The sequence below is a fragment of the Sorghum bicolor genome, chromosome 4 (genome assembly GCF_000003195.3).
Source record: "Sorghum bicolor cultivar BTx623 chromosome 4, Sorghum_bicolor_NCBIv3, whole genome shotgun sequence".
NCBI lineage: Eukaryota > Viridiplantae > Streptophyta > Magnoliopsida > Poales > Poaceae > Sorghum > Sorghum bicolor.
This window is the reverse complement of record NC_012873.2, coordinates 42,112,451-42,184,539: the sequence shown is the minus strand read 5'-3', so window position 1 is coordinate 42,184,539 and position 72,089 is coordinate 42,112,451. Positions and strand designations below refer to the sequence as shown.

Below are 72,089 nucleotides of genomic sequence, written 5' to 3'. Positions count from 1 at the left end.
ATAGGGTTTATAGGTGTGGGTTGAACATCCTTTGTGGTGTCTAGATTCCGTTAGCCTCCCCAATAGAACAGTAGATCATCCTTACCAAGGTTAGAAGAAGATTACGGTTGTACTCTTCTCTATTTATCACTCACATCGAGAAACATTCTTTGTAGCCTAAAGGTTAGTAGTAATAGATCGGGTTAGTCAGATGCACTCTTTCTCCTAGTGGTAAAAAAATAAATACGATACTCTGGATAACCTCCCGGGTGAAGTGCTCCCCGATATCGTGCGCTTGCGGATCAATTCCTTATTGCGTTTCCAAATATCAACAAGCATTTCTGGCACCGTTGCCGGGGAGAAAGACGGTTTGCTGAGATAACCTTGAGTCTTACTACTAGCTTGTATCTATACTTTTATCTTTTCTTATCTTTTATATTCTTTATTTGTTTTCTTTACTCTTACCTTATGGAAAACCAAGATTCTAAATCAATCTACCAATTTGCAACACCTTCGGAAACTGACCTTTTACCATGGGAGTCATCACAACCTATCCAAACATCCCAGTATAAGTTAAGTTCTAGGTTGACTGCCATGATTCAAAACCTATCTTTTTCGGGAAAGGAAGACGAAAACCCTTACCTTCATATTAGAGATTTTGAGCAAAATGTGATTGTCTTCGCATTGAAGGCATTTCTGATAAAACTTTACGTTGGAAGCTTTTTCCTTTTTCTTTAAGGGGAGATGCTAGACAATGGTACAGTCAGAAGGTAAGTCAACAACAAGGTGAATGGGGAGTTTTACGAGCCAACTTTTGTCTAGATTTTTATTCCCTCGACCGTATTGGCGACCTTAGACTCGAAGTCCTATCTTTTAAACAAAAAGATAATGAAACTTTGGGAAAATACTGGAAACGTTTTTCTGATCTTTTAGAATCTGGTCCAAACCTTAATCTTGAAGACCCTATTCTTTTATTTCACTTTTTTCGAGGTCTTCAGAAAGATCACAAACAAATGGTACATACAATGTCTAGAGGTTCTTTCTTTCGCATCCCTACTGATGAAGCTAGAGTGATCCTAGATAGAATCCTAGAAGCTGAGATGGATAATACCCTTCATGATGAAACCTACAAAGCCGAAGTAGACACTCTACCAAATTCTTCATCTACTTTAGCTATCCCAAGTTCTGAGCCACAAAAGGAAGAAATTCCACCACCGGACTTCATGCTGGATATAGAATCCGATCTTTTTGCCGATTTTGGAAATATTTCAAACTACCATTCTATTAACAAACCCCAAAACGGCCAGTTTAGCATTTGTTTACCAACTAAACATCAATTGAGAGAGCTTCTCTCAGTCATGAGTAGCGAATGGTTGAAGGAATCAGAGCTTTCCTCTGATGTGATCCGTTTGGACACACCCTCTATAACTATACGCTGTGCTTATGATTCTGATCGATTTGATGCTCTCTATAATCCTGTTGTGGGGATCAACATCATGTCTGAATCTTTTGCACTTAAATTATTTAAAAATCTTGTCTTAACCCCCACAACAAAGGTCATAAAGGAATCTTCGGGACGATTAGTCCCCAGTCTTGGAATTATTAATGTCCTACCTCTTACGGTAGAAGGCTCCATGGTTCATTTGAACTTCTATATCTTTGATACATGGGACTTCGACATGTTGATAGGAAAACCTTTTAGAAGACTCCTTTATGAAGGTCATACTGGAAAGCTACACATTTCTTTTGGGAAAACCTTTAAATTTCCAATAACAATTTCACACTCCTTAAATAATAAGGCTGAGTCATATCTTTTGCCTGATCCTATGGAGGAGGTAAAGGCTGCATCTCTAGAGCTTTTAGATGAGTCAGACTTAGAAGACGAAACTCCTTTCTTCACAGAAGAAGAAGCTGAACCTTCTGAACCTGAACTCTTAGATGAGTTTGCAGAAACACCTAGACCTCCCATAGAGCTTAAAACTTTACCACCTGGTCTTATCTATGCTTTCCTAAACAATAATCCAGAGTTTCCTGTGACCATTAGTGATAAACTCACTCAGGAGCAAACTCTGCGATTAATGACCATTCTTGAGAAACATCACTCAGTTTTCGGCTACTCACTCCAAGATCTTACAGGAATCAGTCCTATGATTTGTACCCATCGTATTCCAACAGATCCTTCTATTTCACCTTCTCGAGAGCCCCAACATAGACTTAACAACACTATGAGAGAGGTAGTTAAAAAGGAAGTTATAAAGTTGCTGCATGTAGGGATTATATATCCTGTGCTGCACAGTGAGTGGGTGAGCCCAGTTCAAGTTGTGCCTAAAAAGGGAGGCATGACTGTTATTATGAATGAAAAGAACGAGCTAATTCCGCAACGCACCATCACAGGATGGCGGAGGTGCATATACTATAGAAAACTGAATAAAGCCATGAGAAAGGATCATTTTCCTTTACCTTTTATAGATGAGATGCTAGAGCGATTAGCGAACCATTCATTCTTCTATTTCTTACATGGATATTCAGGGTATCATCAGATCCCGATCCATCCTGATGATCAAAGCAAAACCACTTTTACATGCCCATATGGAACTTATGCTTATAGTAGAATGTCTTTTGGGTTATGTAATGCACCAGCTTCTTTTCAAAGATGCATGATGTCTATATTTTCTATATGATTGAAGAGATTATGGAAGTTTTCATGGATGATTTCTCTGTTTATGGAAAAACTTTTGATAGTTGTCTTGAAAACTTAGATAAGGTTTTGCAAAGATGTGAAGAAAAGCACTTAGTCCTTAATTGGGAAAACTGTCATTTTATGGTTAGAGAAGGAATAGTGCTGGGACACCTAGTGTCTCAAAGAGGTATTGAGGTAGATAAAGCTAAAATTGAAGTAATTGAACAACTACCTCCACGTGTGAATATAAAAGGAATTCGAAGCTTTCTTGGCCATGCTGGTTTTTATCGTAGATTCATAAAAGATTTTTCATTCATTGCTAGACCACTTACTCTTTTGCTAGCCAAGGATGCTCCTTTCAAATTTGATGATGCATGTCTAACATCTTTTAATTTATTAAAGAAAGCACTCATCTCTGCACCAATCATTCAACCCCCTGATTGGTCGTTGCCTTTTGAAATTATGTGTGATGCTAGTGATTATGCTGTGGGGGCAGTATTGGGACAAACTAAAGATAAGAAGCATCATGCAATTGCTTATGCCAGTAAAACTCTGATAGGAGCTCAACATAATTATGCTACCACTGAAAAAGAGCTTTTGGCTGTTGTCTTTGCCATTGATAAATTTAGATCTTATTTAGTTGGAGCTAAAATAATTGTTTACACTGATCATGCTGCACTAAAATATTTGCTCACTAAAAAATATGCTAAACCTCGCCTGATTAGATGGATCTTATTACTTCAAGAATTTGACTTAGAAATAAAGGATAAAAAGGGAGTAGAAAATTATGTTGCTGATCACTTGTCTAGAATGTATTTTAAGAGTCCACACGAAACCCCCATCAATGATTCACTCCAGGACGACATGCTCTACGAGATTAACAGGTCTGACCCCTGGTATGCAGATATTGTTCATTTTATGGTTTCAGGGTATGTACCACCAGGAGCAAACAAGAAAAAGCTTATTCAAGAAAGTCGTTCACATATATGGGATGAGCCATACCTCTTCCGAGTATGCTCTGATGGCTTACTCAAGAGATGTGTGACCACTGAGGAAGGATGGAAGATCATCGACAGATGTCATTCATCACCGTATGGAGGTCACTATGGAGCATTCCGTACACATTCAAAGATCTGGCAGTGTGGATTCTACTGTCCTACAATGTATGAAGACACGAAGCAATATATCAGAAAATGTGGGCCATGTCAAAGGCACGGAAACATAAACACAAGAGATGCCATGCCACTCACCAACAACATTCAGATTGAGCTCTTTGATGTTTGGGGAATAGACTACATGGGTCCATTTCCTCCATCAAAGAAGTGTGAGTACATCTTGGTGGTAGTTGATTACGTCTCCAAGTGGGTAGAGGAATTACCTTGCAAGCATGCCGACAACATCAGTTCAAAGAGGATGTTTGAAGAAATTATATTTCCAAGATTTGGAGTCCCTAGAGTAGTGATAAGTGATGGAGGAGCACATTTCATCGACAAACGCTTTAAGCAATATCTATCAAAACATGGAATCCGTCACAACGTCGCTACCCCCTATCATCCTCAGACAAGTGGCCAAGCAGAGACTTCCAACAAGCAAATCAAGAATATTCTTCAGAAGACAGTGAATGAAATGGGAACGGCATGGAAAGACAAGTTACCCGATGCACTCTGGGCATACCGGACAGCATACAAGACTCCAATTGGAATGTCCCCATACCAATTGGTGTTCTTGAAGACTTGCCACCTACCTGTTGAACTAGAGTTCAAAGCACACTGGGCCATAAGGAGATGGAATATGGACCTAGATGTCGCTGGAGATCATAGAAGAATGCAACTATCAGAATTGGAAGAATGGCGAGAGAAAGCATATCACAATTTGAAGATCTACAAAGAAAGAGTCAAAAGGTGGCATGACAAGAGAATCAAGAAGAAGGAGTTCACACTCGGAGATAAGGTATTACTTTTTAATTCCAGGGTGAAGCTTTTCGAGCATGGAAAACTCCGGAGTAAATGGGAAGGACCATTCAAGGTAATCAATCCATCATCCCACGGAGCTATCACACTTCAAAATGACGAAGGTACGTTATTCAAGGTAAATGGTCAACGTCTTAAATTATTTTTAGAGCCCAATAAAGAATTAGAAGAAATAGACGTAGTCCATTTTTACCTTCCCATGGAGAATTAGAGCCCGACCTTTTTAATCTGACGTTTTTGGGTCATACATATATTTTCCTAATTAGTTTTGCATCTAGAAACACGCCCGAGGAAGCGGGCCCACGGAGGAGCCAGGGAGAGGGCGGGCGCCCTGATCAGGTGGGCGGGCGCCCAGGCCCTGTTCCCCCTCGGTCCTGATTTTCTCTGTTATGGAAAATAGACTTATGGTAATCCGAATAATCCCTCAGATGGAAAGTTTCTCACGCACATCGACGGGAGCAACCCGAACAACCCCTAGAGGCACTTTTTGACCCCTATATAAACAGACCCCTGACATCAGTTTTCAAACACCAATCCACCCAAGCCTTCTCCTCTTCTTCAATAAGAGCTTGATTAGTCCCTTGCTGCTCCAATGGCCGAGAAGTTCCACGATGATTGGGAAGTCGTCCCCTTCAACCTCAACATGAAGCCTGAGGAAGACCCCGACACCCGTGCTCTCGTCCCGGCCAACACAGAGCGACAGCTAGAAGCCATGCCATTACACCAACGCATCTCCGCCCAATCCTACCATGCTCAACCAGTTCTCACCGCACCGCCACAACCCCTACTCCCCAAGGGATGATCATCCAAGACTAAGACCACCATCAAGGTGCCAACCGGCACGAGGATCCTTCCACCTAGACCCAATGAGAGGGTCATTGGAGTCAAGACCAACCAGAGCGGCGAGATGAGCAGCATACGCTACACTACGGAGGAGGAGAGATCTTACTTTGAAGGGATTAGAGCAGCCAAAGTCCGTTTCATCCCTCCAAAGGTAGCCCCGAAGCACGCTCTCAATGCTTTTGAGACACCTCCCAAGCGTCGCAAGACTATAGTAGATATTGATGAGGACGTTCGCAGGCTAGACAGAGTTATCATAGACCTCCAGTCCTCGGTTAATTCCCTCACTAGGCAGCTCTCTATCCACAACACCGTTATACTAGGCCTTAGGCATGATCTTGCTAGTGCCAATAAGAAGATCAAGGAATTAGAGCGCTGCTAAGTTATCTAGATTAGATCTTGAGGCAATGCATCTTAGTTATTTATCTTTATCTTTAAATTCGGTTTAGATTTACTATTAGCTTCAGTTCGTTACTAGTCATTTGTAATAAACGCCTCAAGATTAATAAAGAGTATTATTATTATTATTATTATTATTATTATTATTATTATTATTATTATTATTATGTCTTGTGTGTCTCTACTTTATTTTTGTGCAAGAAAGCAGAAAACAAGTATGGGGGAGAGCCCTCGACATGCCAAACACACTTCGACTACACCACTCCACAATTTAGGTACACACTCTACACACTTTATTTTACACATACGCATATCTTGGATTATGCAGAATATTATTTCCGACATGATAAATTAACAAGATTAAAATGTTTCTAATCATGATTAATCTCACTCTGTGATATTTCCTAAAACTTGCAATTATTGAAAATCATTTTAAAACCCTGTGTTACTTAAGTCATTATGGAATGTGAGATGGTAGAGTATGAGTTTCTTATTCTTGATATCATTGTTGCTTGGAGAATTTATCTTCAAAATTCTAGCTATCATCCTCAGTGTTTTATATGCCTGATAGAACTAAAAATATTAATTATGATTATAAAGGCTATCTACTCTGTATTGAGTTTGTTCAAAATGAGTTAGACCCTTGTTGATAGATTTATCATGCTCCTAAGATCAAGACATTTATTCAGAAAGATTCACTCTTCTGAAGTATTATTGCATTAGAGGCATGGGCTATGCAAAAATAAAGATATTTCGAGAAAATAAAAAGAAGCAAGTGCTCGATAACCTCGCAGAAAAAATGGACAAGTGTCCAGCAGTAGAATTAGGGGTACCTCGGTACCCACTTAAAAAAAGAGAGATAAAAAGAAAGAAAATAATAGCCCATGGTCCCTCTAATAAGCAATATGCCGGCAAGAGTTGACAAAGATTTTAATTTCCAAAGTCTTTGATCTTGTTGATGCAAAAGTTGATCTGCAAACACAAAGGGCTAATACCCGATTTAAACGTTAAGGCGTGCCAGCCGATTTGACCTTACTATCGGCAAAGGTGATAACTCGAATACTTTGGCCCCGACAACAGCGATGCGCCCGGATGCCACGGCCAAGAGGTATTCACGCGGAACTTGAGAATACGCCGAGCTTAAGTCGACGAACTCCTAAGAACTCGTAATGAAAAAAGGAAAATATGACGAAGTCATCGAAAACGTAGATGCTGGAATATGAGTAAAAACTTGTGTTTGATTGATTGATAGATGTCCCAATTACAAGGCCCTAGGGTCTACATTTATACCCTGCTCAAAGAGCTACAAGCAGACACGACTAGAATTCGAATTCCAAATTTAAACATAATCCGTGTACAAAATGATTTAAATAACTAAGGAAAACATAAAACTATCCTGCCGTGACAAGCTGAGACACCACCACGGACCAATTGACAACCTCCAAGTCTTCCTTCCACGTCATCGGCAGACTCCCCATCGGGAACGATTAATACTGGCCATCGGCATAAACACATCACTATTAGAGACATTCAGCTGTCTCCTCATCGGCAACCACCATTATCGGCAACTCTCCTGCAGACCAGTCACTATTGCCCTTTCTTGCCGATCTACACTCTACCGATCCTAGGTACGTGTCCAAAAACTGCGTCAACACATGCCCCCCAATTTCGGAGTATGAAATTATTAATGCTCCGAAATTCTCTGCAGTAATGATGCCTTTCCGCAATTAATTCTCCCAATTTGGTAACCGACAACCTTAATCTGAACAACCTTGGTTCGATTCCTCCACAGATTCCTCGAGATCCTCAACTCCCCAAACGGACATCTCCACTTTAGTCGCCCATCGGCAATGTTACCGTTGCAGAGATCTACCGATGGACTGACCAGGACGTCCTGTTCAGTAAAGTATCTTATCCTCCCAAACGGATATCCCCACTTTATCCGCCCATCGGCAATATTACCGTTACAAGGCGCTGCCGATGAACCGACCAGGAAATCTCGCACAGTAAAATATCTCCAGATCACGACCGCTTCCTGTCAAATCACGCTTGCCCATTTTGTCCTATAAATAGTTCCTTCTCGAGCACTCCTTCTCCATCGCATCATTCCACAGTTCCAACTCCACCTTCCTGGCGGCGGCGCTGTTCTAGATCTCCAAGAACTCCAACAAAGCCCCTTCTTCACCAACCTCGAAGCCTTCGATCATCCTTTTTGTGAGGAGATGGCCATCAACTTCACCGTTCCTGAGGTTAGTTCTTCATTCCACCTCTTGTGCTTTTACCGTATCCCTGTTCATCCGCAATTTACTTTACTAAACATTTTTCTTTTTCTTTCTTTGTTCTTCTTTTACCTTCAAAACCATTAGGATCTGTCCAATAAAATTGTCATACCTACTGACCAGCCACACCTCCAATGTCTTGGTCTGTTAGGGGATCCAGATCCCACCGATCTTATTAATGCAGAAACAAACAGAATCCCTTTTAGAGCCGAGAATTTTTCTCTGGACCTGTGGAAGGATACCTTCTGTTCCTGGCCTAATCCTACAGTAGGATGGAAAGATTGGTTCTTGAGAGTCAGCCACTCAAATGAGGTTCAGTGGGGTGAGCGAAAACTGGACCAATGCATTAGGTTGTCCATTGCCGATATGCATAGGAATGAATCACTGCTGATAGCTGCATCATATTTCTGGTCAGATACACTCAATGCCTTTGTTTTTGGCCACGGCCCTGCTTCTCCCACTCTTGTCGATGTGCTCATGCTCACCGACCTAGACGTATCCACTGCCGATAGCAGTCACCTATTTGACACTACACCTAGTGCCAAAGTAGACACCCGCGCTATCGGCAGCTGGTCAGGGTATATCCAAAAGTACCGCAAAACGGGGTCTGTCAACATAAAGGAACAAACCACCTTCCTGAACATGTGGCTGGACAAGTTTGTGTTCTGTGGTCGATCGGTAGGACCAACCTCTGTCTACCTATCGGCAGCAGAGAAATTAGCCAATGGTGGACGATTTCCCCTCGGCCGATATTTGCTAGGTTCTGCCTACCACCTCCTCCACCAAGTAGCTAGAAAACTCCTCCTCGGCCAGTCCATCGGCAACCTAGGAGGACCCTGGTGGTTCATCAATATGTGGCTTAACCTCCACATGCACAAGCGTCTTGAATTCAACCTCTTCACACAACGCTTCCCCAGGGACATAGCTGAGGATTATGAATTAGATGAAGAAGAATCGGCAACTCGCCCTCCTCTGAACTTTGGCGAAGCTGTCATTGTTCTACCTGGCACAGGCGGCAACGCATACCTGGTCAGCCGATTCTTCCAGACCTTGTATGAAGGCCTGACCCAAGAGCAGCGAGCGTGGATGCCTTATGAAGATCCCCACACCATGTTCCCCTTGGTCTTCCATCCCTTCAATGATGCCCTCAACAAGGACCATGATGTGATGATGGCATTGATCACTCCCAGAGCTATACCAGTAAATTTCTTTAGCAGTGGAAAAGTTTCTAACCAGACTTATGAGTTCTACAACCCATCGGCACTAGCCCGTCAACTAGCTTTCGGTCAGCTACCGATTGCTCTCTGTTATGCCGATGTGATAAAACCCAGGGAGACCATCACTAGCCTTCTTGAGTGGACCCGAGTAGCCCAATTGCTACTGAATGCCGATATAACTGCAGATCTATTAGAGTGGATCCCAGCCCTCTTCATCACTCAGGCGTACAAACAATGGTGGGAAGAATGGAAGGAGCATTTATTTTGCAAATCGGCTCTTACATATCGCGGCATGATCGACCCCCAGTACAAAGTTCCTGATAACACTGTAAGTATTTCCAAACCAATGCCTCAATTCTTTAACTCTTATTTCCATCGGTAACTCACTCTCTGCATCGTATTGCAGGTCGACGATGCCCCTCCATCGGTTAGCAGAAGTGGCAAGCCGATTGATCTTTTTCCATCAGGTCCGATCTCTTCAATCGGCAACAATGCTCCTACCCTGGCTGCAATAACGCACCGAGGTGTACGCCTGAAGAAAGTCACCACCAAGAAGACTAAGACATCTCCATCGGTAGCTGCCTCTACTTTGGCACAGGCTTTCAAGGTACATTTTCATATTGATTTCATCTTTTCGTCTGTTACACTTGTACATATGGATTTACATCATTGCATCAGCATACCAGTGCATCGGCAAGGACTAGAAGCACAAGTGCCGATGCCCCTCAGACCAGTCAACCGAAGAGAAAAGGTGCCAAGAGTACCAGAGCACAAGCAAAGCGCCAGAGGACGGCAACACCTTCTCCTCCCCCAGTATCGCCGATTCCGGTGGAATCTTCTCCCTCTTCTCCAGAAGTTCAGATACAACAAGCACCATCTCCCCCCCAGTTGCAAGAAGCATCCCAAGTGGAAGAATCCCAGCCAGAAGTACCTCAGCCGAAAGACACATCGGCTGATGTAAGCGAGCAGACTACCGATCCAGCAGGCTCAATCACATCATCGGTAGTTTCCTCGATCCAGACAAGCACTGCACCTCCCCAAGGTGATATATTTTACAAAATCATTGCCGATGGACCCATTTTCCCGATTTTATAATTAACTCTGCTAATTTTTCAGCTGACATAGTTCCATCGGCAACTCTAGCCGATCAACCCGTGGTTCCATCGGCATCTTCCAGTCAGAGACGAGAGATTGCCCTGAAACAAGTAAGTTATCTAATCCCTGTCTGTATCATTTATCAATACTTGACCATAGAATAAATCGTTTTATTTCCTTTTCAGGAGCAGGATTCTCCCGACAGTTTGTTCTCTTTTGCCATCGACATTGTCGGTGTTTTCCCCTCGGGGGGTCACACCAACGAGTAAATTTGTATGCGTGCTCCCTTTTCCGGATGGTGATGCAAGAAGACACAAAGATTTATCCTGGTTCGGGCAAGAGAAGGCCCTACGTCCAGCGGGGGGGGAGAGAGTTTGTATTATCTTGCACCTAAGTGCTTGTACAGGGGTGAATACAAGTGCGGTATGAAGTGTGGAGCTCTACTATGTGTGAGCGTGGTCCTGTGTCCTCCGTCGTTCTATTCCTGAGTCCCTCCTTTTATAGTCCCAAGGAGAGACCCAGGGTACATGCATAGGCGTCAGAATAGGAGTCGATAGCAGTATGGAGCGCTGACCTACTCGAGGCTTCCGTACCGGCATGGCCTCGAGTCGTCCTGTCTTAATAGCCTGGTGATGATTACGCGTGCCCTTGCATTCCGCTCTGCACGCCGTCCTGGATTGGTTTGCCTGATGTACGCTCGTACGACCCAACGGCAAATCCGGCGGAGCAGTTGGGATGTGGTCAGTCGACGCCCGACTTGTCCCCTGGAAGGATCCTTGCCTGATCGAGGGTCGGATGTCGTACAGCGTCCCGATGTTGAAGCGCTGACCTTGGCTACCTCGAGGGGGTCTTGATTAGACGCGCCATCTCTGTTTTCCACGTCCTGACACGCCCTGGGCCGTTTGGTGGGGAAGGCTGCAAAAAGATCGATGGGACGGATGCCTGTTCCCTATCACGGCTCCCGTGACCCATGTGTTAGGTGGGGAAGCACCAGGCGCATTTAATGCCCTGGCTCGCGTGCGCGCGTCAGGCGGCGGCGGCGTCCTTGCGCTCGACGCCTCCCGATTCGCATAAGCCTGTTCCGTATTCGACGGTAACCAGAGCTCGACGCCTGATTGATTTGCTCGACGCTATTTCTGTCTTCGAGGCTACGGCCGTCGATGGCTGCGGGTATGTGTAGACGGAGCGTCGAATCGAGGAACTAGTTTTATGTATGGATGGTCTCGCTATATGCATTGGTGAGGGTACCCCTTGTTGATACCCTCGACAGTAGCCCCCGAGTCTCCATTCGAGCACTGGCGCTAAGGAGACTTTCGCTTTAACGGTCGAGCTTCCGCGGGGGCGCGCGAGCGACCCCGCGGGGGTAGCCCCCGAGCCCTCGAGGGAGTATTTAACTCCTTCGAGGGTTATTTCGCCAAATTTGTAGAAACGCTGTCGACACCCGTGGTGGAAGGTTCTGATCAACTTTGCCTTTCGTGGAGGTTTCGACGTACTCTCGACAGAGCGAGCGTCTTCCACCCCAGTGTGAGTTCCTAGCGGGTAGTCCAAGTGAGAACCTGTGCCCCCTTCGAGGGGGTCAGCTGTAGCCCGGAGGCGTCCTCATAAAGCAGGGTCGACGTGGTCGGGGGTACCGGTCTCATTCGATAGAGTCCAGCGGCTCGATGCCTCCCGTCGGGGGGATTCCTCTCGACTGTCTTGACCCTACCTTGAACATCGCCAGCGAGTCTTCGAGGCGGGCCTCGATTTTCGACCACTCGCTGGGGATCCCTGACTCTTGGTGCTCGAGATCGGCTGTCGAACCCTTTCGACGGGCCAGCCCTCGACCTCTCGAGACTATTGTGGGCGCGTACCTTGGCTTACGAAGCAAGGAAGCTGCCTTGCCGGTTCGTCTTTCCGCCCGTTGGGCGCACCTTTTGAGGTAAGTGACGTTGCGACACTGTATCGGCGGGGAATCCGGAGCGTCCGGCCTGTGAGGAGAGAAAGGACCGTTAGACGGCGCATTTATGGGGGGAGTTACCTCATTTATCGGATACGTCCGTTGGTTGGCCGCTATCTATAAGTACGCCGTGGCGCTGCTCCATTCTTTCTCTCCTCTTCCGTTCTCTCGCCTCCGTCTTCTTGCTGCCTTTGCTCTCTTGCTTCCTTCACACGCGCGTGCACCCCCTCGAGCGGTAGCGAATCCACCGTATTCCAACCAATATGCCTGTGAGGCTTGTTGCCGCCGACGACTGGCGTCCGTCGTTGATGACGGACCGCCGCCTGCTAGAGCTCGAGAATGAAGGGCTCTTGTGCCGCCGCACCTCGCAGTCTTCGCCGGAGTGGATCGCGCCGCCGGCGAGTCACAGGGAGCCCCAGCCACCCGAGGGCTATGTGGTGTCATTCGCCAAATTCCACCGCCACGGCCTGGGCGCTCCCCCGAGCCGCTTTATGCGGGCTGTCTGCTTCCACTACGGGGTGGAGCTCCAGCATTTTTCCCCGAACGCCATCACCGTCGCGGCGGTCTTCGCCGCGGTGTGCGAGGGTTATCTGGGGATGATGCCCCATTGGGATCTATGGCTTCACCTCTACAGGGGCGAACTTTTCAACGCCCCCACCGGGACCACCGGCGTGAGGAAACCCGTGCGGGCCGGATGCCTCAACCTGGTGTTGAAGACGAAGAAGACGGAGAGGCCGCGCGAGTACATCCCGGTGGGGCTGTCGTCGAACCATGCTGGGTGGGACTCCCAGTGGTTCTATCTGAGAAACGACGACGGTCTCTTCCCCGTCTACACAGGCTGTCTGATCTCGGAGCGCCCAGACAACTGGACGTACGGCGTCGTCCAGGAGCACCAGTCACGGCTCGACCCCCTCCTCGACGCTATGAAGAGGCTGCGCTTGGAGGGCCTGTCCGCCGCTCTCGTCCTCTCGGCCGTCCATCGTCGGAGGGTCCTTCCTCTGATGTCTCGCCCGTTGAGGATGGACAAAATGGGGCCGGGCGTCTCGTCCCGGGATCTCGAGGCTTGCCAGATGTCCAACGTGGCTCTGGCGGACGATGAGGTCGCTGCCCGGGTCAGGGCGGCCATCGCCGGCGATTTCAAGCCGTCGCACGTTAACGGCTTCCCTATGAGGCCTGATGAAGGCTCGGTCGATCTGGTATGTCTTCTTCCTCGTGGTAGCCTTAACTCTGGGTTCCTTTTCCACCCCTTTTTTCTGATTCTACTTTTACTATGGCAGGGGCGGATCGACGTTCGATCCTCGAGGCCCCCGGTGAAGGAGGACGAAGTCGATCGCGACGCGCGGCGCCGTTCCGCCGAGAAGTCGAAGTCCGTCAAGGACTCTAAGAAGAAAAGGGAGAAGAAGAAAAACCTTGACCGGCAAGCTTTAGAGGCGCGCCGGTCCAAATCCAGGCAGAGGGGAGAGCCTGAGGAAGAGTCCCCCAGCGAGAATGAGGATAGTGAGGATAGTGAGGACTCCGAGGGGATGGCGTCTCGCCTTGACCGGATCCTCGGGGGTCCATCTCAAGGCGAGGCTGACGCTCCTCGGGCGGAAGCTTCGTCGGAGGGCCCAGGCGGATCCCTCCGTCCTCGCGCTGATACCCCTCCCGCGCCCAAGGTTGGTCAAGTTGCGCCGCGCCCTCCCCCGGCGCCCAGGGAGAGTGGTCATGCTAGGCCCCAGGCGACGGGGCCACTGACCCGCGGTCGTGCCGCGGCCTCCGAGAAAGGAGAGGCCGGCCGCAGGAGTGCCAGTCCCGGAGCCCGCCAGGCGGGAACTGATGCGCCTAGGCCCGCGCCTGCCCTCGAGGGGCCTGGAGCCCTGACGCGGGGAGGCTCGAGGCCCGCCGGTCGGGGCGGCGGGAGGCGAGCTATTCTTCCTATAGGGTAAGCCCTTTCGATGCTGTGGCCTTTATCTTCCTGCTCCTCTGCGCTTGCTCATATGCTGATCTTTTCTCATGCTAAAGCGGACCCTCGAGCGGGCCCAGCCGTCCATGGCAAAGAGGCTCAAAACGGGAACCACCTCCAAGGAACCAGGTTTATAGCTTGTTTATGGGCCCTGTGATGTTCTCGCGTCGGTTATTACAGCGTCTAACCTTTATCCCTTGTTTTGTAGGCTCCTCCGACTCCCAACCTCCAGCCGGTGTCGAGAGGAGTCCGCCTCGTCCCGTGCCTGCCTCGTCGCCGCCGACTTGTGGCGAGGCGTCCCAGACGCAAGCGCCAGAGGGAGCCCCCGAGCCCCCTCGACTGGGGGTCGAGGGGGAACCCATCACCATCAGCGACACGTCTGATGGTGACAGAGCGTCTGGGGGTGCCCGGCCTATGGAGGAGGAAACGTCGAGCCCTCGTGTCGCGGGGTCAACTCCCTGGCCCGCCGGCCTCCGTACCCTCGAGGAGCAGAAAAAGAAGAGGGAGGAGGATGAACAGCGGGAGCGCGAGGCGGCGCGGCAGCCGCAGGAGCACGAGGCACAGCAGCAGCAGCAGCAACAACAACAACAACAACCGCAGCAGCAACAGCAGCAGCAACAACAGCAGCAGCAACAGCAGCAGCAGCAACAGCAAACACCGCAGCAGCAACAGCAACAGCAGCAACAACCGCAGCAGCAACAGCAGCAGCAGCAGGGGGGCCAAGAGGAGGGACTGCTCGAGCCTCCGCCCCAAGGTCCGGCCCAGCCAGTACCATCGGAGCCGCAAGAGCCCGGCGAGCAGGAGGAGAATCTGCCGGCGTACGGCCCCCCAACTCCGGCGTGGCTCCTCCCGGGGGCGCCTGCCGCGATCCGGGCGGAGCCGGGGCGAGCGGATGGAGTGGTGGCGCTTGCGTGCCTGAAGCGCACCCCCCCCCCCGACCCCGAGTCCGAGATCAAGAGGACAATTTACGGCATGGATGGGATCGCCCCAGGGTTCCTCCGGGAACGTCGGGCGTGGGAGGACCGCTTTCCTTCCGAAGAGGACGAAATCGAGACGTCAGGGACCAAGGACGGGACCTGGAAGACGGTGGACGACGACGGGCGGTTCCCATGCCTCGTCCACCTGTTCCTGCGCCATGGGGGCTCTCTCGATACCGTCGAGGACCTCATCCGCGGCGTTAAGGCGCGGGCCGACCGGGAGATGGAGCACTGGTGCCCCGATCGCATTCGTATCCGGACCTCCCACGACCCGTCTGAGCCCGATATCTTCCTCGACGATCGGAAGGAGGCGGAGAAGTGGGAACACGTCGAGGAGCTCCGCCTTTGGATGAAGCATGTGGTGGGGCTCCTCTCAGACGTTGTTAACAACGGGCTCGGCCCGGCTTATTTCGTAAGTGTTTCTCGAACTTCAATCCTCACGGTGCTTTCTGGTTTCTGTGTTCTAATCCGTACACCCCTTGATTCGCAGGATATGAAAGAGACCTCCCGCATCAAGTCCAGCTTCATACACGCCACGAGGGGTGGTTGGGAGCAGCTCCCCCTCCTCAAGGACCAGCTCCTCGAGTCGCAGGAAAAGCTCCTGAAAGCTTATAAAGATCTCATAGAGCTTGAGGTGGAGAAAAAGGTAAGGGAGGCTGCTTTGGCCGAGGCTCGAGAGGCCTCGAAGAAGGCGGAGGAGGAGACAGTGCTGCTGCGGGAGCGCGCCCTTACGGTCGAGGAGGTCGTGTCTAAGGCCAGGGAGGAGGCTCTGTCCTACAAGAACGTCATCGTGGATTTGGACAAGGAGAAGGGCCTCCTTAAATCCGACCTGGACTCTCTCCGAGAGTCTTTTCGAAAGATGAAGGTGGAGCATGTGAACGGCGAAGTCGCCAGGGGCACCGCAGAGGAAGCCAGGAAGAAGGCCCTCGAAGATCTCGAGGCGGAGCGGGCTCAATCCCGTAGTCTCTCTAACGACATCGAGCGTCTGAAGGGAGAATTGCTGGAGAAGAGTGGGGCCATTGTTCAGGCTGGCAAGGCGATCGAGGATCTCCGCGTTGCCAACAACGAGCTGGCGCGTTCCAACAGGGAGATCGAGCGTGCCAACACCAGACTGGTCGGCGAGAACACGGCCCTAGAGGAGAGCGTTCGTGGTAGGTTCCTGTCGCTAGATTTCTTCCTCGAGGCGTGTTTGGTTTTGGCTAAAGTATCTTGTATTGGCCTTTACAGGGCTCAAGGATGAACTCCTGGCCGCCCAAGTCAAGGCTCGCAACGCCAAGGCTCAGCTTGAAGCGGAGGTTGCTTTGAACCGTCGAGTGCGGACGGCGATAAGTGATCTCTCGACTTCTTGGGAGGTCGAGCCTATGGATGAGTCGAGGGAGGGTGCTCGAGGCGACGCCCTGGTCGACCAGCTGTGCTACATAGGCGCGACGCTGCGAGATCGGGTGCGGGACGCCCTCCACATCGGGGTGAAGCGGGCAATGGTGGTTGTCTGTTCGGGCTTCTCCTACGACATGGAGGAGGTGTCCCATGGCTTCGTCACCGACATCCCCAAGACCGACGCGGAGAACGAGGAGAGGCTCCATGCCTTGATCGACGACGCGGAGGCTCCTGGGGAAAGGTTGGCTAAGCTTTTCGAGCCTGAGGTGCTCCCTCCTGAGGCTAGCTCGGGCGGAGGCGAGGGCAGTGAGGATCGTGCCGCGGACTGAGGCCTGCGAGCCTGCTCAGGGCGCCTGAGGCCCCTTGTATGATACTTAGTTAATTCTGTGGTTAACTGATGTTGTATCATTTTCGTAATTGTTAAATGCTTATCTTGTTTTTCCTCTCGATGCTTTCGTTTCTCTTTGCGCCTATGTTTGTATCCCTTGCTCGTTCTTTCGTAAAAAACCACCTCGAGCACTTCAATGGTGAGGAAGTGAGTAGAGTTTCCGTAGCCCGGGGGCGTAGGAGTTCTCCAGCTCGTTGTCCCTCGGCCTTTGAGGGGCTCGAGGTATCTTAGCTACTTGAACCGCGCAAGGTTTACTACGTAAGAAAAGAAAACTCCTTGGTTTTTTTCGTCGTTTGGGGGGGGGTCGTCCCCCTGGTAGCCCCCGAGGGGGTGCTGACTATGATGGGTCATAGTCGGTGCCCCCTTTTAACGTCGAGATCGTGACTTATGAATCTTCTCGGCACAAAAAAGAATTGCATCGAGGGAAGGACTTTATTTATTCATTCATTCGTTTACAAAGTCTTGGTACAAAACGTAAGCAGGAACATAAGTTTAGAACTTCTAGGGGTAGAATCGACGTAGCTGTTCGATGTTCCATGCGTTGGTGAAGATTGCCCCCTTTTCGTCCGCCAGCTTGTACGTTCCTGGCTTCAGGACCTCGGCCACCACGTACGGGCCTTCCCAAGGCGGAGTCAGCTTGTGGCGTCCTTGATTGCTTTGCCGGCGTCGTAGGACTAGGTCGCCCACGTTGAGGTCCCTCTTGCGCACATGCTTGTCGTGGTAGCGTCGAAGCTTTTGCTGATATCTGGCAGAGTTGAGGAGGGCCATGTCTCGAGCCTCCTCAAGTTGGTCGACCGCGTTTTCTTGAGTCTCTTTGTTCGATTGCTCGTTGTAGGCCTTGAGTCGAGGTGACCCATACTCGAGGTCTGTGGGGAGGATAGCCTCAGAGCCGTAGATCATGAAGAATGGGGTGTATTTTGTGGCCGTGCTTGGTGTTGTCCTAAGGCTCCATAGGACTGAGGAAAGCTCCTCGACCCATTTCTTGCCGAATTTCTTCAATCGATTGTAGATCCTTGGCTTGAGTCCTTGCAAAATCATGCTGTTGGCACGCTCGACCTGGCCGTTAGTTCGAGGGTGGGCTACTGCAGACCAGTTCACACTGATGTGATGCTGACCGCAGAAGTCCAAGAACTTTTTGCCGGTGAACTGGGTGCCGTTATCGGTGATGATGACATTGGGGATCCCAAACCGATGGATGATGTCGGTGAAGAAGAGGACGGCCTGCTCGGAGCGGATGTTGGTGATGGGTCGAGCCTCGATCCATTTGGAGAACTTGTCAATGGCCACCAGCAAGTGGGTGTATCCTCCTTTCGCCTTTCGTAGAGGTCCTACTAAATCGAGCCCCCACACCGCAAACGGCCAGGTGATGGGTATCATCTGAAGAGCGTGGGCGGGCAGATGCGTCTGCTTGGCGTAGAACTGGCACCCATGACACGAGCGTACGAGCTCGATGGCGTCCGCCACGGCCGTTGGCCAGTAGAAGCCTTGTCGAAAAGCATTCCCTACAAGGGTCCGTGGAGCGGCGTGGTGACCGCAAGCCCCCGAGTGCAGGTCATCGAGGAGTTTTCGGCCTTCTTCCACGGTGATGCAACGTTGTAAGACCCCCGTCGGGCTCCGTCGATATAGCTCATTGTCTTCGCCATAGATCACATATGATTTGGCCCGTCGAGCGATACGACGAGCTTCTGACCGATCTTCTGGTAACTCGCCGCGGATGAGGCAGTCGAGGAACGGCGTGCGCCAATCGAACGGTCGACCTGGTCGTCGTTCTATCTCCATCACCTCTTCCACCATCAAGAGCGTATCGACAGCGTTGGTAGGTTGGGCGGTGGTGGCGTCGACGCTAGCCCCCGTGCCTAGGTCGACGGATGGCTCGTGAAGATCTTTTGAGAATGCATCAGGCGGCACCGTGCCTCTGGCCGATGCGATCTTGGCGAGCTCGTCGGCTGCCTCGTTGTAGCGTCGAGCGATATGGACAAGCTCGAGACCGTGCAACCTGTCCTTGAGTCGACGGACTTCCTTGCAGTACGCTTCCATTTTTGGGTCGTGGCAGCTCGAGGTTTTCATTACTTGGTCGATGACGAGTTGGGAGTCACCTCGGACGTCGAGGCGTCGGACTCCTAACTCGATAGCGATCTTGAGACCGTTGACGAGGGCCTCATATTCTACGACATTGTTAGATGCGGCAAAATGAATCCTGATTATGTACCTCATGTGGACGCCCAAGGGTGAGATGAACAGCAGGCCGGCTCCGGCTCCAGTTTTCATGAGTGACCCATCGAAATACATCGTCCATAGTTCCGCCTGGACCTGGGTCGGGGGGAGCTGGGTGTCTGTCCATTCTGCGATGAAGTCTACCAGGGCCTGCGATTTGATGGCCTTGCGAGGCGCATAAGTGAGAGTCTCACTCATTAGCTCGACCGACCATTTTGCTATTCTTCCCGTGGCCTCTTTGCTCTGGATTATTTCGCCTAAAGGAAAAGACGAGACCACCGTGATGGGGTGGCCAAGGAAGTAATGCTGCAGCTTGCGACGGGCACGGATTATGGCATAAATCAGCTTCTGGATTTGGGGATAACGTGCTTTGGTCTTCGAAAGCACCTCGCTGACGAAATATACTGGCCTCTGAACTGGTAGCGCATGTCCCTCCTCCTGCCTCTCGACCACCACCGCCGCGCTGACGACCTGGGTCGTCGACGCGACGTAGAGGAGCAGCGGCTCTGCAGGTTGAGGTGGAACCAGGACTGGTGCCGAGGTCAGCGTCTTCTTCAGCCTTTCGAGTGCTTCCTCGGCCTCGGGGGTCCAAGAAAAGCGCTCGACCTTCTTTAGGAGTCGATATAATGGTAATGCCTTTTCTCCTAGTCTCGAGATGAAACGGCTCAGAGCCGCCAGGCACCCCGTGACTCTCTGTACACCCTTGATGTCTCGGATCGGCCCCATTCTCGTGATAGCCGAGACTCTCTCGGGGTTGGCCTCGATGCCGCGCTGCGAAACGATGTATCCTAGGAGCATGCCTCGAGGCACACCGAAAACGCACTTCTCGGGATTGAGCTTGATCCGGTTGGTGCGTAGACAGCTAAAGGCAATCTCGAGGTCCTGGATCAGGTCTCCTCGTCGCTTTGACTTGACGACAATGTCGTCGACGTAGGCCTCGACCGTTGACCCTATATGTTTGCCAAATACGTGGAGCATGCAACGTTGGTACGTGGCTCCCGCATTTCGAAGCCCAAATGGCATGGTCACGTAGCAATACATCCCAAAAGGCGTGATGAAAGAGGTCGCGAGCTGGTCGGACTCCTTCATTTTTATTTGGTGGTAACCAGAATATGCATCGAGGAAAGAAAGGGTTTCACATCCCGCGGTAGAATCGACAATCTGATCAATGCGTGGCAATGGAAAAGGAACTTTTGGACATGCTTTATTCAGACTAGTATAATCGACACACATCCTCATTTTCCCATTCTTTTTCTTAACTAATACAGGGTTTGCTAACCAGTCGGGATGATGAACCTCCTTGATGAATCCGGCCGTCAAAAGCTTGTGGACTTCCTCGCCAATGATCTTGCGCTTCTCCTCATCGAATCGGCGCAACCGCTGCTTCACTGGCTTGGAACCGGCTCGAATCTCCAAGGAGTGCTCGGCGACTTCCCTCGGTATGCCTGGCATGTCCGAGGGACTCCATGCAAACATATCAGCATTTGCACGGAGAAAGTCGACGAGCACGGCTTCCTATTTGGGGTCGAGGTCGGTGCTGATCGTCAGCACTTTGCCGTCGGAGTTGTTGGGGTCGAGCGGGATCTTCTTGGTTCCTTCCGCCGCCTCGAAGCTGCCCGCATGACGCTTAGGCTCTGGAGCCTCAGCGGCCAGGGCCTCGAGCTTCGCAATGAGCTCGGTGGAGCTCTCGACCGCCTCCCCGTACTCGACGCACTCGACGTCGCACTCGTACGCGTGCTCGAAGGAGGAACTGACAGTGATGACGCCTTTGGGACCGGGCATCTTCAGCTTCAAGTAGGTGTAGTTGGGTATAGCCATGAACTTGGCGTAGCCCGGGCGCCCGATGATGGCGTGGTACGTGCCTCGGAACCCAACCACCTCAAAGGTGAGGGTCTCCTTCCTGAAGTTGGCCGCTGTGCCGAAGCAGACCGGTAGGTCAATTCGACCTACTGGCAGTGCCTTTTTCCCTGGCACGACACCATGGAAACCGCCGGCGCTTGGCTGGAGGCGTCCTCTATCGATGCCGAGGAGGTCGAGGGTCTCGAGGTAGATGATGTTGAGGCTGCTGCCACCATCCATCAGCACTTTCGAGAGTCGGGTGTTGACGATGATGGGGTCGACGATGAGCGGGTAGACGCCTGGGGCGACTACCTTGTCGGGGTGGTCCTCTCGGTCGAAAGTGATAGGAGTGCTTGACCAGCTAAGGTACTGGGGCACCGCCATTCTTGCCGCAAAGACTTCGCGACGCTCCCTTTTGCGCTGCCTCGTGGTCAATTGAGTCGAGGGCCCGCCATAGATCATGTAGCAGTCGTGGACGGCGGGGAAGCCGTCGTCATCTTTGTTGTCCTCCTTGCTGCCACCCTTCTCTTTCTTGGAGTCATCACGCGTATCTTTTTTGAACCCCAGACCGTCGAAATGCTTTCTCAGCATACGACAGTCCTTGAGCTTGTGGTTGGCGCCTCCCTTATGGTAAGGGCACGGCTCCTCCAACATCTTGTCAAAGATGCCTCCATCCGGAGGGCCTCGAGGCTTCTTTCGATCCATGGCGGCGACAAGGTTGTCATCGGAATCTTCCCGGTGGAACTGCCGCACTTTCTGCTTCTTTTTATTTTTCTTGAGGCCTCGACTGGGGGTCCCATCTTCGTCGACGGGCTGCTTGCCTTTTCTTCCTTCTGAGCTGAAGAAGGCGCCGACTGCCTCCTCCCCTGCCGCGTAGTTGGCTACTACGTCCATCAGCTCGTCGACGGTCTGAGGTCGATTGCGACCTAATTCCCGCACCAAGTCTCGACTGGTGGTGCCCGAGACAAACGCCAAGATGACGTCGTGGTCAGGGATGTGCGGCAGCTCAGTGCGCTGCTTTGAGAAGCGTCGAGCATACTCCCGAAGAGTTTCTCCTGACTTCTGCTTGCACTTGCTGAGGTCCCACGAGTTCCCTGGCCGTATGTAGGTCCCTTTGAAGTTACCCTCGAAGACTCTGACCAGATCAACCCAATTGTGGATCTGATTGGCAGGGAGTTCCTCGAGCCATCGACGGGCGGTGTCGGAGAGGAAAAGGGGTAGCTGTCTGATGATGGCTCGATCATCACCTCGAGCGCCACCTAGCTGACAGGCCAGCCTGAAGTCGGCCAGCCACAACTCTGGTTTGGTCTCTCCATTGTACTTCGCGATGCTGGTCGGGGGTCGAAATGGATTGGGCAGGGGCGTGCTGCGGATCGCCCTGCTGAACACCCGTGGGCTTGGTGGCTCGGGGGCCACCCGGTCCTTGTCGCTGTCGTATCTCCCACCACGATGCGCGCTGTAACCGCGCTCTTCCGCGTCTCCGTGCCGGCGGCATCGATTTTCTTCGATGTCGTGCCGTGCGTCGTGTCGACGCTGATTGTCGACGGGGAGGATGAGAGCGGTCTTTCTGCCTCGAGGGGGAGGTTGTTGATGGACTGACACCTCCTTTTCGTTTTGAGGCTGTTCGTCGCGCTTCTCTATGGCAGCTCCTCGTCGTCGAGATGCCGAACTTTCGGCTTGTTGAACCGCCGCCACCTGGAGCAATGTCTGTACCTCATCTCGAATGCGTCGGGCCTGGGAATTCGACGGCTCCGGCATGTTACGCAGCAACATCGTCGCTACCACTACATTCTGGCCTGCTCGAGGGAAACGGCTGACAGGTTGCTCTGGCTCTGCGTCGCCGACGATCTGACGATGTACCTCTCGAGCGCGTCTACGGACACTTCCGCCCGGCGGGTAGGGCAGGTCTTGCTCGAGGATTTGCTCGAGCAGGACGAGGCGCTCGCGGTCTTCGTCGAGCTTCATCTTGAGCTCCCGCAGCTGCGCGAGCTGCGCGGTTCTGTCTTCCTGTGGAGGGGGGTCGACCTGTCCGTCGTTCCCAGGCGTCCTGGGGTCTTCTCGTGCCACCGGGGCTCGACCGCCCGCAGCAGCATCCCGTGTCTCGTCGGTAGTTTCTACCGCCCCGTCGATGTGATAACATTCCCTCGTAGGGTCACAGCTATCAGTCTCGGAGTCGGAGTCCGGTTTGGCGGCGTGGAAACACCCACGTCCCTCCTCCAGCAATCGCTGCCTGAGGGAGGTGATCGTGTATCGTCCGGGGCCTAGACGTCGGAGGCCTCGTACCCGGGAAAGGTCCGGCAGCTCGGACGCCGGCCGTCGCGCTTCGGAGCCACGTGGGAGGACCATTGGTCTTTCTACGTACGTCTGGGCGCTTGGGCATATCGCCCTGGCGAGCGACGCCGCGGCGTTGTCCAATCCGAACGGCAGTGCCGCTCTTGGAGTGAACAACCCGTGTGGAAGTAGCCTAGCAGCGGTGGGGGAGAGCGCGCGAGACGCATCTCCTCCCGTCGTTGCGCGGTGCTGAGTCGTCGCGTTTGTTGCACCGCCACACGGTGCTGCCGACCTGTGGCCCACTTGCTGCCTCGCACGAGTTGTTGGTCGTGATGAGGCAGAGGGGCCGCGGTGGTGCTGTCCGCGCCTCTTCTTAGGTGGGGAGGCGTGGTGGTGAGGGCGTCTCGGGGCCTTCGACCGTGCTGGTGCAACGCGGGCTCCTCCTGGTCCTCTGATTGAGAGCAAGATCATGTCATAGCCGGAGCCCGTAGACATGAACTCGAGACTCCCAAACCAAATCACCGTGGAGCGTGGAAGCGGCGAGGCAAGAGTGGCCATCTGGAAAGGAGTGGGAAATCGATGAAAAACACGCAGGACCCCTACCTGGCGCGCCAACTGTCGGTGTTTTCCCCTCGGGGGGTCACACCAACGAGTAAATTTGTATGCGTGCTCCCTTTTCCGGATGGTGATGCAAGAAGACACAAAGATTTATCCTGGTTCGGGCAAGAGAAGGCCCTACGTCCAGCGGGGGGGAGAGAGTTTGTATTATCTTGCAACTAAGTGCTTGTACAGGGGTGAATACAAGTGCGGTATGAAGTGTGGAGCTCTACTATGTGTGAGCGTGGTCCTGTGTCCTCCGTCGTTCTATTCCTGAGTCCCTCCTTTTATAGTCCCAAGGAGAGACCCAGGGTACATGTATAGGCGTCAGAATAGGAGTCGATAGCAGTATGGAGCGCTGACCTACTCGAGGCTTCCGTACCGGCATGTCCTCGAGTCGTCCTGTCTTAATAGCCTGGTGATGATTACGCGTGCCCTTGCATTCCGCTCTGCACGCCGTCCTGGATTGGTTTGCCTGATGTACGCTCGTACGACCCGACGGCAAATCCGGCGGAGCAGTTGGGATGTGGTCAGTCGACGCCCGACTTGTCCCATGGAAGGATCCTTGCCTGATCGAGGGTCGGATGTCGTACAGCGTCCCGATGTTGAAGCGCTGACCTTGGCTACCTCGAGGGGGTCTTGATTAGACGCGCCATCTCTGTTTTCCACGTCCTAACACGCCCTGGGCCGTTTGGTGGGGAAGGCTGCAAAAAGATCGATGGGACGGATGCCTGTTCCCTATCACGCCCCCCGTGACCCATGTGTTAGGTGGGGAAGCACCAGGCGCATTTAATGCCCTGGCTCGCGTGCGCGCGTCAGGCGGCGGCGGCGTCCTTGCGCTCGACGCCTCCCGATTCGCATAAGCCTGTTCCGTATTCGACGGTAACCAGAGCTCGACGCCTGATTGATTCGCTCGACGCTATTTCCGTCTTCGAGGCTATGGCCGTCGATGGCTGTGGTTATGTGTAGACGGAGCGTCGAATCGAGGAACTAGTTTTATGTATGGATGGTCTCGCTATACGCATTGGTGAGGGTACCCCTTGTTGATACCCTCGACAGACATCTCCGAAGATGAAGGTGAGGAAGCAAGCTCTTTTCGTGCAGTCGGGATCACATCGGCAGAAATCAGGGCGAAATTGGAAGAACTATCAGCCCTCCTTCACCAAGACACAGCCCAACTAGTTGACGACTCCGACCCAGCCAAGGCTTTGTTCAAAGTCCTCAGAGGCCAAATTCCTGCCGATGCTGAAGAAATCCTCTTCCAAGCTGCACATCTAGAGAGCCGTCAGCTACAGTACCAGAGAGTTGCCCAACGTCTCGCCGATAGAGCCGTTCATGCCCAGCTTTCTGAGGAAATGAAGAAGGTGAAGCTCCTTGCCGATGAGAAGCACAAGAACATCGGCATTTTAAAGTCCTCAGGAGATGCTCTGAAGCACAAGATCTCCAATCTATCAGCCAAAAGAGAAGCCCTGTTGGCAGAACTCAAGCAAGTGGAAGACGCCTTGTCCCAAGCCCAACAAGAAGAAAGCCAACTGCCGGAGACAATCAAGCTTCTTGAGCAAGAGCACAACATCCAAGCCCGCACGGATTTGCAGATGAAGAAAAAGCTGAAGCCAGTGGAGGGCTCTGCCGATGATTATACGAAAGTGATAGAAGAAGCAAACCAGATCCGTTTGCGTGCTATATTAGCGATCCAAATGCTGCTGAACATGTGAACCAATCATCGGCAACGTACTTGCTTCTTTCTTTTGAACATTCTCAAGATGTTGGTCTAGCCGATAGGACTGTTATCGGCACTTCCTTAAAACACTAAGTCCAGCTCCAAATACATTTTGATCCAGCCGATAGGAATGTTATCGGCACTTAACTTTCATGCATCGATCCATATGCTGGGGTAGTACTTCTTCAGATATTTGCCATTTAATGCTCTGGGAAATTCAACTCCTTCGAGAGTTTCTAAAATATAGGCATTACTAGGAGCCGATCGACTTATCCGATAGGGACCTTCCCAATTGGGAGACCACTTCCCAAATTTTGAACTTTTCGTCCCGGTCGGTAAGATCAATTTCCATACTAAGTCTCCATCGGCAAATTCTTTAGCATTTACCTTCTTATCATACCATCTAGCAACTCTCTTCTTATTCTCTTCTATACTCATCAAAGCCCTTAGCCGATGCCCTGCTAGATCATCCAACTCGTCTGTCATCAAAGTAGCATAGTCATCGGCAGTCAACTGATCCTGAAAAGATAGTCGCCTAGACCCAGTCTTAATTTCCTAAGGTAACATTGCATCATGCCCATACACCAACTGATAAGGTGAAACTTTGGTCGATCCATGATAAGCCATTCGGTATGACCATAAAGCTTCGTTTAACAATGTGTGCCACCTCCTAGGATTTTCTTCAATCTTTCATTTAATGAGCTTGATAATTCCTTTGTTAGATGCCTCAGCCTACCCATTAGCTTGAGCATAGTAAGGAGAAGAGTTTAATACTTTAATTCCCATACCGATTGCAAATTCATCAAATTCCCTCGATGTGAACATAGTACCCTGATCGGTAGTAATTGTTTGAGGAATTCCAAATCGGTAAACGATATGCTCTTCCATAAAATCAATCATATTGGCCGATGTAACTTTCTTCAAAGGAATAGCTTCAACCCATTTGGTGAAATAATCAGTGGCAACCAAGATAAACTTATGCCCTTTGCTAGATGGAGGATAAATCTGACCGATTAAGTCAATAGCCCATCCCCGGAACGGCCAAGGTTTGACAATATGATTCATGGCCGATGCGGGTGCTCTTTGAATATTGCCAAATTTCTGACATCCTTGACATCCCTTGAAATATTTAAAGCAATCTTCAAGTATGGTCGGCCAATAATATCCATTCCTCCTAATCATCCACTTCATCTTAAAAGCCGATTGATGTGCTCCACATACCCCTTGTGGATTTCTCCCATCAAACTCTTGGCTTCATCATCACCAAAGCATCTGAAAAGAATCCCATCAATAGTTCGATAATACAATTCTTCTTCGAGGAGCACATACTTGGTAGCTTGAAACTGAACACGTCTTTCCACTTTCTTAGATGGATCCTTTAAATAATCAATGATCTCTTTTCTCCAATCATCGGCACCGACTGCCGATATTACGTTTGTCATGGGTTGATATCCCGAGGCATGCTGAGCTAACCGATTAGCCTCTTCATTATGCAATCGAGGAACATGCTCTAATCGGAAGTCCTTGAATTCCTTTAACAGCTGCATACTCTTTTCATGATAAGTTATCAAGACCTCACTTCGGCATTCATAGCTTCCAACCAATTGATTTATAACCAGCATAGAATCCCCAAAGATTTCAACAGCATCAACATTAACTTCTCTTAGTAACTCCAACCCCTTTATCAAAGCTTGATACTAAGCCTGATTATTTGTTGACGTGGCAACAATCGGCAAGGAGAACTCATATTTCCTTCCCCGAGGGGAAATTAACACTATGTCGATTCCTGCCCCCCGGTCACACGTGGATCCATCAAAGAAGAGCGTCCAAGGCACAATATCCAAAGTCTCCACTATACCACAATGTTGAGTCATGAAATCGGCCATAATCTGTCCTTTAACCGCTTTAGCCGATTCGTAACGCAGATCAAATTCTGACAATGCCAAAATCCACTTACCGATCCTGCCACTCATGATCGGCATAGATAGCATGTATCGGACCACATCATCTTTGCAAATAACCGTGCATTCGGCCGATAGCAAATAATGCCTTAACTTAATACAGGAGAAGTACAAGCATAAGCACAGTTTTTCAATAGCCGAATACCTAGTCTCAGCATCAATCAACCTCCTCCTTAAATAGTAAATCACACGTTCCTTCCCTTCAAATTCCTGAATCAAAGCCGAACCGATGACCATCCCATCGGTAGATAAATACAACCTGAAGGGTTTCCCTTGCTGAGGTGGAATCAGGACTGGAGGATTCACCAAATAATTCTTGATTTCATCCAAGGCCAATTGTAGTTCCTTCCCCCAAACGAATTCTTGATCAGCTTTCAACTTAAGCAAAGGACTGAAAGCACGAATTTTACTAAACAAATTAGATATAAATCTCCTGATAAAATTCACCTTGCCGATCAAGGACTGGAGCTCAGTCTTGTTGGTAGGAGCAACTATATTGTTGATGGCATCAATGTATCTTCGACTAATCTCAATCCCCCACTGATGCACCATGAAACAAAGGAATTGTCCTGCCGATACACCAAATGCACACTTATTGGGATTCATCTTCAAACCATGCTTCCTTGTGCATTCCAACACCTTTCGCAAATCGGCAAGATGCTTTGTGAAGTCTTCAGACTTAACCACCACATCATCAATATAAATTTCCACCAGCTTGCCGATGAACTCATGAAATATAAAATTCATGGCTCTCTGATAAGTAGCACCAGCATTCTTCAAGCCAAAGGTCATGACTATCCATTCAAACAATCCAACATGACCAGGACATCTGAATGCGGTTTTTGGAATATCTTCTTCAGCCATGAATATTTGATTGTATCCTGCATTACCGTCCATAAAGCTTATGATCCGATACCCAGCCGCAGCATCAACTAGCAGATCGGCAACTGGCATTGGGTAGCCATCCATCGGTGTAGCTTTGTTAAGGTTCCTAAAATCAATGCAGACCCAAAGCTTCCCATTTTTCTTATAGACCGGAACAACGTTGGAAATCCACTCGGCATACCGACACTGCCAAATAAACTTAGCTTCAATAAGTTTGGTTATTTCGGCCTTAATATCAGAAAGAATATTAGGATTACATCGGCGAGCTGGCTGTTGATGTGGCCGAAATCCAGACTTGATAGGCAACCGATGTTCAACAACTAATCGGTCCAAACCAGGCATCTCAGTATAATCCCAAGCAAAGCAATCTCTATATTCCTTTAACAAATCAGTTAATTGCTGCTGACACTCAGAACTTAACTTAGCACTAATAAAAGTAGGTCTAGGCTTATCACCACTACCTATATCTACCTCTACCAAATCATCGGCCGATGTGAATCCCTGGCCTAATTTTCCATCATCGGCGAACCTATCCATTAAAACCTTCATCAGAACCGACTGCTTGGATCGGTGGAATTTCATAATCGGGAACTTTGAGAAAATCCTTTTCCCAAACTTCTCCTGAAATGCACCTAGTCCTTTCATAGGTGTCTGCTTCTGCCGATGCAATAACATAGGAAGAATCTCCCGGGACAATCTCAATTTTGTCACCTACCCACTGAACCAAGCATTGGTGCATTGTAGACGGAATGCAACAATTGGCGTGAATCCAATCTCTTCCCAGCAGCAAGTTATAAGCACCTTTTCCACTGATCATGAAGAAGGTTGTCGGCAAGGTTTTGCTGCCGATGGTCAACTCAGCACATATTGCCCCCTTAACTGGAGACACGTTGCCCTCAAAATCTTTGAGCATCATATCGGTCATGGTCAAATCCTGATCTCCTTTCCCAAGCTTCCGATACACTGCATATGGCATGATATTGATAGCAACTCCACCATCAATTAAAATCTTGGCCATTGGCTGACCATCAATCCTTCCTTTGACAAACAGAGCCTTAAGATGTTGCCTTTCATCATCGGCAGGTTTTTCAAATATGGCTGTCATCGGATCCAGAGCCAACTGAGCTATTTGGTCGGAAAACTCCAACTCATCATCACTGGATGGCACAAGGAATTCCATCGGCAACATGAATACCATGTTGATGTCTGCCGATGGCCCTTTTTCCTTAGGATCGGGCTGTTGCTGATCCCCAGAGTGGCCAGAGTTCTCGCCCTTGCTTAACTCTTCTCGCCTTTCGCGCTGCAGCCTTCTCTTTTGCGTCCTGGTCAACCCTTCTGGACACCATGGAGGGAGTTGCTGCTGCCTTACCGATGGCCGATGATTCTCCCTTGACTCCATCTGATAAGCATTGGCGTCCCTACAAAAGACGAACTCATCGGGCACCTGCGCATTAGCCATCTCCTCAAGTTCTTCCTGGTTCCTGGGAAAATATTCAACACGATCGCCGAGCCTGTCGTGCACGCTGAGCCTGCCCCCAGCCAATCATGAACCGACGCTCTTCCCCTAATCGGCCCATCAAACCGGCGGTTATTGTTTTGATACTGCCGATTTGATCTATCATACCGATCATAACCATTACATTCCGGGCAGTCTCTGACAGTAGGAAGTTTGATATTTTCCTCCCAACAATGAATGAAGAACGGGCAATTCTAGTGATCCTTATGCCGATTCCACTCCTGTCGGCGTCTTTCTTCTTCCCGATGATATTCCTCTTGCTGGCGCCGATACCGATCCTCACGTTGCTGCCAAGTTTCTCGAGGCCTTCTGTGAGTTATCACAATACCAGATCGGGGAGGCCTTCCTGAGTTAGTCCCTTCCTGGATCAAGCCTTTTCCTTTTGCATCGGCAGTAGTGACCTGATGCTGAGGATCTACCGATGCACTTCTTTCAGCTGCTTCCGACGTCAAGACCTTGGCCTTTCCCTTAGCATCCAGCATGTTTGTTGGAAAAGGATGTTGATCGATCTTCATCAGCTTCTGAGCTTTGGAGCTGTCGAATTTGATCCTTCCAGATTCTATAGCCGATTGCAGCTGTTGTCTAAAAACTTTGCACTCATTGGTGCTGTGAGAAGTTGCATTGTGCCATTTACAGTACTTCATCCTTTTTAATTCTTCAGCCAATGGGATTACATGGTTAGGTGACAATTTGATCTGACCCTCCTGGAGTAGAAAGTCAAATATCCTATCGGCCTTAGTGATGTCAAATGCGAACTTCTCTGGCTCTTTATGCCCAAAAGGACAAGACATCGGTTTCTTATTTTTTACCCACTCTGCTAAGCCGATGACGGGTTCCTCATCAGAATCCGAGCTTGCTGCCTCATCAACGAACGATACCTTTTTATTCCATGCCCTTTTGGGCTCAAAAGGTTTGATATCTTGATCAAAAATTCTCTGCACCAAATGACTTAAGCTTTCAAACTCCTGAGATGCATACTTGTCCCTAATATGTGGCAACAAGCCCTGGAAAGCCAAATCGGCTAGCTGCCGATCATCCAGAACCAGGCTGTAGCATTTGTTCTTGACCTCCTGTATCCTCTGCACAAAACTTTCAATCGATTCATCATTGCGTTGCTTTAATTTGACCAAATCGGTGATCTTCTTCTCATGGACTCCAGAAAAGAAGTATTTGTGGAATTGTTTCTCTAGATCAGCCCAAGTAATCACTGAGTTGGGAGGTAATGATATAAACCAAGTGAAAGCCGATCCAGACAATGATGACGAGAATAAGTGAACCCTTAACTCGTCCCTATTAGTAGCTTCTCCGCACTGGATGATGAACCTGTTGACATGCTCCATGGTTGACGTATCATCCTGCCCAGAGAACTTAGTAAAATCCGGCACTTTGTACCGATTTGGAAGCGGGATTAGATCATATGCAGGAGGATACGGTGTCCGATAAGAGTAAGTGTTGACTTTGGGTTTTATTCCAAATTGGTCTCTCATTACTTCAGCAATCTTATAGGCCCAATAAGCATCGGCATCTTGCCGATGAGGCGGCTGCGGATCTGGCATCTGCTGGTAAGCTTCTACGTGTCTGTGCGGTGCACGATCTGCCTGGAACATTGGGTTAATCATTTGGCCACCCATCTGCTGACCACCAAACTGTTGCCCGCCGACCTGCTGTCCGCCGATTTGTTGTCCGAGATTCATCGGCTGGTTGGGCAATCCCTGATTCTGGAACCCGGGGTAGATCTAACCTTGTTGAAACCCTGTAGCCTGATGATTCTGTTGGGACATTTGTGGAAAAACTTGCTGTCCAAGCCATGCACTATTAGCATTCATCGGCATAGGTCCTGCCGATGACTGGTAATTGGGCATTATCATTGAATTGACATACCCTGGCTGAGTCATAAACCTCTGTTGCGTCAGCATTGAGTCTGCCGATGCGTTAGGCATCTGGAACGTTGGAGCTTGAGAATTCCCAGTGTAAGGCCTTGCAGTAGTGGTTGTAGTATACTGGGGACTCTGATTCATCGGCATATTTGGAGGTGTCGATGCCATAGGAGCCTTGCCTCTCACATCAGCCGGCTGAAATATACCAGGCGTCTTCAACGTGAACTCTGGGGGCATACCAAAACCCCACCAGTTAGGAGGAGGGACTGGTCCTGACATTGCCGATGCCAACAGATCTGTAGTGAGCTTAATCTGCTCGTCTGAAGTCGGTGGATTAGTCGTCATCGGCGTAGATTGTGCATTAGTGACTCCTAACGTGCTTGGAGGAACAGCAGTTTCCGTGCCCGCAGCGGCTGTAGCAGCCGACGGAGCTGTGACCACCGGTGATCCTGGCTGATGATGAGAAGGGCCCACATAATTTGGTGGTAACTGTCCTTCCTTAAAAGTTCTAGCCACGACATTGAAAACCGTATTGGACAGCACACCAGCTTGATTGATCAAAGCACGGTTAATAGCATTATCAACCATGTCTTGAAGTTTACCAGGATTTGCATCAAAGGTAACCTGCCGAGGCATCGGCAGTGCTTCCTTCTGAACCCCTCACAAATCACTTGGTGAGGCTCGAAACAATCTCCAATCACGAGCTCAACACCTCCCTCGCACCAAGCCGTCTAGGGTGTCGGGAAACACCTAAGAGTAACAAGAAATCCACACTTGCAATCACCACCTAGTGCCACAAGAATGAAATCATAAATGCACAACACTAGGGTTTCCCAAATCCTCTCACCAAAGAGCACCAAGCTATGGGGATGGAGATGAGAGGGAAGAGATGCTCTTGAAGCTCTCAGATCTATCACTAGGGCTCAATCTCTCACTTGAGTGGAGTACAAAGCTTAGGGAGTGAGAGAGGACGAAGAGAGAGCTTTCTCTACTCTTTGGAAGAGCCACCAGAAGTCAGAAAATGTGTTCTATGCGAAGTCCCCGGTTAGAAACAAGGGAAACGAGTATTTATAGTGTGGCACTGGAAGTTCCGGTGTCTGGGACCGGAACTTCCGGTCCGTCCAGATCTGACCGTTGGAGCCTCGGTCCAAGCAGATCTGACCGTTGTGAGAGACTCGGACCCATCGGAAGTTCCACCGGTCAGAGACCGTAAGTGAATCCTGACACGCGAGGCCATGCGCAAAGGCTCCTATGCAGACTTCCATTCATGAACCGGAACTTCCGGTTATGGACCGGAACTTCTGGTCATGGACCGGAACTTCCGGTCAAACACCGAAAGTGTTTTCTCAAACGCGAGCGCACCTCTCACAGCCCAACCGGAACTTCATGTCAGGCTAACCGGAACTTCCGGTCAAGCACCGGAAGTACCACCGGAAGTTCACCGGAACTTCCGGTCCTGCAATCTCAGCACAATCTCAAACCTTGTTAGGTTGCTAACTGTGTTTTGTAATTCTTGTGCAGAGAAAGGTATGTTCATGGTCTCATTCTCCAATGTGCTGAGCTGCAGCTGTTCCCAGTCTAGGACCATTCCTCGTTCAGCCCGAAAATCCAAAGGTTTGAGAAGAAATTAGACAATATTTCCTTCTTTTCCTCATGATTCCAAACGATCCTATCATCAGAGCCTTTTAGTTATGCAATGAGGTTCCTCTTTCTTCTCCCGTTTGCTCGCTGGTGAAAGAATTTTTTGTATGCATTCTCTTCTCTTATCTGGATTAATCTCGAGCACTGCCAGCGGTGTAATCTTTCAATTGCCGCCCAGCCTAGGACTTGGTATTTTAGTCCTCTTAGCAGATTTGTTTCTGTGGCTCTGAGAGTACTCTCGTCTCTTGTGCTGTTTCAAGGTGCATTATTACCTCATTTGCCAAATTTAACTGCAGACGGGCATCACTGAATAAGCTTTTGTTCCAGGCCTTTTAAGTGTGTCGCAGTGAGGTTCAGCCTGTTATATATGCAGTATTATCATTTGGTATTTTCAGGAACGAACTTGCCCTGCCTTGTTTAGTTCCCATGAAATTTTGTAAAAAATTTTAGATTCACCGTTATATCGAATTTTGTGGTGCATGCATAGAGCATTAAATATAGATAAAAATAATAACTAATTGTACAGTTTGTCTATAATTTGTGAGACGAATCTTTTGATCTTAGTTAGTCTATAATCAAATAATATTTGTTAAATACAAACAAAACTGCTACATTGTCTATTTCACAAAAAAAATTAAAACTAAACAAGTCCCAGGCTTCCCCAACAATCTGATTGAAGCCTGATATTCTTACCCAAAATTGTTCGAACTTGAAAGACGCCATCCTCGTCTTTGTTGCTGGCTGCATAGAGGATCGGTTAATCAGAATCAATACAAAAAAATTAAGTTTAACACTATATGAATTCAATATTTCCTTATTTATTTTAATACTCGACATGTTCTTCCTCATCATTTCTATCTGTAGAGTGAGAAATGATCTATGAAAACTAGTGAAGAATGGTACGGATATTTTTTGACTGTATTGGAGACTAAATCTGTCTAAAAGGGTTTAAATTTATTCGTATCTGAGTCTAGATATTTAACATCTGATACCGTATCCGTATCAGAATACTCAAATTGTATTGTATATCGTATCTGTATCTGTATTCGAATCAAAATCCAACCAGCGATAAAATAAATATAATATCATTGATATCAATCTATATTCGATCCGTTTTCATCCTTAGTGAGTATATTATTTTTCTTTTCTTTATATTTATTATAGGCCATGTGTTTGTTGTTTGCATCTGAGTTTTGTCTATGTAGCCATCTTTCAGCTACGCCTTGTTTAGTTCTAAAATTTTTGACAAAATGGATACTGTAGCACTTTCGTTTGTATTATGTGTAATTAATTTTTTTATCTATATTTAATGCTCGTGTCGTAAGATTTGATGTGATAGGAAATCTGAAAAAAATTATAAAAATTTTTAGGAACTAAACAAGACCTTATATATTTTTTGTTTTTTATTTTTTGTTTTGACAGTGTTTTGTTGCTTATACTAGTTAGAGAAAAAGTAGACGTGGAGATAAATATCCAGGGACCATGCAATCCTTAAAATGAGATAGATCCTGCTGTTTACAAAAACAAAAAAAGGAGAGATAGATCCTGCTACAAGGACGCCACGACTGCAACTTACACTAAGCGTTGTCTGTACACGTGTAGGTCATGCCTTGGTGGATCTTTTACGCCGACGACACGACAGCACCGCGCGTCAAGCGCCGTGTCGCACGCGTCCTCTTCTCTCGACACCGGCCACGATAACGGAGTATATAACTAAGCAGTAGAATGGGCGTGGCACGATTGCGAAGCCAATTTGCTCTGCTCTTTCGGAGAAGAGGGAACCACTGCACGAACTAGCTAGAAACCGAGCACAGACCGGAATAACAATGGCGCAGGCGCAGCCAAGGAGACAAGACGATCCGCTGCAGGCGCAGCAGGGCAATAAGGCTCAGCAAGACGAGGGCCTGCAGCCGGAGGAGGCGGCCATCAGGTATGGCCACGTGTTCGCCGTCTCAGGAGACCTCGCGGGGCAACCCATCGGGCCGCGCGACGCGGCCGCCATGCGGTCCGCGGAGGACAGCGTGGCAGGCGTCCAGGTCCCGCAGGGCGCCGGGGGCGGCTTCAGCGCCGCGACCGCCATGGAGACGGCCGCGGCCTACAACCAGGCCGTCGGCGCCGTGCACCCGGGGCAGGCCAGCGACACCGCGGCCATGCACGGCATCGCCGTGACCCAGACCGCCGTGCCGGGCGGCCGCATCGTGACGGAGTTTGTGGCGGGCCAGGTCGTCGGGCAGTACTCCGTGGCCGACCCGCCGCCGCCAGCGGAGGAGGACGCGACCAAGATCACGATCGGCGAGGCGCTGGAGGCGACGGCGAGGGCCGGAGGCGGGCGCCCCATCGACCGTGCCGACGCGGAGGCCATCCGCGCCGCGGAGATGAGCGCGCATGGGGCGGACGTTGCCATGCCCGGTGGCCTCGGCGACCAGGCGCGGGCCGCGGCGCGCGCCAACGCCCAGGCCACGCGCGACGGCGACAAGGTCAAGCTCGGCGACGTCCTCTCGGTGAGCAACTGATCTCGTACCGGAATGTTACAAGTTTTCCCCCGGAACAGCGAACATGTGTCGTGACGTTCTTTTGTCGGTGTGCGCGTACGTATGCAGGACGTGACAGCGAAGCTGGCGGGCGACAAGGCGGCGAGGACCGAGGACGCGACGAGGGTGGTGCAAACCGAGACTTTCAACGACGCGGAAGCGCGCGCCAAGGCTGGCGGGGTGGGAGCGGCGCTCACCACGGCGGCGAGGCTCAACGAAGACAACGACCTAAGCGGCGACACTTGAATTGAATGCGGTTCCACGCCACGTCACGACTCTCTGTGTATAGTAGTACGGAGTACTTGTAGTATATTGTTAGCACGTAGCAGTACTAATGTATAATTAGCAAGATCCAAGGATCGGAGTATGCAAGCATGTGTAATAGCAAGTCTGGCACTATAGCTATGAAAGGATAATAAAACGTCAGTTCCATGCATGCTGCGGTCGGCCATTCTAGCTTTTGATGCGGTCGGCCATTCTACCTTTGATGCGTTGCATGGACCATCTAAAGCAAAATATCATAAACGGAGATACCTTAGTTAGTCACACTATCACATATTATAGTAAAGTAGAACTGAAAACGCCTCAATGTTAGATTAGTGACGTGGGTAAATGTGGAGTAGTCACGGCATCGTCAATCAAATAAATCCTTCCGTAAAACCATGAACTGGTGCACACCCTATCTTCCACCCCTGTTTCTGATCGGATCAATCTCCACTCTGCCGCCGTACGCCATCGTTCCGTGTGTAGCGGCGAGCCGTGTGCGGTGGTCCTTGCACCTGGGCGTTGTTCATAACATTTGCTCGCAAGTGCATCAGGGCTTAATGCCTCGCCAATCACCCGCTGCATAGGGCTACTGGACATCATAGGCTTTTTCCTGCCTCGGCCGTCATAGGCTGTAGACTGGTTCTTCATCAGTCTTCGTTCAACCCTCAAGATCCATCAGATGTTTCATCCACTTGCTTGTTAGCCTACTGCGAATTTGTGAGTCTTGTGTACTAGGCAGACGGGGGCGGCTATAGCAGTATAGCCCCATAGTTAGCTAATCAATCAATCACAGATCACCGTCACATGTATGGCCACGCTGGGGGCTATTCACAGCTCTATAAACAAAGGAACCGTGAGGGCCTAGGGAAGTCGTCGCGTTAACCCGATTCCATCATCTTATACACTTACCACATACATAGAACATTCTGGTCTGCTACTGCTAACAGCTCTCCAGCCATCTGGACATCATTTGTGCTACAATATGCACCAGAGAAGGAGAGCGTGCTGATGATTCATGTACTCGCGTACTACTGGGGGTGAAGTTGCTTCGTCTGCTGCTTTCTCTTGCAGCAGTTCCGGGCAGCATTGAGCTGTTCCATCAGGTCCTGAATGGTGGAAGAGGCCTCCTGCAAATAGACACCAATGGTTTATAGGCGACATGCACACCATCATGAAGTTAGACGACTCCAATTGTAACAGAGGAATTGGAGCACAATTTTTGGTTAGGAGCAATGTGGTGCATAGTTCTAACAACTAACCCTGAGCTTCATCTTCAGGTTTTCCTCCTCTTGATCGCGGCGCTTCCTTTCTTCTGCAAAGAGTTCTACCGTTGCTTCTTGCTCATTAATTGCAAGCTCGAGTTGCCTCTCCACATCCTCAATCTGAAAACAAAAGATAAAACTTCCTCAGGCTATTAAAGACCACAAGAAGATCCTCAGACCTCCCAGAAATGTCATCCTTATATCCACAACGACATTCAATCATTTAAACAAAATACAACCGTGGGAAACTTCCTATGGACAAGTAGGTAGACTCAAGGATGTTGTAAAAGAAAATTGGGAAGGTAGAAAACAAATTCTATTGAATTTTGCCTGATAAATGTTTGCAATTTTTATCTGTTTGTAGCTAACAGAACTTGCATTTCTAGTTAGTTGGGCCTGTTTGAGAGAGTTCCCAATGGAACACCCAAGCTGATCCCACGGGAGCTCTGCCAAATGGTATTTTTATAGAGAATGTCTCCCAAAGTGATTCTATGAAATTAATCAAGATGCCAAGAGCTGAAAAACTAGCTTCTCCAGATTCACTTCCTGCACAAAATCATTCCATCCATAGTGTTTATCCTAGAAAATCACTTAGAGAATCATTTTCAGCTACATAATCACTTCCCTAGAAAATCAGAAGCAGGAGTTATACCAAATAGGCCCTTATATAGTAACATCTAACAATAATGTAACGCTATTGCATGATTACTCAAGACAATTGGTAATTCACAAAGATACACGAAAAAAAAGGAGAGTCTTACTACCATGAGTTCCAACTAGTAGAAGCCAAATATTATAGTGGATCTTAAAACTGCTTACCCTCTCAGTCAGAGACTTATTCTTATCCTGCTCGATTTGTAATTCCCTTGATAATGATTCCTGCACCATAAAGATTCTACAAAAGAATATAATTAAAATGGCATGTCCTGTTCTAATCAGATCAGGACCTGCACCACTATTTTTATTATCAACGATCAGTTCACACAAAATTGTGTTGTCTAGTCAGACCATTGTACTCTAAAAAAACTTTAAACAAAGAAGGCAACATATTTAATTATGATCTATGACAAATTATATGAGGAAATATGAAATTTCAGGCAATTCTTGGTTCAGTTTTGACCAATATTAGGGTTGAATTTAGATCTTTTGGAGAAATTTGGATGGTAAGGAGTTTCGATGGTCACTAATCACTTGCCAATTTGGAACAGGACACATATCGGCTCTTTGACCAACGGATAGCAAATTCATAGATAATTAAGGGACCAAAGATATATCAGGCACATAAAAATGAGGAGAGGAAAAGGTGCCCTCATGAGTAACATGACAAGAAGTACCATCTGCTGTGTGAATAGTAGTGCCATCAACAATTTGCTTGCAGTCAATCAATTGAGTCTTGTTTGATGTTACATGGAAAGAAGCTCCTGAATCCAAAACCCAAGGCTGAGGAGCAATGTTGTGAGAGGCAGCGGCTATGGAGATACATCCTGAGATATTGGCAGCCATTATTCTGAATTCCAAACAGAGCAGACTATGCTCTTCCTTTGCTCGCTTATCTGGAGGAGTCTCCAAGTAGGAACAGAGCAACAGCACCACTCGGATGTACCAAGTAGCAGACAGAGCACCAGCACCACTCGACAGAACAGAGTACCACGTAGCAGCACTCTGTACGAGAATCTAAGTGTATAGCAAAGGAGCAGAGTTGCCTTCCGCAGGAGATAGACAGACAGGAATACGTCCTCTGTAGCTAACCAGAACAGAGCAGGCCAGCATTGTGGGGATTCCGCTCTTTTCTGGCATGATGCTTGGCATGAGCAACCCCTTGCTGAGTCATCCCCTGAGCTTTTCTCCTTTGCCCTCAATAAACAGATTTCGGTGAAAAGGGTCTCTGAGCAAGATGAACTCTCCTCCCTCTTTTAGCTCCCCCTCTCTCAGACGGCCTTCTTTTTTTCTCGAATACGCAGGAGGACTGCGTATCACTGTATTAATAGAAGGAAAAAACGGAGCCGTACAGAAACTCAAACAAACCACACACGCAGACTCACGCGCGCACGCGCACACACACAAAATAAACTCCTATTAACAGATTAACAAAGAAGAAAAAAACACCTGAGACTAAGAAAAAGACCTGACCACCAAACTCCCTTTATCTATTCTCCTGAGCTGGGTTCCGGGACAGCCCCTTGGCCCCAGACAAGGACCAAAGCATAGCTTCCTCCTGAGCAAGAGTCAAAGCTGTGACCAGATTTGGGGTGGCTCCATTGAAGACGCAGTCATTACGATGCTTCCGGATGGTCCAGGCGCCTAAGATGATAAGAGAGTTCAAACCCCTTTTCACATCACCATTGACCATCAAAACCGTCTTGTCCCACCAGACATCAAAGGAGGAATCAGAAGGCTGTGGGGCAAGAGCTGCCAGACCAAAACTGTGCAAGATGACAAGCCAAAACTGTTTTGCAAACACACAGCCAATAAGAAGGTGTTGGATGTTCTCATCCTCTTGATCACAAAGCGGACATTGGTCGGGATGGGGGAGGCCACGACGCGCCAATCTATCAGCTGTCCAGCATCGGTTGTGAGCAACCAACCACATGAAGAAGCGACATTTTGGGGGTGCCCACGATTTCCAAATTCGCTCAAATGGGGCAAAACTAATGGCACCCTCAAAAAGAATATCATAGGCAGATTTTGCTGTATAATCCCCTGAAGCAGAAAACTTCCAAATGTGTTGATCGAGGATCCCTTCCTGTAAAACAAATCCCTCAAGAATGTCCCACAAAACAAGGTATTCCGCTAAAGCTTGTGCGGAGATTTCCCCCTGAATGTCTTCTATCCACTTATTCTCATTAAGAGCATTCAACACAGTGCGCCTGTTTGCTCTCCGTTTGGATACTAGCACATACAGATTGGGTGCCAGGATCTGGATACTTTTGCCAGACAGCCATTTGTCCTTCCAAAATAAGGTATTAGCTCCATCACCGACTTCAGTAATAGTGGCCAGAGACAGGAGATCCTCAACCTCCTTACTTGCATGGAGAGGCAAGTGTGCCCAAGGTTTACTGGGTTGAGATTTCTTGAGCCATGGCCATCTTACTCTTAGAGCCACTCCTAGGGCTTTCAGATCGGATATACCAAGCCCTCCAAGCTCCTTAGATCTACAGACTTTAGGCCAAGCAATAAGACAATGCCCGCCTTTTGCGTCCTTACGTCCCCTCCACAAGAAACCTCTTCTAATTTTATCAATGGCCTTGCAACTGCAGAATGTTCAGCAGATCATGGAAAGTATTGTGCTAAGCAATGACAAAGATAAGTGGATTTACAGTTGGGGCTCTGACTGTTTTGTTTCCTCAAAGGTCTATCGCCTGCTGGTTGGCCACTCGGTGCTTCACCCAGTTTACAAATGACCGACTGCAATCTTTAACATAGCAGGTTCAGTCTTTAACGAGCGCGGGTCCACCTTAAGGTTAAGGGCTACCACAACCATTCTGGATGCCCTAAAAAGGTACTCCCTCCATTCTAAATTGTTAGTGGTTTACTAAGGCGGAGGGCATGGCATTGCTTCACCTCAAATGGATGTCCTTCTATTTGCGGATTGATTCTTAATTTGAAATCCCTGGTGTGCAAGACATTTTTCATGTTGTAACAAGTGTGGACAGCCTCTTCCTTTAAGAGGGCTGAAGCCAGAAGCTTCATTCCATTATCTAAAAAAAGTGGTCTCCATTTTATCCTAATTCAAACAACAACTGGGAGTCCGGGAGGTCATGTGTTCGAGACAATGTATTTAGGTCTGCCTACTCTGGAAGGGCGCATGCATGCAGGCCAGTTTCAAAATTTAACTGATCGTGAGGAAAAGATGCAACGCATAGGATGAAAGGTGTCACTGCTGGTGGGAAGGATGTGCTAATCAAAGCTGTAGCTAAGGCCATTCCAGTGTACATAATGAGTGTTTTCAAGCTCCTGGCATCAACTCAAGAGTCCCTGGAGAGAAGTATCGGGAAATTTTGGTGGAATGAACTGACTGGAGCTGGAGGCCGGCATACCCACTGGATTTCTTGGGATAAATTTACAAAGTCCAAAAGTGAGGGTGGGTTGGGATTCCGAGAATTCAAATCTTTAATTAAGCTTTGCTAGGAAGGCAAGCATGTAGGCTTTAAGAGAGACAAGGGAGTCTTTGTGCCCGCGATCCATGCTGGGCTTACCGCTCATGATGCATACGATCTTGCTGAGGAAACCTACCACGAGGCAGTCTTAGCAGGTATTTCCACACAAGAGGCTAGTGATTTCGTCTGCGAACAGAGGCTTGGCAAAGCCGCTCTGTTATCGACGGCGAAGAGTCCTAGTACAGACAACGATATTCCCGAAAAATTGTGGATTGACATCGGTTTTCCTAAAGAAAAAAGATGGTGGGAAAATGAAGTTCACCCACCAGTGCAGGACAAAACTACTTCGGGCACTGAGGCTTTGGCTATGCCAGCTCAACGTGAACCCAAGAAACAAATCTCAACACGGCCTCTTGGACGAACGGTTCCAAAACGTGGAATCGCGATCCGTCCATGGAAGGGTCCTTTGCCGAAGCCGCACTCGCCGACGATGGTGACGTTGGCTGCTTTCATGCCACCGGAGCGAATCAACAGATCACAATCTAATTTACAGCATGATCAACGGACATCTCAAAATTCAAAAGTTGTCTCTGATTGCCGGAGTAAATCAGTTTTAATCGAGCGTGCAAAACAATATGGCCGGTCCTGGTGGGACCTATTGTCTCGTGGGCCCAGTGATCAAAGGCATCATAAGGCTAGCAGATACGATGCAACATTCCCTCCGATCGACAGTATCGCATCGAGACCCCTCTTGCATGCCGCCTCGCGACCTGATCCAACTACTGCCGCCGCCGCCACACCCTCGTACGCTGACATGGCTGGACGACAGCCACCCACCAATCGCCACAACTCCAGCGGGTTCAATTACGAGCCTCCGAGGGGTAGGATCAGTGATCGCTTTCGCCATGATGGGCGAGGTCTAGGCCCAAACAGAGGTCGTAGTGACCACGGAGGACCAGGTCGAGGACGCGGCGATGGGCACATCCATGGTCGAGGCAATGGGAGGGGCGGTCAGTGGTATGGCCCTAGTGCACCTCAACGGGAGTCACAACAGCAATATCAGCCGACCGCAGGTCCACAACGTCAACAAGTCGGAGCTGACGCCACCGAATCCAGTATGCAGGGTGCAGCTCGTAACCAGCAATCTAGTATGCAGGGCGCAGCTCGTAACCAGCGACAACAACCTCAACCTACAGAATCTGGTATGGCAAAAAAGAAGAGACCTTACTGCTGGAGGTGCAAATGTAGTGGACATTCTAATGATGAGTGCAGAGCTGACCTTGATTGCATAATATGTAATAAGAAGAACTCGCATCTATCATGGAAATGTCCAATTTTGAAGATGCCAAAACCAAATGCTACTTTTTTTGGCTCTGGTAAGAAAGAATTTAGTTTCTTGAGGATCCCAGAAATTGACTACAAAATAGAGACACCTGATCTAGCCCCTACAGCATTGGTCAAGGTGACCGGTAGTAAACTCTCAGCAGATGTGGTTGAGTGTGAATTGGCCAAAATCTCACGGACAGATTGGACATGGGAGGCCTTACTCCATGAGGAGAACTCATTCCTTGTGGCCTTTCCGTCAGATGACGAGATGCAGCGGATGGCATCCATGGATTATCATCTAAAGAATCATGGTGTCACGCTAGCTATTTCAGCATGGCAAAGCTCTAATGACGTGAAACCCATTTATCAGTTGGAAGAAATTTGGGTGCACATCACTGGTGTCCCTCATGCTTGGAGACACTATCTTATTTTTTGGGCTCTGGGTACAGTGATTGGCTGCACGCTGGAGGTAGATATGTCCACTTACAGAAAAAAAGGGGTCATCCGAGTTCGGGTTGGGGTGATGAACAAAGATCAGCTCCCTTACACCACTGATTTAGTTTTTGGGACAGAAGGATATGACATACTTACAAGTTAGAAGATACAAATTTTATACCATCTTCACCGACTCCGAGGGATCAGGATCCAACGGATCAAGATGGTAATGATGCAGACAAAGATAAGCCTGTAGAAAAGGATCCAGAAAATGTGCTCAAGAAATTCAAGAATACCCAAGATGCAAGTGGACCCAAATCTGCAACTGGAACTGAAAACAATAGGCCGACGCCTATGCAAGCCCAACTCGCAATTTTACCCTCTGGTATTCAGCGATTGAGGTCTCTAATGCAGCCTTTACAGTGGGAAGATTTAGCCAAGCTACCGCCTGTTGCTGTGACACCTATGGCTGCTACAACTCGTCCAAGTCCAAATAGTACTCCTGGATCAAATAAGAATGCTAACACGTGCAAGAAGAATTTGACGGCTTCTACGTGTGATCGGATCGGATCAACTTCGGTAACCAGGGCTTTAGCTGACATTCCATTGTCAGCCACTCCTCCTAAGCCGAATGGCAAAATGGGATGCTCTTTGGCTAGGACAGCAGAAGCGGTACCTACTATCACTTCAACGGCTAGAACACAGAGTAATTCAGAGTGGGGAAGGGAAACAATGCAGATCTCACTGCAGGAGAAAACCAGGGCTGCCAATAATTCTCAGCTGTCATTAGACGTGGATGAGTCACAAAACACCACGCCTCTCATGGGCTCACCACGCCAGACAGCTTCACTATCTGCAACAGCTACCTTAGGCTACAAAACTGCTACTACACATATACCTTTGAACAAATGCCAAGATACAGATCTTGAGTCATCTTCTGGCTCGATTTTTTTGGGAGGTAAACACCGCAGTGTACGATCTAATGTCGTATCTTCTGATGGTGTTGTAGCAGCTGATGAGGACACGTTAACAAAGGCAATGAAAAGAGCAGCATCAAGGAACATGGATGGCCCAAAAAAGGACAAGCCAATGGTAGAGACCTCACCACTTTCCGCTATGTCTTCAGCCAGCATGATCCCAGGTACGCCCACGCTGCAGCCATCCTCTGTTTCTATTGTGTCTTTACCTCAAAAAAGATGCATTTCAAACCTAAGCAATGTAGGCTTGATTTTGGGTAGCAATCATAATACAGTTAATCTGTCCATCAATGCGCTTAAGAGAGTCGAAGTGGATAGAACAACTGTAACTCCAAATCAAAAACAGACTAAAAGGTTAGGAGTAGGTGAAAATCCCTTTGCGGCAAGTGACGATGAGGATACTGAAAATGACGGTACCCTTCTCGAACACTTAGTGAAGGAAATAACTGATGTAGGCTTGGATGATCTGGACCTGGACACAAAAATTTGTGACCTTATGGTTATTGGTCGAAAATCCAAGACAGCAACAAAAAAGCATAAAAGCCATAAGAAAGGTTCTCATCAAAAAGTTTCCCCATGAAAGGCTTCTTTTGGAATAGCAGAGGTCTATCTGACTTGGCTAAATACCGCTACATAGCTGAAGCAATCCAAGATCATAACCTTGATTTCGTGGCTGTCATGGAAACAGGAAAGCAGGACATGTCTAAATCAAATCTCTCTCGACTATCTGGAGGGGCAGATTTCATTTGGCACTGTCTACCACCTCGGGGGAGGTCTGGAGGAATCCTCCTTGGCATCAATGCTTCGTTTCTTGATCTATCATTAATTGTAGAAGGGGAATTTTACATCAAATTTCATCTCTGCAATAAATCTGATAATTTTAATTGGTTACTCATGGCAGTCTACGGTCCAGCTCAAGAGGAGTTTAAAACACCTTTCCTGACTGAACTCGTACGTGCTTGCCAACAAAACTCGCTTCCTACTCTAATCGGTGGGGATTTTAATATCATGAGAAATAGCAGAGAGAAAAACAATGATAGATTTAGTGACCGTTGGCCTTTCCTGTTCAATGCTGTCATTGATAGCTTTGATCTTAGGGAAATTGATTTGACAGGTAGACAATTCACTTGGGCTAATTCTCTACCTCATCCCACTTATGAAAAGCTTGATAGGGCTTTAATGAAGACTGAGTGGGAATTTAAATATCCTTTGGTAACTGTACATGCTCTTGATAGAGGTGTTTCAGACCATACGCCATTACTACTTGACACCGGAACACCAGCCTTCACGGGAATAGCAAAACCATTTAAAATGGAGCTCAGCTGGTTCTATCGTGAGGATTTCTATGATCGAGTTATAGAAATTTGGAATAAGCCAGTGAGGGGGCAAAACTCTGTCCAGAGATGGATAAAAAAAATAGGAGCTCTACGCAAATATCTCCGAGGATGGGCCTCACACACAAATGGTGTATATAAACAACAGAAAACAACTCTTCAGTCGACCATCAATAACCTTGATATTGTTGCCGAAAATCGGGACTTATCTGAGGATGAGAGAAGTCAGCTTGATCAAGCTAGAAATGATCTGACCAAACTCCTTCGTGAGGAAGAATTAAAATTCTATCAGCGAGCAAAGGTCACTGATGTTCTACTTGGGGATAATAACACCCGATACTTCCAAATGGTTGCCAATGGTAAACATAGGAAGAAAAGAATTTTCTCTCTAGACCATCAAGATGGAAAAATAGAAGGTCAGGCAAACCTTAAGAATTACATCACACGTTTCTATAAGGACTTGTTTGGACCACCACAAAATAATACCATGACCTTAGACGAGTCACAAATAGTTGATATTCCTCAGGTCAGCCAAGCTGAAAACGAATTCCTAACGGCTTCTTTTACGGAAAAGGAGATTCGGGATGCAGTTTTTGCTCTGGAACACAATAAAGCACCCGGGCCAGATGGCTTCCCGGCTGAGTTTTATCAAAAGTTTTGGGATGTCATCAAAGTGGACCTGATGCAAATGTTCCATGATCTTCACTCAGGAACCTTGCCGCTTTTTAGCCTCAACTTTGGTGTCATAACTCTAATTCCGAAGGTCCAAGAAGCTAATAGAATTCAACAGTATCGACCAATTTGCTTACTAAATGTTAGCTTCAAAATTTTTACTAAAGCGGCAACCATTATAATTAACTCAATAGCAGATCATATAGTTGGTCCAACTCAAACGGCCTTTATGCAAGGACGCAACATCCTCGAGGGAGTCGTCATTTTGCATGAGACAATTCACGAGTTGCATTATAAAAAACAGAGTGGAATTATTTTTAAAATAGATTTCGAAAAGGCTTATGACAAAGTTAGATGGCCTTTCTTACTACAAACTTTGCGGCTGAAAGGTTTCTCTCCTAAGTGGATCTCTTGGGTGAAAGCATTTATATCAGGTGGAAGTGTGGCAATCAATATTAATGATGAGGTCGGACCTTATTTTCAAACGAAAAAAGCCTTCGACAGGGAGATCCACTATCCCCCATTCTATTTAACATTGTAGCTGATATGCTAGCTATACTAATTAAAAGAGCCCAAGCAGATAATCAGATAAGTGGAATACTGCCTCATCTAGTTGATGAAGGTTTATCTATTCTACAGTATGCTGATGATACATTACTCTTTATGGACCATGACATCGAAAAGGCTCGCAACATGAAGTTATTACTTTGTGCATTCGAGCAACTTTCTGGGCTTACAATAAACTTCCATAAGAGTGAAATATTCTGCTTTGGGGCAGCACAAGAATCTTTGTCCCAATATACCGAGATTTTTGGTTGTAATCAAGGAGCTTTTCCAATGAGGTATTTGGGCATACCTATACATTATAGAAGGCTCTCAAATGCAGATTGGAAAAGAGTAGAAGAACGTTTTGAAAAAAGACTTAGCAGCTGGAAAGGAAAGCATTTGTCAACTGGTGGGCGCTTGACACTGATTAACTCGGTGCTTAGCAGCTTACCAATGTATATGATGTCCTTTTTTGCGATCCCAAAAGGAGTTCTAAAGAAACTAGACTACTTCAGGTCAAGATTTTTTTGGCAAAGTGATGAACAAAAACGAAAATACAGATTAGCCAAATGGGACATATTATGTTAACCCAAAAACCAAGGTGGACTTGGAATTCACAATTTAGACATCCAGAACACGGCCCTTCTGAGTAAGTGGCTCTTCAAATTGCTCACAACTGAGGGTACTTGGCAACAAATGCTACGTAAAAAATATTTGGGATCTAAGCCTCTTTCTCAAGTTCAATGGAAGAACGGAGATTCACATTTTTGGGCCAGTCTGATGAAGGTTAAACGAGATTTCCTGCGTTTTGGGACCTTCATAATTCAGGATGGATCACAAGTAAGATTCTGGGAAGACAGGTGGTTAGGACAGTCAACTCTGCGTCAACAATATCCTTGTCTTTATAACATAGCCCGGCATAAACAGGCTACTGTAGCAGAAGTGCTAAGCACGTCTCCACCTACTCTATCCTGGCGAAGAGATCTAATTGGACACAAATTAGTGGCTTGGAACAATTTACTTCCACGCATCACGAATATTGTGTTAAGCCAGCAAGAAGATGAATTTCGCTGGAACTTGCATCCTAATGGACAGTTCTCAGTTAAATCTCATTACCTAGCAATGATCCATAATGATGTTCCTAATATTAATAAAGGCTTGTGGAAACTTAAAGCTCCTTTGAAGATCAAGATATTTCTGTGGTATCTACGTACAGGCGTAGTGTTAACCAAAGACAACTTAGTTAAACGTAATTGGCATGGCAGCAAACAGTGTTGTTTTTGTCACAAAGATGAGACAATTAAACACCTGTTTTTTGAATGTCGTTTTGCTCGTGTTGTCTGGTCTGTTATCCAAGCAGCTTCAGGCTTGTCTCAACCGCATAGTGTCTCAAACATGTTTGGTTCTTGGCTCTGCGGTCTAAGTAAAGAACTGAAATCGCTAACCTTGCTAGGAGCAGCAGCTACATGTTGGTCTCTTTGGTTATGTAGAAATGACCTGGTTTTTGAAAAGAAACATACTTGTTCTCCCTTACAGGTTATCTACTCGATTATACATTGGCTGCGTACATGGGCTGTCCTGCAGAAGCCAGCTTCACAAGATTTGGTTGTAGCGGCATCTCAACAATTGGCGCAAGTGGCCAAGGAGTTTTTTACCCGGGCACATGGGTGGCAGTCTAGTCTTCGGATGGAGTGTTATTAGTGTATCTTTTTGTTTTAAGTTTTTTTATAAGGCTGTGTGTATCTTTGCTATACAGAGGCCGGAAGTGTTTCAAGGTCATTGTATCATCTCGATGTAACGATCCTGAAATTAATGAAGCTTTCTTTATCGAAAAAAAAAATGTACTGAAGGCTAAGTATTATCACAATGGAAATTTACTGGGCATGGTGTTCCCAGTGAATCAGTCTCCCACGTGGCGGACAATTGTTCATGGTCTTGAGTTGGTGAAAAAGGGCTACATTTGAGAATAAAGTCTGGAATCTGAGACCAATTGGGAAGAAGCTTCTTGCCGTCTGAAGTGGGTGCACCAGCTGATCGACCAACTAAATATGCAGTGGAATGATGATATGATAAACAGATTTTTTGGCCAGCAGACGTCCAGGAAATCATGAAAATTAGGCTGCCAAGTGAACCGGCTGAGGATATTTCTTTGCTTGGCATTATGAAAACAATGGTTTTTATACTGTGAAAAGTACCTACCGTTTGGCTCGGAAGCGCCACATGGAGGAACATGGCAGTGGCCAATCAACATCTGCAAACTTGAAGGTCGGCCGATTTGGAAAGAATACTGGAAGATACTGCTTCCTCACAAAATCCTAATTTTTGGATGGAAAATAATGAACAATGGGCTAGCGACACAACAGAACAAATTCCGGAGAAGTATAATCCAGAAGGACAACCTGTGAAATATGTGGGATGGGAGTATGGGAGTGGAGTCGCTGAACCATGCTCTGGTCGGCTGCCATCATGCATGTCAGCTTCGTATGGCAATCAGAGAACACTGGACGTTGCCAGATGAGGAACAGTTCCTCAATATTGACCATCTCAATTTTCTGGTTTTTTCTGATGCAGGCGGAAAGGGATACGAGAGCAAGATGCCTGATGCTTCTGTAGCGAACCTGGCAAGTGAGGAACGATATCACCCATGAAGCACACAGCCTCTCCATTGAGGGGTAGGGGTCCATTCGTTTCCTTAAGCGTTATTGGACGGAACTGTGTAATATCAGGCAAAATAAAGATATAGCTGACCCTTTTGGCAAACAACCAGTCTGTACTTTGTATGCAGGGCGGGTGGCCAAGGCAAGATGACAGACATGCCCGTGGAAGAGGCCTGATCTGGGATGGTGGAAGGTGAATGTCGATGGTGCTTTCTGTAGATCGACAGGTGCTGTGAGCATTGGGGTCATCATCAGGGACTGCAATGCTGCGGTCTGCCTTGCTGCCTGGCGAGATGTGCCTGGAGCCAGGGATGCTGAAGAAGTGGAGGCGCTGGCCACCAGGGAAGGGCTTCACTATGCTGCTGAAGAATCTGAGACCCCGGCAGTGCTTGAGACTGACTGCAGCTCGGTCCAGGCTCTACTGAAGAACTCAACGAGGGACCGAGGACAGCTATGCCTAATAGCAGAGGAGGCAAGACAGGCCGGGAGCCTCATGTCTGAGTGGAAAGTAGTCCACACGAGAAAGAGGGAAATCGTGCTGCTCATGAGCTCGCACAACTGGCTCTGAGATCGAATAGTTCGGCCGTTAGGTGCCACACAGTGCCCGCATGTATCGAGCAAATTATTGCTCAAGATTGTAATATGAATACTGAGCAATAAAAGAGCCTCTCTTTTCCTCGCAAAAAAAGTCAAACATCTCTAGTTTTAACCAAGTTTATAGAAAAATGCACAAACATTTGCAATATCGTTAACCAAGTTTTGACTTAGGACAAAACTAAAAAGACTAAATTTGAAATGGAGGTAGTAGCCAAAGTTATGTCGTTAATACATGAGAGGTTAACGATGAACACAATAATCAACAAGTGAAACTTAACCAAGTTAAGGGGACGGTCTGACTAGATTTTGAGTGATTAGAAGTGGATAAAAATTTCTAATATGTACCTCTCCTCTAGCGATGAATTTTTTTCCTTCAATTTCTTGATGACAGCTTCAGGGTCAACAATGGATTCCCTGTCTCCATTAGTTGCTACATTTACTTCCTTTTTATTTGAGAGAATTACATTTAATTCCTGGAAAGCAGAGACAAGAAAATATGATAAATGATTAATTTCTAATTCAAGAATTAACAAAATCAATTCGCAAATTGCAACCAGTGATCTATTAGTTATTAGTTATCAGTTTATGCCAGTACCACTACATAAACAACTATAAAATTTTCAGATCAAGTGACATTACTGTATTTATTCAGAGCAACAACAGTAAATTTTCTTTTCAAAAAGGATCTTTAATTTTTTATTCAATATATGATATACTTTACAAAATCTGCTTCGTCCTTCCATAGTTTCATTTGTGTTGAGAACATCACACAGCCTAGTCTAAATTCATCATAGAGCAAATTACATTCGTCCTGAACTATGGCTTTGCATCATATCAAACAGCCCTGCATTTACAGCTCACAGCATGCTGGGCAAAGTGAGGTACACAAAGCTTTCAGGTCTAGGAACATAAATTCAGGCTAAATATATTAAAAAGCATACTAAGCTCCTCTAGCCCCTCCAAAGCAACCAAGATCTCTGAACAATTTTCTTTCCCTTGCCATCCAGAACGAAACAAACACATGACTATATGTTAGGCATAGAAAGATTGGCTGGGTCGCTGGCATGCAAGCATGTGCCATGGTTTACTTAATAATCACCGAGTACACTTTAAGCTCTTAATATAATGATGCACAGCTCTCCTGCGTTTTTGAAAAAAAAAAGTACAGTTTAAGCAAAAGATGCTAGCAGTGGGAAGGGTTTGAACTAGTTCTATACCATATTTTTCTTCTTTAATCATAATAAAGCAGATATCCTGCATATTCGAGTTAAAAAATGTAGGGGCAGTGAAACTACCTTTGACTGGTATTTGAGAGCAATCCTCTCACTTCGTTTTACTCCACTGGGAGAAGGTGGCGAACTTGTATTCACTTTACGAAAAGATTTTTCAGGTGTCCTTAGGATAGGGGAAGTTGATCTGGATGGGGCGCTGGCAATCTCAGTATTGCCACCACCTGTATTTGATAAACCATGCAAAACTGATCTTTCAGGTCTTATGGTATTTGCAGATTTTTCAGCGCTCTGCTGGGATATTGTTTTTGAAGATGTTCTGTCAGCACTTCTGATCCTTTGCAAATAACCTGACTTCCTGGAACCTATCCCATATGGACGTGGTGACAGTCCTGCATGCAAATTATCATCAGCTGAGCTATATGTCCCAATTGAGGAAAAACTGACTTAGTCCAACAACAGGATCCTCACTCATACAGGGACCAAATATGAGCGAGGCTTTTACACAGTCTCATGATTCATACACAGCGAACAAACATGGCTCAACCTAGACCTATCTGACCTAGGTTGCAATCGCAAGTCCTAGCCCTTGCAGATTCTTCGCACCAGCCATGCACCAAAAGCTGTGCTCGTCCTTCAGCTCATTCAAAATAGTGTTAACCGAAGGAGATGCCCCCTCAAACACAAATGCTTTCCTATGTTTCCATATAGGGCAATGCTATGGTACTCTCTTTACTTAATATGAGGTAATACCTCAAATAAATCTGAGCCGTTGATTTTTGAGAATTTTTTAATTAATTTATTGATTAAGTGACCTTAAAAATGGAATATATTCTCAAATCCCTCTCATCATGGCATGCATAGGCACAGGCGTGCATGACCCCGCTTCTTTATTCATGCCCACGGCAATATCCTTCCTTTTATGTGTTTACAATCGATTATGGGTAATGACAATATCCTTATTTTTTATGAGTTTTTTTATCTATGTGTGTTATATATTTATATTTTAAATCTCTATATGTGCATAATTATTTTTTCCTAATAGCACATTAATATATGCAACTCGGTTATCACTTTTTATGAAAAAGAACAAATTATGTTCATAAAAGATATGTTACATTAATTAATTAAAAAATAAATTAGACCTACCTTGTTTCATTTAAAAGGTAACACGTAGTATAAAGACAAAGATTTTTGTATTAGTTCTAAATACAACTATACGTATAAAATACGTCTGCATGTGTGCAGGACGCATGTGTACCATTGTCCAAGTTATATAAAAACTCTAGATCTTATCATGTACAACATATAGGAAAGTTAGATTATGCATGCATATTAGATCTAATAGGAAGATATTTTCTATATGTGTCCTATTACTTCATAGAAGGTAATATGTGATAATTAACATCGAGATCAACGGTCCACAGTTATTTGAGTGTACCATAGCAAAGCCCTTCCATATAATCTAGGCGCCTAGTAAAATTAGAGTGTTCACTCCTTTTTTTAGCTCCTCTTTAACTCTTCTCATCGTCTTGCGCCAACAATCTGCAAAGCTCCGTTCATTTTGTCAAGGGACTGAATCTGCTAAGGTCCAAAGGATTGGACAATCTGAACCATACTTGTCTTGCCACAACACACGTTGTTAAAGGATATTGTATCATCATCTAGATGAGAGAGGTCCGTTGTTAAAGGATATTGTATCATCATCCAGATGAGAGAAAAGGTGCTGCATATCTACTATTTACATAATGCTAAGCTTTTGATATTACATTTTCTCCAAGGGCAGCGAGTCAGTGACCAATATTTGAGCCTTTTTTACAGTCCATGGAAACAGAACAAGAGGCACCAAAGTTATAACTTGAGATTTGGTACATCATGTATTGGTACCATTGGTACTCTTGCATTGTATATTGAATAAATTCGTTGGTGTGTAACAGAAATGTCAAAAACTATTTGGTGATGCTACATGATGATCATTTGGTATTCCACTGGTATGAAACCAAGTGAATTTAGGGAAAACCAGTTTTGCATGTTTGTGTCATGAAGATGCAGAATGCAAATGACTATAGATGGTAACACCTCAAAGTAACCACTTTGGCTGATGTTTAGGACAGGCGAAACGTGGTGAGTGGAAGTGATCCAGAAAGATATCCATGCCTTTGAGACTTTCCGAACCACTTTGTTTATTAGGTTATTGATTATCTCATGATAAAAATAAAACATGCACCCATCTGCATCTTTCCGAACCACTTTGTTTATTAGGTTATTGATTATCTCAGAATAAAAATAAAACATGCACCCATCCACACCAACTAAATGCACAAAACAAGAACATTAACCTACCTCTTTCCCCTTTTCCAGAATCTGTGCTAGCATCATTGGTGCCATAGCCGATTCGGTGGCGATTGTCAGACCTTGAAAAAAAATGCATACTAAGATTAGACAGATTTTCTACAGCATGAGCTAGTTGGCCACAGAACGGCAATTGCTCACTGACAACAAAACAGACCAATATTTCTTCTGCATTCGGTTTAATCGTGCTTCGAGTCTTGCAAGGCAATTTGTGCGTTCAAAGTCCTGCTTGTCATGAGCTGGTTCTACAAAATTTACTTCAAGTACACCTGCATACAAGAACGATCACAGACATACCAAAATACCATACCCTAAAATGAAAAAGGCAACAAGATTTCATACCTATGATACCACGGCCACCACTTCCAGCAGCAGTCCATACTCTCCAAAAAGGCTAAAAGAAATAAATATACTAATCATAAATTCTTAAAAACATTTTACAAGTTGCAGAAAATTTTGCCTAAAATGATCACATGAACATTCTTAACAAGTACCTGGCATTACACACTAAGAAACAAAATGACAAAAAAAGGTTAACTATAGGCCTTTAAGTAAGGAAGCATAATGGTGCCTGCTCATGCAAATACACACTGAACCATCCACTACTTAGCTATGAATTTTGTAATCTCTGTGCACACAGGAAGTCATTCTGCAAACTGAAAAAAATGCAAAGAAAATATTTTCATTGAGAAAATTTTGGTACCTTTTTCCCCCTATTTAAACTACTTCAGCAGCGGGTCTCCCCTGTTATTTTTTTTAAAAAAACATCACACATGACATTTCTAACACAATACCTTTATTAGGCGATTCTTGTGGTAAACATTAAACCCTTGAATATCAATATGTTGTCTCGCATCTTTAACAAAACCAATTGTCACCTTAGCTGCCATCTGAAAATTTGAGAGATGAGGGAACATAACATGTTATGAGATCAATGCACATGCATCGTTATACAGAAAGCTGTGAGACAAAGCTCATTGGCTTACATGCATATCCTTTGGAAGTCCATCGCACACTGTTGGCTTATAATTAAGTTGCTTCTTTAGCATGAGATCATTGATAATATTATGGTGTTCAATCTTTTTTCCCCGTAAAATCATTTTGAAGTTATCCGGGAGTCGAAGATATAAAATTGATGCATAACTCTGCACAAAAGAATCAATATTTAGGGTTTACAGAACTACATCACTGATTTCAGTTCATGATTTGCTCTTTCATATAAAATTTCCCAATTTCCTTTGTCACTGCTTGCACAGTGCAGTAAAATGCTATACAGTGGACCAAATATTCAGTCATGTTGTCTAACAGTCATGAACCAAATATTGATTGGGACACAACTGGAATAACTGCTCCACAGAATACAGAACTGACTGGCACATATGCATAAGTACATCTAAAACTTACCCTTAGAGAATGTCTATAAGTAAAGAAGTGTCTGGAGTTTGGAAACTGATTTGCCTTCTGGATTTTGTTCTGATCTCTGTTAACACCTCTAATCTGAATATCCTGCAATATGAACATCAATAAGATAGCAGACAACATTTGTGCCAATAGGAACTACTCCCTCCATCCCAAATTGTAAGTCATTCCAAGAATCTTGGAGAGTCAAAGCATTTGCACGTTTGACCAAATTTATAGAGAAATACTAAGATTTGTAACGTAAAGTGAGTATACTATGAAAATATAATTAAGGAAGAATCTAATGATACTTAGTTGGTATCATAATAATTATTATTTTATCATATAAATTTGGTCAAAATTAGAAAAGTTTGACTCTCCAAGATTCTTGGAATGACTTACAATTTGGGATGGAGGGAGTAATTATTTACTAGTATGACACTTACATTTGCGTCAGCATCAAAATCAAGCTCCAGCTCTCCTTCATCATCCTCCCACAGATTGTATATAATAATTCGAGTTCCTTGTTCCCCTATGGAGCCAAACTACATATAAGCAGCATACAGACATCAAGAACACATAAATGCCTCCATTTGGAAATGAGTGTATACACTTCATTCCTCCAACTATTCCCAAAGCAGAAATCATGGCAATTGGAAGCCTCAAATAGTTGAAAATACAACTACATTTACAGCCATCAAATTATATCCGCTATACCTCCTGAATCAGTTCTGCTTCTGTGGAATAAGGAGACCATTGTATTATCGTCTCTAAGCTCATACACCAATCAGTCAATGTTGTCCGTGCCTTCCTTTTCCATTCTTTTTCTTTTTCATAGTCGATCTGCAAGGTTTATGTACAAGCATCACTGCATTAATGAAAGCTCATGTCCAGTTTACTAACTTCATCATTTTATACCGAAAAAAATGAAGACACAAGTTAGGGCCTGTTTGGACTGCTCTACTCCATGAGTCCCTCCCAAGAGCGTAAACACCACAACTCCACCGATTTCTGGAGCAGGCAGCATCATAGAACTGGAAGCCTCCTAGTTCATTTTGGTGAAGCAAGCAAGGAGCTGCTCCACGATCCTATTTCGCACTTAGTATTATTGAAAAATCGCCTAAGCGCCCCTAACCTATTTCGCATCGCCCACCGTTGACCGAGCCAGCACTCCTCCTTGCCACTGAGGAACCACCTGTCAGCATCGCTTCACTTCCATCTGCAAAGTCACAATGCTGATGCAGGACCGCAGCCACTCGCTGACCAGGGCACACAGGGTGGCAACGTGTGCGTCAAACTCAGTGCCGATGGAGTTTGGACCAGATCCAGTTGGCTCACCATCTCCAAGGCACACGCTCTCTGTTGGCTTGCCCACTTCAGTTGCTTGAACAGCTGCACAGCAGTGTTGGTTGCCAAGCTCGTCACTCTTCCTATGCTCTGCTGCCTTGTCATCCAAGTGACTAGGTCCATTCCCTCCATCACAAACTGGTACACCTCTCGAACCTACCCACTGTGAAGTTTTAGAGTGGAACAGACCGAAACAGGCCCTTATGTGGCAGCAAGATGGATGACAAGGCCTTGATATAGCTATTTTATATATAAATGTGGCAGAAAGATGGATGACAAGGCCTTGATACAACTAAGAAATGCATAAATCCTATTAATTAACTTTTCGACATGCCATTACAGCTCATCCCCACACACTATGCACATGTGACAACCCTGCTTGCACTCTTCACTTAAAAGGATTGGTTCAGATGTTTAATTACATTTGGAACATTTAGTTACATATTTCTACACCCTCAATAAGTGATGCAAGAATAATCCATCCACATTGGTTTCCTCATGATATCATTTTGTCTGAACCCAAACTTGGCGGTGTCCCAATCACATAGTAAACTATTCATATTTGACAAAACAAAATCATCTAGCTCAAAGTTAAAGATTTGACAAAAGAAACCACTATTACAGCAATAAAAAATATCAGTAACATAAAGATGATGCAGGCAATAAAGCAATGGTGAAATCAAGCCTACCATAGGAACAATTATATCTTCTTTGTTGGTGCTCCTTAGGAAAGTGTATGATAGCATCCCAACGCTTTGTGTAGGCCTTCATGCGAACAAAAGTGAGGGTAAATGTCATTGCCGGCTTTGCAAGGAAAATGAATCAAGAAATCTTATAAAGAGCATAGTTGAAGTGAAATGTATAGCCTGCTTGTTATGAAAACTCTAATGGTAAATTCAGCATGGTCGAGCTAACTAATCTTGTCAAGGTTAACAATGTTTTATTGCAGGTACATGAAATCGACATATGGCAGGGATGGCCAGTGTGCATGGCAACACAAACTTATTAATAAGAAAGATACACTTCTACCATATTTCAAGGTAATGAAGACAACCTTGTTCCTTTAATACCACGACTACGTGAAAACACTAAGACATCAGCACCAAGTCTCATCGTACTTGTCTTAAAACCATTTCCATCTGCAAAGAAGCAGGGTAAGCAAACTGAATCTCTGTGTTGTGTTGTGGTCAGAAGATAACAAACAGGATTCGAAACAATAAACTTACATTGTCCAATGGTATTCTTGACTTTGCTCTTTGCAGAATAACCCAAGGACATACAATGACGCATCTTATCTGGGTTCATCCCCCCACCATTGTCTGTCAACAATTCAGAATGAAATTAAACAAGGTAGGAGATAGACAATGATGCGCAACGTTATCACTACATCTGTAACCTTCAGAAACACATTTTTGTGAAAAAGAAAATGCTAGGATCCTATGACACTGTGATTTACTTTTGGAGTGAAGGATAGAAAAGTTTTTACAATCAAATCTAGTAGAAAAGCATGCTATGAATTTCATCCAATATATTCTTAAAAGGAACTTCTGCAATCAGTTCATGAAAGCATGCCAAGTCATCCATACAAGATGGGATGGTTTCCTCGCACCTTCAACAAGCAGCATTCGAGTTCCATCCTTCTTACTTTCCATCATGTCAATGTGAACATATGTCGCTCCGTTCACAACCTTGCAAACAAACATCCACGAGGTAAGCACACAAGGCCCCAAGAACAACACCTCAAACCTGAAGAAATTGAATCTTCAAGCACACATACTTCGTCAAGAGAGTTGTCCAGCAGCTCGGCAAAAGCTGTGAAATCAACCAGGGCATCATAATCAAGCAACAGTTATAGCCAACAAGGCAAGGGAGAAAAAAAAAAACAAAATGCCTCCTTGTTTGCGCACGCTTGAAATGGAAGATACCTCCTAGTGCCCACTTGTGGCTTGTCGCGTTGGAATGTAGAAATTTGGGATGCACACGAACATGATCCATTCCAGAATCTGACGATAGCAAAGACAGAACAACTGAATATGGTAAGGTCATATGGAAGGTAAGCTATAAATAAAGGATACAAGATCACACACACGAGTTTCAGATCAGAGCGTGTCATGACAAAATATGTGCATGCTCAGAAGAATATCCAAGAAGGAATAGACAAACACATTCTTTATTTTTTAGTTATTTTGTCGAAAAAACGACACGCAGCTCAGTAGCCCAGCTCCTACTACAGTAGACTTTTCTTCGCCACCCATCGGAGGGAACAATGATGCCGATAATGTTGCGAGCTGTTACCAGAATGCTCGACCGCAAGCAGGTGATCCGACTTGCCAACATAGTCTCCGGCCTTCCAGAACTGCTTCGTTACGCTCCTTCCCGGCGCCGGCGGGGGCAGTAACTTCACCCGCGGTGGTGGCGGGAGCGGCTCCAGGAAGCCGGCTGGGACCGTGGCGGCAGCGGCCAGGATCCTGGCCTTCTTTTCCTCTCGATCCCTGCCGCCACCTCGTCCCGCCACTGGCCGCGACCTCTTCCCAGCCCCGGCGCCGGGGGCATCGGAGTCGGTGTCGCTGCTGCTCACATTGATCACCACCTCCAGCGGTCCATCACCGCCATCCCCTCCTCCAGCCACGACAACCGGCGCCGCCGCAGGCGCTAAGAGGTGGCCGGTGGGACCGGGATCCACAGCGGTGGGGGCCATGGGGACCGGAGCGATGGTGGTGCTTTCTCGGCGAGGCCGCACCGTGCGGTAGTGGGCAGCTGCAGCCTGCAGCTCTATGAAGTGCTTGGAGAAAGGAGGCCAGATGGGACGGCACAGAACGGCGTCATTGGATGACACGTGGGTACATGCACGACGGGGCCCACCAGAAATAACGACAACGCTCGTGTCGAGGAATCGTGACACTCGTAAAAACTAATTTCTATAGACATTAATTATAATTATAATGTTATTTAAATATTTTGTTGATGTGGCAAGAGATTTATTGAAGAAAGAGAGCAAAAATTAGAGAAATCGAGTTTAAATTAAAAACCATATCTACACAAAATTCAAGACATAAAGTGATATGATTGGTTAAAAATGAAGAGAGAATGAATATGATTGGGTAAAAAAATATTAAATAAAAACTATTTATTGGGATCATAGTTCTATATATATTTTCTATAAAAATTACTACCTACAAAAACTACATCATTGGGAGTGCCCTCATGATGAGTGGCGGGGTCTACTGGTTGGTCGCGAAAAGATTTTGAATTTCACTAATATAGTACTTTCGTTTGTTTGTGACAAATATTGTCCAATTATAAACTAACTAGAATCAAAAGATTCGTCTCGCGATTTACAGGTAAGCTGTGCAATTAGTTTTTATTTTCGTCTATATTTAATACTTCATGCATGTGTCGAAAGATTCGATGTGACGGAAAATCTTGAAAACTTTTTGATTTTTAAGTATGAACTAAACAAAGCCAAGAACGTGTTTGGATTGCAGGTGAGGTCTCCTTGCTAGGGCCTTGTTTACTTTAAAAAAATTTTATGAAATAGAAATAATAATATTTTCATTTGTACTTAACAAATATTGTTTAATTATAGACTAACTAGGCTTAAAAGATATATCTTACAAATTACAGGTAAATTGTATAATTAGTTATTTTTTTATCTATATTTAGTGCTCTACGTATGTGTCGCAAGATTCGATGTGATGGAGAATGTGAAAAAATTTATGAAAAAATTTAGGAAAACAACGCCTAGGGTTTGAGAGCGATTTTCTCTCATTTGGCTTGGGCCTTGTTTATAAAGGAAAAAATTTCACGATATTGTAGCACTTTCGTTTGTTTGTGGTAATTATTGTCTAACCATGGACAAACTAGGCTCAAAAGATTCATCTCGTCAATTCCGACTAAATTGTGCAATTAGTTTTTATTTTCATCTATATTTAATACTTTATGTGTGCGTCTAAAAATTTTATCTTAAAAAGTTTTGGTTTTTGGAATGAAAATAAACAAGGCCTTGGAAAGCTTCTCGGGCCTGCAGCTGGGCAAGACAAAGGCGGCGTTCTATTCAGGCCTTGTTTAGTTCACTCTAAAAATAAAAAAGTTTTCAAGATTCTTCGTCACATCGAATTGTGCGCCACACGCATGAAGCACTAAAGATAAACAAAAACAAAAACTAATTGCATAGTTTGCTTGTAAATCACGAGATGAATCTTTTAACCTTTGGTTCATGATTAAACGATATTTACCATAAACAAACGAAAGTACTACGAAAATTTTTCATTTCACCAATTAAACAAGGCCTCAAACGTGCCCTTACGCCCTGACTAAAATAATTTTGAAAAACTCGATCGAACAATCCTAAATTTAATTATATTTATATAAAAAATATTATCATTTATAGTTTTAAATAATTTTATTGTAAAAACATATTTAATCATACGAAACATTCTGTACTCCCGATTAAGAAACTCTTTGAGTCCCAATTTCTCAACAGGGACGGCTGAGAGCATGAGACTAAAGGTTAGTCCCAATTGTTATTACCAACTGGGACTAATATATATATATATATATATATATATATATATATATATATATAGGACGTGTTTTTTCTACACGCGCGTGTAGTTACTCTCATGTATATATCTCTAGATTTAAGGTGTATATGACCGAACGAAATGTATATTGACGAAGTATATGATCATACTTGACCATCTAGAGTGATATATATGTTAAGTATGCATACATACATAGAGTATATGGTTATACTTATTGTATATAATATAGTAGTGGCATTTTAGTAATATATAAAAAATATAATTTTTTTTTGAAAAATTTTCACGTCGTAAGATCTAGAGTATCATAATATGAGTATATAAACATACTCAAACTGATAAATAAGTATGAACACATACATAATATGGTTTATTGAAGATGAGAGTAACTACACGTACGTGTACAAAGGAATTTCCATATATATATATATATATATATATATGGCAGCGCTATTCTACACCCTAGGTGTAGAATATTATTCTACACCGCAAGTCAAAACTGAGTAAAAAAAATACTGAGCAGTACTGGAAAGGGTTCAGTATCATCTTGTCCAACACCCAAGACTACGAAATACTGAACAATACTGAAACACGAATACTGAACGATACTGAATTTTGCTCAGTATAACAGTTCGGTGTAGAATAGTATTCTACACCTAGGGTGTAGAATAACACTTATATATATATATATATATATATATTCATGTCCTTAGCATAACAATTCACTCCTGATTTGGTTTTCATAATTCGTTTAGATCATTGTAAAACTCACTGTTTGGGTCGATGACCTAGTCATTTAGATTTTTTAAATTTTAACCTTTTTCTAAAATAAATTTTAAATTTGACACTCAATTTTTTTAAACTAACCTTTTTGGCCGCACCTTAAGCCATGGCGAGGTATTTGAATACTGCCACGCCATACATGTTGGCGGGGTAGGACACGTGATGTGGCAAGTCTAGCACCGTAATATGCTGACAAAGCGGACCTGCCGTGTCACATCTTGGCGCGGCAAGACTTACTCTCACTACGGACTACACGGCATGAGTGCATGCTGCCTATGAGATGTGACTGGTTTAGATTTTTAAAAATTTTCAAGATTCTTCACTATATTAAATCTTTGGATATATGTTAAATGCATCAAATATAAACGAAAATAAAAAAACTAATTATATAGTTTGTCTATAATTTATGAGACGAATTTTTTAAACCTAATTATTCTGTAATTAGATAATAATTATTAAATACAAATAAAAATACTACGGTAGACAATGCTAAATTTTTTGGAAACTAAGGCCTTGTTTAGTTCTCTATCCAAAAATTTTTCATCAATCACATCGAATCTTTGGACACATGCATGAAGCATTAAATGTAGACGAAAATAAAAACTAATTACATAATTCGGTTGTAAATCACGAGAATCTTTTAAGCCTAATTAGCCATAACTGCTACAGTAACCAACATGTGCTAATGATGGATTAATTGGGCTTAATAAATTTGTCTCACAGTTTTCAAGGCGATCTTGTAATTTGTTTTTTATTAGTTTATGTTTAGTACTTCAAATATGTGCCGACATATTTGATGTGACACCTAAAAACTTTTTGTGTTTGAATTAAACAAGGCCTAAGACCTTGTTTAGGCCTTGTTTAGTTTAAAAACTTGTTGGTTTTCCGTACGGTAGCACTTTTATTTTTATTTGGTAATTATTATCCAATCATGGACTAACTAGACTTAAAAGATTCATCTCGTGATTTACAGGTAAACCGTGCAATTAGTTTTTATTTTCGTCTATATTTAATGCTTCATGCATGTGCCACAAGATTCAATGTAACGGGAAATCTTGAAAAGTTTTTGGTTTTTGCGGTGAACTAAACAAGGCATTAGATCCGAAAAGTTTTTGGATTTTGATACTCACTTTTGTTTTTATTTGATAAACATTATCCAATTATGGAGTAACTAGGCTTAGATGATTTGTCTTGTAAAACTATGTAATTAGTTTTTATTTTCATTTATATTTAATGCTCTATGCATATGTTGAAAAGTTTTTGGTTCTTGGGGTGAACTAATTTAGTTCTAAATTTTTTTGCAAAATCTTTCACATTCTCTGTCACGTCAAATCTTTGAACGTATGCATGGAACATTAAATATAGACAAAAATATAAACTAATTACACAGTTTAATTGTAATTTGCGAGATGAATCTTTTGAGCGTAGTTAATCCATAATTGAATAATATTTGGTAAATACAACCGAAAGTGCTACAACCCTAAGACCGTGTTTAGTTGTCGAAGCAAAAAATTTCACGATATTATAGCACTTTCGTTTGTTTGTGGTAATTATTGTTCAACCATAGACTAACTAGGCATAAAAGATTCGTCTCGTAAATTCTGACTAAACTGTGTAATTAGTTTTTATTTTCGCCTATATTTAATACTCTATGTATATATTTAAAGATTTGATAAAAATGGAGAATCTTTTTGGTAGCTGCACGGCATGACGCCCCTGCTGCTCTGCTCTGCTGCAGGGCTGCACTGCAGCATGCGTCACCCTCATCCATCCATCCATTCACTCAAAAAATTTTAATCCATTCCATCGAATTTTTTTGACACATGCATGAAACATTAAATGTAGATAAAAAAAATAAACTAATTACACAGTTTGATTGAAAATCGTGAGACGAATCTTTTAAGCCTAGTTACTTCATAATTAGCCTTAAGTGCTACAGTAACCCACATATGCTAATGATAGATTAATTATACTTAATAGATTTGTCTTGCAGTTTCCTGACGAGCTATATAATTTGGTTTTTTTATTAGTTTCTAAAAACCCTTCCCAACATCCTTTCGACACATCCGATGTGACATCACAATAAATTTGATCCTCAATCTAAACAAGGCCTTATTTAGTTTTAACTTTTTTTGCAAAATAAATAGTATAGTCTTTTCGTTTATATTTGACAAATATTATCTAATTATATATTAACTAGGTTTAAAAAATTTATCTATGTAAATTGTATAATTAGTTATTTCTTTTATCTATATTTAATATTTTATTCATATGCCGTAAATTTTAATACGATGAGATCTAAAAAATTCTGCTAAACTTTTTAGAGGACCGACATGGCCAATAAAGCTGTACTATCGGCCTCTCCTCTTCTCTCAAGTCACGGGACCACAACCCACGGCCCATTATGGGCCTTGTTTATTACTCCCACCAAAAAAAATCTAAAATTTTTTAAGATTCTTCGTTATATTCAATCTTTAGACACATGCATGGAGTATTAAATAGAGACGAAAGTAAAAACTAAGTGTACAGTTTGGTCGAAATTTACGAGATGAATCTTTTAAGCCTAGTTAGTCTATGGTTGGACAATAATTACCACAAACAAACGAAAATGCTACAGTGTCATGAAATTTTTTCCTCCATAAACTAAACACGGCCTTATTTGGCTCAGGTCTTGTTTATTAGCTCACCCAAAATCCAAAAACTTTTTAAGATTTTTTATCATATTAAATTTTGCAGCACATATATGAAACACTAAATATAGACGAAAACAAAAATTAATTGCACAATTTGTCTATAATTTACAAGATGAATCTTTTGAAGCTACTTAGTCTATAGTTGGATAATAATTATAAAATACAAACAAAAGTGTTATAATATCAAAATCTAAAAACTTTTCGGAACTAAACAAGGCCTCAATCATTGTTTAGGTCTTGTTTAATTCTGAAATTTTTTTGGTTTTAGATATTGTAGCAATTTCGTTTTTATTTAGCAATATTGTTCAATTATAGACTAACTAGACTCAAAAGATTTATCTCATGATTTTGTACAATTAATTTTTATTTTTATTTATATTTAATGCTCCATTCATTTATCAAAGATTTCATGTGACGGTGAAAATTTAAAGGTGAGAAGAGAACTCCGACCTTATCCCATCACATGTCAGACCTCGTCACTCTCTCTCCACTCCATTATGCTGTTGTGCAGCGCGACACCCCACACTTGCTGCAGCGCTGCCTGTTGCTGTGCAGCGCGGCACCCCATACGGCTGGTTTGCGACCCACAAGAGGAGGCCCTGCCGCGCTAAGATATGTGGCGCTGTAGGGTCCGTTATATCAGCGCGGTACGGTAATATATTTGCCACGTTATGTGTCCTGCCACGCCAACATATTTGACACGACAGTATTCAAATGCCACGCTATAGCTTTAGACGTAGCCAAAAGGGCTAGTTTTAAAAAAATAATTTTGAAATTTGAAATTTATTTTAAAAAGAGTTAAAATTAAAAAAAACTCGTCATTTAGAAATCCAGCTATGGTCTAATTATTTTAAGTTGGTCACGTCGTATGACTCTTTCCTTCAACCATTGAGTCTTCAATAAAAGTAAAAGAATAAATTATATATATTCCATATCTATTCTACTGATGATACTCGTTAAATATCATATATATATATATGTATGTATGTATATATATATAGTGATTACTTATGTAGAAGAGAGAGCAATAAAAAAATTGTGAATATACGATGCAAACAATTAATATATTAAAGAAAAAGATATTTATATATACGTATTTTGAGGAACTCTTCTGGAGTTCTGTTTGAGTACGCCATGATGAACTCGCAAATGTAGTATCCGTTGTAGTTGTTCCCCTACTTCTGTCTTAGAACCCACTTTTACGGCAAAAAATTAATTAGTTAGGTGAATTGAAATAATCGTATATTGTAAATTGAATATAAATATAATTATAGTACTTACTTTGTGTGCGATTACATCCAGTGGTATTTTGCAATGATTTATTTTTTGTTCCTCAATGAACTTTTTCCAAACTTTGTGCCCAATAAAAATATAATTGACATGTATCTTTGGACACGTACCTAGAATTAATGAAGTGTAGATCGGCAATGACTAGTCTGCAGGAGAGTTGCCGATGAAAGGTTGGTGCCGATGGGAGAACGACGGAATATGACTAAGTCCAGGAAGTAGTGACAGGATCGTACCGATGACTAGCACTGATGGTTGCCGATTGGCTCATATCAGTGTACCGATCGGTTGTGGAGGACAGTTTAATGTTTTCATTAGTTATTAGAGTTCGTTTTGTATACAGATTTCGTTTAATTTGGAATACAAGTTCTAGTCGTGTCTGGTTGTAGTTCTTTGGGACAGGGTATAAATCTAGACCCCATGGCAATGTAACGAGACATCTATCAATCAATTAAACATAAGTTTTTACACATATTCCAGCATCTACTTTTTCGACGACTTCGTCATATTTTCCTTTTACTACGAGTTCTTAGGAATTCGTCGAGTCAAACTCGGCGTGTTCTCAAGTTCCGCGTGAGCACCTCTTGGCCGTGACATCCGGGCGCATCGCTGTTGTCGGGATCAAAGTGTTCGAGTTACCACCTTTGTCGGTTGTAAGGTCACATCGGCTGGCACGCCTTAACGTTTGAATCGGGTATTAGCCCTTTGTGTTTGCAGATTAGCTTTTGCACCAACACATCTTTTGGCACGCCCGGTGGGACCAGAGATTCAAGATCAAGATCAACATGTCGAACACCAATTTCGACTTGGAGAACGTTATCCCCGTGACGGAAGCCAATCTCAGAGATGAGCAGAAGCAAACTATGGCGAAAGCCATGGAGGACTACAAGCAGCTATGCTTGAAATCCTTCAGTATCAACAGGAGCGGCGAGGTGATCCAGAAAGAAGCATTGCCGATGCCTCGACAAATCACTTTTGAGGGCAATCCTGGTAAACTTCAAGACATGGTTGACAGTGCTATTAACCGTGTCTTGATCAATCAGTCTGGTGTGCTGTCCAACACGGTTTTCAATGCTGTGGCTAGAACTTTCAAAGAAGGACAAGTACCACCATCTTATGTGGGTCCTGCCTATCATCGGCCAGGGTCATCGGTGGTTACGGCTCCATCGGCTACGGGCCGTTGCAGGTGCAGAAGTTAATTCCCTTCCAAGCACATTAGGGATGACTAACGCGCAATCCACACCGATGACGACTAATCCATCAACATCAGATGGGCAAATCAAACTCGCCACAGATTTATTGGCATCGGCGATGTCAGGGACTGTTCCTCCCAACTGGTGGGGCTATGGTATGCCCCAGAATTGATGGCAAAAGGTCCTGGAACATCTCAAGTGGCTGACGTGACAGGCAAGGCTCCTATGGCATCGGCACCTCCAAGCTCACCGACGACTCAGAATCCCCAGTATTCTACAACTACTACTGCAAGACCTTTCACTGGGAATTCTCAAGCACCAATGTTCCAGATGCCTAATGCATCGGCAGATCCAATGCCGACACAGCAAAGGTTTATGACACAGCCAGGGTATGTCCATTCAATGATGATGCCCAATTACCAGTCATCGGCAGGACCCACGCCGATGAATGTTAATGGTGGATGGACAGGGCAGTTTGTCTTTCCACAGATGCCTCAGCAGAATCTTCAGGCCAAGGGTTTCAACAAGGACCAGTCCAAATTGGATTTCAGAATCAGGGGTTGATCAACCAGCCGATGAATTTTGGCTAGCAACTTGGTGGTCAGTAGGCGATGGTTAATCCAATGTTCCATGGAGATTGTGCACCTCAGAGACACGTGGAAGCTTATTAGCAGGTGCCAGATCCACAACCACCACATCGGCAAGATGCCGATGCTTATTGGGCCGATAAGATAGCTGAAGTAATGAGAGACCAATTTGGGATAAAACCCAAAGTCAACACTTACTCTTATCGGACACCGTATCCTCCTGTATATGACTTAATTCCACTTCCAAATCGGTACAAGGTACCAGATTTCACCAAGTTTTCTGGGCAGGATGATACATCAACTATGGAGCATGTTAACAGGTTCATCATCCAGTGTGGGGAAGCTGCTAACAGAGATGAGTTAAGGGTTCTCTTGTTTTCATCATCCTTGTCTGGATCGGCTTTTACTTGGTTTATTTCTCTACCTCCCAACTTAGTTATTACTTGGGCCAATCTAGAGAAACAGTTTCATAAATACTTCTTTTCTGGAGTTCATGAGAAGAAGATTACCGATTTAGTCAGGCTGAAACAATGCAATGATGAATCGGTTGAAAGTTTCGTGCAAAGGTTGCGAGAGGTTAAGAATAAATGCTATAGTCTGGTTCTGGACGATCGGTAGCTAGCTGATTTGGCTTTCCAGGGATTGTTGCCACATATCAGAGACAAATATGCTTCCCAAGAGTTCAAAAGTCTAAGTCATTTGGTGCAGAGGATTTCTGACCAAGATATTAAACCTTTTGAACCTAAGAGAGCATGGAATAAAAAGGTGTCATTTGTCGATGAGGCAACAAGCTCAGATTCTGATGAAGAACCAGTCATCGGCTTGGCAGAATGGGTGAAGAATAAGAAGCCGATGTCCTGTCCTTTTGGGCATAAGGAACCAGAGAAATTTGCATTTGACATCACAAAAGCCGATAGGATATTTGACTTTCTACTTCAAGAAGGGCAAATTAAATTGTCACCCAATCATGTGATTCCATCGGCAGAGGAATTAAAGAAGATGAAATACTGCAAGTGGCACAATGCAACGTCTCACAGCACCAATGAGTGTAAGGTTTTCAGGCAACAACTGCAATCGGCTATAGAATCTGGGAGAATTAAATTTGATAGTTCCAAAGCTCAAAAGCCGATGAAGATTGATCAGCATCCTTTTCCTACAAATATGTTGGATGCTAAGGGTAAAATCAAGGTCTTGACGTCAGAGGCAACTGAAAGAAGCGCATCGGTAGATCCTCAACATCAGATTACTACCGATGACGCTAAAGGCAAAGGTCTGATTCAGGAAGAAACTAGTTTAGGAAGGCCTCCCTGATCTGGCATTGTGATAACTCATAGAAGGCATCGGGAGACCTGGCAGCAACGTGAAGATCGGTATCGGCGCCAACAGGAGGATCATCGTCGGGAAGAAGAAAGACACCGACAAGAGTGGAATCGGCATAAAGATCATCGGAACTGCCCGTTCTTTATCCACTGTTGGGAGCAAAACATCAAATTGCCCACTGTTAGAGACTGCCCTGAGGGCAATGGTTATGATCGGTATGATAGACCTAATCAGCAGTATCAAAACGATGATCGGCGATTTAATGGGCCGATTAGGGGGAGAGCTTTAGTTCATGATCGGCTGGGGGGCAAGCTCAGTGTGCATGACAGGCTTGGTGCCCATGTCGGGTATTTTCCTAGAAATCAAGAGGAGCTTGAAGGAATGGCGGATGCACGAGTTCCCTATGAGTTCATATTTTGCAGGGATGCTAATACTTATCGAGTGGAATCAAGAAAAAATCGTCGCCAATTGGTAAGGCAGCCACAACTTCCTCCATGGTGTCCAGAGGGGCTGACTAGGACATAGAAAAGGAGGTTGCAACACGAAAGACGAGAAGAGCTGAGCAAAGGAGAAAGTTCTGCTAAGTCTAAAGATCGGCAACAGCCAGATCCCAAAGGGAAAGGGCCATCGGCAAATGTTAATATGGTGTTTATGTTGCTGATGGAGTTCCTTGCGCCTGCCAGTGATGATGAGGTGGATTTTTTCCGACCATATAGCTCAGTTGGCTCTGGATCCGATGACGGCTATCTTTGAAAAGCCTGCAGACAATGAAAGACAACATCTTAAAGCTCCGTTTGTCAAAGGTAGGGTTGATGGACAGCCGATGACCAAGATACTTGTTGATGGTGGGGCTGCTATCAATATTATGCCATATACAGTCTATCGGAAGCTTGGGAAAGGAGATCAAGATTTAACCAAGACCGATATGATGTTGAAGGACTTTGAAGGGAATGTGTCTCCGGTTAAGGGGGCAATATGTGTCGAGTTGACCATCGGCAGCAAAACCTTGCCGACAACTTTCTTCGTTATCAGTGGAAAGGGTGCTTATAATCTGCTATTTGGGAGAGATTGGATCCATGCCAATTGTTGCATCCCGTCTACAATGCACCAATGTTTGGTCTAGTGGGTAGGTGACAAGATTGAGATTGTCCCAGGAGATTCTTCATACGTCATTGCACCGGCAAAGGCAGATACTTATGAGAGGACGAGGTGCATCTCAAGAGAAATTTGGGAGAAAGATTTCCTCAAGGTTGCCGATTACGAAATTCCACCGATCCAAGCAGTCGGTTCTGATGAGGAGTTTTAATGGATAGGTTCACCGATGATGGAAAATTAGGCCAGAGGTTTACATCGGCCGATGATTTAGTAGAGGTAGATATAGGTAATGGTGATAAGCCAAGGCCTACTTTTATTAGTGCTAAGTTAGATTCTGAGTGTAAGCAACAGTTAACCGATTTGTTAAAGGAATATAAAGATTGCTTTGCTTGGGATTATACCGAGATGCCTGGTTTGGACCAATCTATTGTTGAACATCGGTTGCTTATCAAATCTGGATTTCAGCCACATCAGCAGCCAGCTCGCCGATGTAATCCTAATATTCTTCCTGATATTAAGGCCGAAATAACCAAACTTATCGAAGCTAAATTTATTCTGCAGTGTCGGCATGCCGAGTGGATTTCTAATGTCATTCCAGTTTATAAGAAAAATGGGAAGCTTCGAGTTTGCATTGATTTCAGGAATCTTAACAAGGCTACGCCGATGGATGGTTACCCAATGCCAGTTGCCGATTTGCTAGTTGATGTTGCGGCTGGACATCGGATCATAAGCTTTATGGATGGCAATGCAGGATATAATCAGATATTCATGGCTGAGGAAGATATTCCAAAGACCGCATTTAGATGTCCTAGTCATGTTGGGCTGTTTAAATGGATAGTTATGACCTTTGGCTTAAAAAATGCTACTGCTACTTATCAGAGGGCTATGAACTTTATTTTTCATGAGTTTATCGGCAAGCTGGTAGAAATTTACATTGATGATGTGGTGGTTAAGTCTGGGGATTTCGCAAAGCATCTTGCCGATCTGCGAAAGGTGTTGGAGTGCACAAGGAAACAAGACTTAAAGATGAATCCTAACAAGTGTGCATTTGGTGTATCGGCAGGGCAATTTCTCGGTTTTATGGTGCATCAGAGAGGAATTGAAATTAGTAGGAGGTCTATTGATGCCATCAATAAGATAGTTGCTCCTACCAACAAAACTGAACTCCAGTCTTTGATCGGCAAGGTAAATTTTATCAAGTGGTTTATATCTAATTTGTCTGGTAAAATTCGTGTTTTTAGTCCTTTACTTAAATTGAAAGCCGATCAAGAGTTTGTGTGGGGAAAAGAGCAACAATCAGCCTTGGATGAAATCAAGAATTATTTAATAAATCCTCCAGTTCTGATTCCACCTCAGCAAGGAAAGCCTTTCAGATTATATTTGTCTACCGATGGGATGATCATCGGTTCGGCTTTGATCCAAGAATTTGAAGGGAAGGAGCATGTGATTTATTATTTAAGTAGAAGATTGATCGATGCTGAGACCAGATATTTGGCAATTAAAAAATTATGTTTATGCCTATATTTTTCATGTATTAAGTTGAGGCATTATTTGCTATCGGCCGAATGCACTATTATATGCAAAGATGATGTGGTCCGATACATGTTGTCTATGCCGATTATGAGTGGTAGAATCGGCAAATGGATTTTGGCGCTGTCGGAATTTGATCTACGTTACGAATCGGCTAAGGCAGTTAAAGGGCAGATTATGGCCGATTTTGTGACTCAACATTGTGGTGTAGTGGAGACTTCGGAAATTGTTCCTTGGACGCTCTTCTTTGATGGATCTACGTGTGACCGGGGGCAGGAATCGGCATAGTACTAATTTTCCCTCAGGAAAGGAAGTATGAGTTCTCTTTGCCGATTATTGCCACGTCAACAAATAATCAAGCCGAATATCAAGCTTTGATCAAAGGGTTGGAATTGTTGAGAGAGGTTCGTGCTGATGCTGTTGAAATGCTTGT

At 45.3% G+C, this 72,089-nt stretch overlaps 2 protein-coding genes across 2 annotated transcripts; one reads left to right on the top strand and one right to left on the bottom strand.

The window, feature by feature from the left end:
• Positions 35,094–36,567, top strand: LOC8084494 (late embryogenesis abundant protein 31). Its single transcript, XM_002453751.2, has 2 exons — positions 35,094–36,101; positions 36,201–36,567. Exons 1-2 carry the CDS (start codon positions 35,427–35,429, stop codon positions 36,375–36,377), a joined length of 852 nt encoding a protein of 283 aa, XP_002453796.1. The 5' UTR covers positions 35,094–35,426; the 3' UTR covers positions 36,378–36,567.
• Positions 37,170–59,378, bottom strand: LOC8084492 (protein MICRORCHIDIA 7). Its single transcript, XM_021460374.1, has 20 exons — positions 58,923–59,378; positions 58,553–58,630; positions 58,405–58,439; positions 58,237–58,315; positions 57,854–57,946; positions 57,682–57,766; positions 57,317–57,392; positions 55,998–56,123; positions 55,727–55,825; positions 55,287–55,388; positions 54,869–55,027; positions 54,677–54,772; positions 54,225–54,276; positions 54,040–54,151; positions 53,874–53,944; positions 51,597–51,922; positions 50,647–50,774; positions 38,480–38,555; positions 37,658–37,780; positions 37,170–37,525 (listed from the first exon to the last, which is right to left on the bottom strand). The coding sequence occupies exons 1-20, from the start codon at positions 59,323–59,325 to the stop codon at positions 37,427–37,429; spliced, it is 2,418 nt and encodes an 805-aa protein (XP_021316049.1). The 5' UTR covers positions 59,326–59,378; the 3' UTR covers positions 37,170–37,426.

Coding starts and splice junctions, on each gene's coding strand:
- LOC8084494 (XM_002453751.2), top strand. CDS start 35,427: ATGGCGCAGGCGCAGCCAAGGAGACAAGACGATCCGCTGCAGGCGCAG. Junction 36,102..36,200: donor AGCTCGGCGACGTCCTCTCG/GTGAGCAACTGA, acceptor GTACGTATGCAG/GACGTGACAGCGAAGCTGGC.
- LOC8084492 (XM_021460374.1), bottom strand. CDS start 59,325: ATGGCCCCCACCGCTGTGGATCCCGGTCCCACCGGCCACCTCTTAGCG. Junction 56,124..57,316: donor AAGATATAATTGTTCCTATG/GTAGGCTTGATT, acceptor TAAACCTTGCAG/ATCGACTATGAAAAAGAAAA. Junction 55,028..55,286: donor CTTATAGACATTCTCTAAGG/GTAAGTTTTAGA, acceptor TCTTTTGTGCAG/AGTTATGCATCAATTTTATA.